Genomic DNA, 72,089 nt, shown 5'->3' with positions numbered 1-72,089 from the left:
TACCAGACACTCCAGAAGCAGATGATGGAGACGACTGAACCACCTGCCAGACAAGCCTGAGCCACCTGCTGGAGAGGCTTGAACCACCTGCCAGACACGCTGCAACCACCTTCCAGATGCACCAGAACCATCTGGTGGACATGCCTGAACCACCTGCCAAACATGCTGGAACCAGGTGCCAGACACGCTGGAACCACTTGCTGGACACGCCAGCACCACCTGCCGGACATGCTGGAATCACCTGCTGGATACACCTGAACCAGGTGCCTGATATGCTGGAACCACCTGCTGGACATGAGGGAATCATCACAGGGATACACTGGAACCACATGCCGGACAAGCTGGAATCAGGTCCAGAACATGCTGGAATCACATGCCAGACATGCCAGAACCACCCACCGGACAACCCTTATCCACCCACCTGACATGCTGGAACCACAGGCCAGGCATACAGAAAGGACATGCTGGACACGCCGGAACCACACCCGGACACACCCAAAGCACCTGCTGGAGAAGACTGAACCTGTTGCCAGATACACCACAACCATGTGCGGGACACGCTGGACCATGTGTCAGACACACGTGAATCAACTGTCAGACAAGCCGGAATCAAGTGCTGGACATGCCTGAACCACCTGCCAGACACGCTGGAATCAGGTCTGGGACATGCGGGAACCACCTGCCGGACACGCTGGAACCAGGTGCCAGACACACCAGAACCACCCACTGGATATGCCTTAACCACATGCTGGACACGCCAGAACCACCTGCCGGAAACACTGGAACCACGTGCTGGACTCTCCAGAACCAGGTGCCAGACATGCCAGAACCACCTGTTGGACATGCCGGAACTACATGCTGGACACTCCAGAACCACCTGTCAGATGCACCAGAATCAGGTGCCGTACACACTGAAACCACCTGCCAGACAAGTCGAAATCACCTGCCAGATACACCGGAACCACGTGCCAGACACGCTGGAACCACCTACCAGACACACTGGAAACACTTGCCGGATACACCAGAAACAGGTGTCGCACACACTGGAACCAGGTGCTGGACACAACTGAACCACCTGCCAGACAAACCTCAACCACCTGCTGGAGAGGCCTGAACCACCTGCCGGACATGCCAGAACCATGTGTTGGACACTCCGGAACCATCTGCCAGACATGATGGAACCACCCTCTGCACACGCTGGAACCACCCCCTAGGCTCGCCAGAATCAGGTGCTGGACACTCCAGAACCACCTGTCGGACACACCCAAAGCACATTTCAGACACGTCAGAAACATATTTCAGAAACGCCTAGACCATGGGACGGCCATGCCTGGACTATGTGCTGGATGCACCTGGACCACCTGATGGACACGCCTGAACAACCTACTGGACACGCCTGAACCACTGCTGAAAGCGACAGAACCACCTTCTGGAAACACTCCAAACACGTGCTGGGATGCTGGAACAACCTGCCAGATATGCCAGAACCATGTGCTGGACACGCCAGACCAGGTGCCAGACACGCCAGAACCACCTGCCAGAAGCACCGGACCCACCTCCTGGATACACCAGAACCAGGTGCCTGTAAGTCCAGAAACACCTGACAGACACGCCAGAAGCAGGTGCCGGATGTGCCGGAACCACCTGCAAGACACGCCGGAACCAGCTGCTGGACAAGCCTGAAACACATGCCAGACAATACTGAACCACCTGCTGAATATGCTGAAATCACCTGCCGGATATGCCTGAACTAGGTGCCGGATACACTGGAACCACCCACTGGACATGCTGGAATCACCACAGGGATATGCCAGAACCACACGCTGGACAAGCTGGAATCAGGTCCAGGACACGCTGGAACCACCTGCTGGACACCCTAGCACCACCCGCCAGACACCCTGGGATCACCTGCCAGATACGCCCAAACGAGGTGCCCGATAAGCTGGAACCACCTGCCAGACAAGCTAGAATCAGGTCCAGAACATGCTGGAACCACCTGCCAGACACACCAGAACCACCCACCACACAACCCTTATCCACCTGCCTGACACGCTGGAACCACAGGCCAGACATACAGGAACGACACACTGGACATGCCGGAACCATGTGCCAGACAGACACACTGGAAGCACCTGTTGGAGAAGACTGAACCAGCTGCCAGACATACCACAACCATGTTCGGGACATGCTGGACCATGTGCCAGACACGCATGAACCACCTGTCGGACAAGCCTGAACCAAGTGCCAGACATGCCTGAACGACCTGCTGGACATGCCAGAACTACCCACCAGACACTCCGGAATAAGGTCCGGGACACGCCGGAACCACCTGCTGGACATGCTGGAACCAGGTGCCAGAAACTCTAGAAGCACCTGCAGGACACTCTGGAACCAGGTGCCAGACACGCCAGAACCACCTGCTGGACACACCTTAACTATCTGCCAGACATTCCAGAACCACCTGCCGGAAACACTGGAACCATGCTCCGGACACGCCAGAACCAGGTGCCAGACATGCCGGAGCAACCTGCTGAACACACCAGAACCACATGCCGGACACTCCAGAACCACCTGTCAGATACACTGGAATCAGGTGCCATACACGCTGAAACCACCTGCTGGACACGTCAAAATCACCTGCCAGATACGCTGGAACCATGTGCCAGACATGCCGGAACTGCCTACCAGACACACTAGAAACACTTGCCAGATAGGCCAGAAACTGGGGTCACATACCCTGGAACCAGGTGCCGGATACGACTGAACCACCTGCCAGACAATCCTCAAGCACCTGCTGGAGAGGCCTGAACCACATGCCAGATGTGCCAGAACCATCTGTTGGACACGCTGGAACCACCTGCCAGACATGATGGAACCGCCTTCTGCACACGCTGGAACCACCCCTGGGCATGCCACAATCAGGTGCTGGACATGCCAGAACCACCTGCTGGAAACGCAGGAATCACCCACCGGACACAACGGAACTACCTGCAGAACACACCAGAACCACCTGCCGGATATGCTGGAAACAGCTGGCAGGAACACTGGAATGAGGTGCCGGAAACACCTGAACCAGCTGCCAGACAAGCCTGAGCCACCTGGCAGACCACCCTGAACCACCTGCCGGATATGCCTGAACTACCCACCAGAGATGCCTCAGTCACCTGCCGGACATGATTCATCCACCTGCCAGACTTGCCGGAACCATTTGCAGGACCCACAGGAACCACCCGCAGAAAATGCCAGAACCATCTGAAGGACATACTGGAGCTACCTACCAGACACGCCAGAACAACCTGCCAGACACAGTGGAACCACCTGTTGGATATGCCAGAACCAGGTGCTGGATACACCAGAACAACCTGCCAGACACGTCGAAATCACCTGCATGATACTCCAGAACCATGTGCCAGACATGCTGGAACCACCTGCCGGACACGCCCAACCACCTGCTGGATACGCCAGAAACAGGTGCAGCACATGCCGGAACCAGGTGCCGGACACAACTGAGCCACCTGCTGGACAAGCCTGAACCACCTGCTGGAGAGGCCTGAACCACCTGCCTGACACATGGGAACCACCTCCCAGACGAGCCAGAACAACCCGCTGACACACCAGAACAAACTACCAGACATGCTGGCAGCACCCAATGGACACACCAGAACCATCTTCCGAACATACCAGAACCACATGCCAAATACACAGGCATCAACTGCCAGACACTTTGGAACCTCCTGTTGGATATGCCAAAACCAGTTGGCAGATACACTGAAACCACCAGCCGAATATGCCAGAACCAGATGCCAGACACGCCACAAGCACCTGCCAGACAAGCCGGAACCACCAGCGTAACACGCCGGAACAAGCTGCTGGATTCGCCAATATCACCTGCCAGATACACCGGAACCAGGTGCTGGATACACCAGAACCAACTTCTGGAAAATGCGGGAACAATCTGCCGGACACACGGAATCACCCACCAGACATGTGAGAACCACTGCCAGACACGCCGGAATCAACACCTGGACATTCTGAAAGCACCAACCACACACGATGGAATCAGGTCCCAGACACACAGTAGCCACCTGCTGGACACGCCGGAACCACCTTAAGGATGTACCAGAACCACATACCAGACTCGCAGGAACCACCTGCCACACACGCTGGTATCAAATACCAGACATGCCAGGACCACCTGTTGGATATGCTGGAACCAGGTCCTGGATGCGCCAGAACCAATTTCTGGAAAAGGCCGGAACAAGCTACCGGACATGCCAGAGTCACCCACCATACATGCGGGAACCAACTGCAAGACATGCCAGAACCAACACCTGGACACTCTGAAAGCACCAACCGCACACGATGGAATCAGGTCCCGGACACATGGTAGCCACCTGCAGGACACTCCAGAACGACCTTAAGAACATACCAGAACCACATGCCAGACACAGTGAACCACCTTTCAGACACCATGGAACCAACTCTCAGACATGCTGGAAGCAGGCACCCGGTATGCTGAAGCCACCTGCCGAATATGCCAGAACCATGTGCCGGACACACCGAAACCATGTGATGGATACACCAGAAGCAGCTCCTGCACAGGCCAGAACCAGGTGCCGGACATGCCTGAAACAGCTGCCAGACACACCTGAAACACCTGCTAGACCAGCCTGAACCACTTCATGGACAATCCGGAATCACATGCTGGGCACACCAGAATCAGGAGCCTGACACACCAGAACCACATGCTGGACACGCCTGAACCACCTGCCAGTCTTGTGAGAACCACCTGCCAGATACACTAGATACCGGTGTCACACATGCCAAAACCAGGTCACGACATGACTGAACCAGCTGCAAAACATGCCAGAACCAGGTGCCGGACACTCTGGAACCACCTGCCAGACATGTCAAAATCCCCTGCCGGATATGCTGGAACCACATGCCACACACGCTGGAATCACCTACCAGACATGCCAGGATGGCCTGTTGGATACACCACAACCAGGTACCTGATTCGATGAAACTACCTGCTGGACACAGCACAACCAGGTGTCGGACACACCTGGACAACCCACAGTACATGACGAAATCACCTGCATTATACCCTGTAACCAAGTGCTAGACAGAATGGAACCACGTGCTGGACATGCCAGAGCCACCTCCAGGATACGCCAGAAACAGGTGCTGCACACGCTGGAACCAGGTGCCCCACACGACTGATCCACCTGCCGGACAAGACTGAACCATCTGCCAGACATGCCGAAACCACCTTCTGGAACTGAAGGAACCATCTGTGGCACACGCCGGAACCACCTGCTGGACATGAGTGACCCACCTACCTCACACGCTGGAACCAACTGGTGGACACGTCGGTACCATCACTTGGACACTCTAGAACCACTCACTGCAGATGCGAGAACCAGGTCTGGAAACCACTGGAAGCAACTACAGGACACGCCAGAGCCACCTGGTTCACATGCCGAAATCACATGCCGGATATGCCAGAACCACTTGACGGACACCCTGGAATCACACGCTGGGCATGCCAGAAGCACCTCTCAGATATGCCAGAACCACGTGCCGGACACGCCGGAACCACCTCCTGGACAGACCTGAACCACCTGCTGGACACGCCTGAACCACCTGCCGGACATGCCAAAATCACCTGCCGGATACACTGGAATCAGGCCCCTAGCCTTGGAAAATCCCGACAGACATGCAGGAACCACCTGCTGCACACTCTGGAACCACCACACAGACATGCCAGAACGACCTACCAGACACACTGGAAGCACCCAGCGGACACGCCAGAACCACCTGGAACCACCCACCGGACACACTGGGACCATCACTCTGATATGCCAGAACCAACTCCTGGACATGCCGGAAGCACCCGATGGACAGGCCGGAACCAACTTCCAAACGTACCAGAACCTCATGCCAGACACACAGGAACCACCTGCCAGACACCATGGAACCAACTCTCAGATACGCTGGAATCAGCTGCCCGGTATGCTGAAGCCACCTGCCGAATACGCCGGAAGCACCTGCTTGACTCGCCAGAACTACCGGCCGGACACGCCAAAAACACCTGCCGGATACGCTGGAACCAGGTCCCTTAGACGCTGGAAAAAGCCAACAGACATGCCGGAACCACACGTTGCACACTCTGGTTCTGGCGTATTCAGCAGGTGGTTTCAGTGTATCTGACACCAGGTTGCGGCATACCCAACAGGTGGTCCCACCATGTCTGGCAGGTGATTCCGGCATGTGCACCAGGTGGTTCTGGCATATCCAGCAGGGGATATCGACGTGTCCAGTAGGTGGTTCTGGCATATCTGAGACGTGGTTCCGACATGCCCGGCATGTGATTCCAGGGTGTCCATCAAGTGGTTCTGGCGTATCTGGCAGGTGATTTTGGCGTGTGAGTCAGGTGGTTCTGGTGTGTCCTGCAGGTGCTTCCAGCTCCTTCTGGATCTGATTCCAGTGTCTGCGGTGGGTGGTTCCAGAGTGTCCAGATGATGGTTCCGACGTGTCTGCCAGTTGGTTCCAGCGTGTCAGGCAGGTGGGTCACACATGTGAGGTGGGTGGTTCTGGTGTGTGCCATAGATGGTTCCGGCGCATCCAGAAGGTGGTTTCAGAATGTCTGGCAGATGGTTCGGTCTTGTCTGGCAGGTGGATCACTCGTGTGGGGCACCTGGTTTCGGCGTGTGCTGCACCTGTATCTGGCATATCCCTCAGGTGGCTCCGGTGTGTCCGGCAGGTGGTTTCATTCTGTCTGGCACATGGTTAGGGGTATCATGCAGGTGATTTTGACGTGTCCTGTGGGTTGTCCAGGCATGTCTGACACCAGATTCTCGCAAGTCCGGCAGGTAGTTTCAGCAAATCAGGCACCTGGTTCCGGCATATCCAACAGGTGGTCCCAGCATGTCTGGTAGGTGATTCCGGTGTGTGCAGCACATGGTTCTGGTGTATCTGGCAGGGGATTTCGACGTCTCCAGCAGGTGGTTCCAGCGGGTCTGGCACCTGGTTCTGGCATGTCTTGCAGGTGATTCAGTCGTATCCGGCACCTGGTTTTGGTGTGTGCAACACCTGTTTCTGGTGTATCCGGCAGGTGGTTCTCACAAGACTGGCAGTTGTTTCTGGTGAGTCCGGCAGCTGTTTCATGCATTTGTGGCACCTGGTTGTGGCCTGTGCTGGAACTGTTTCTGATGTATCCATCACATGGTTCTGGTGTGTCCAGCACCTGGTTCTGGCGTATTCGGCAGGTGGTTTCAGTGTATCTGGCACCTGGTTGCGGCATATCCAACAGGTGGTTCCGAAGTGTCTGGCAGGTGGTTCCTGTGTGTCTGGCATGTGGTTCTGGTACGTTTGGAAGATGGTCCTGGCCTGTCCGTTGGGTGCTTCCGGCATGTCCGGGAGTTGGTTCTGGCGTGTCAGAGTGATGGTTCCAGTGTGTCCGGTGGGTGGTTCCAGGTGGTTCTGGCGTGTCCGCTGGGTGCTTCCGGTGTGTCTGGTGGGTCATTCTGGCATGTCTGTGTGGTGGTTCCAGAGTGTGCGGCGGGTGGTTCCGGCATGTCTGTTGGATTTTTCCGGCATCTAAGGGGCCTGATTCCAGCGTAACTGGCAGGTGATTTTGGTATGTCTGGCAGGTGGTTCCGGCAAGTCCAGCAGGTGGTTCAGGTCTGTCCGGCAGGTGGTTCCGGTGTGTCCGGCACGTGATTCTGGCATATCTGAGATGTGGTTCCGACTTGCCAGGCATGTGATTCCGGGGTGTCTGTCAAGCGGTTCTGCTGTATCTGGCTGGTGATTTTGGTGTGTGAGTCAGGTGGTTCTGGTGTGGCCTGCAGTTGCTTCCGGCACATTCTGGATCTGATTCTCGCATCTGTGGTGACTGGTTCCAGATTGTTCAGATGATGGTTCTGACGTGTCAGCCAGTTGGTTCCAGCGTGTCAAGCAGGTGGGTCACAGCGTGACCACAGATAGTTCCAGCCCATCCAGAAGGTGGTTTCGGCATGTCTGGCAGATGGTTCAGTCTTATCTGGCAGGTGGATTACTCATGTGGGGCACCTGGTCCGGTGTGTGCTCCACCTGTTTCTGGCATATCCATCAGGTGGCTCTGGCGTGTCCGGCTGGTGGTTCCGTTCTGTCTGGCACATGGTTATGGGGTATCATGCAGGTGTTTTTGACGTGTCCTGTGGGTTGTCCAGGCATGTCCGACACCAAGTTCTCAAGTGTCCGGCAGGTAGTTTCAGCAAATCAGGCACCTAGTTCTGGCATATCCCACAGGTAGTCCTGGCATGTCTGGTAGGTGATTCCAGCGTGTGCAGCACATGGTTCTGGCATATCCGGCAGGTGATTTCGGCGTGTCCAGCAGGTGGTTCCAGTGAGTCAAGCAGGTGGTTCCGGTGTGTTTGGCAGGTGGTTTAGGCGTGTCCATCATGTCCGGTAGGTGGTTCCTGCGTGTCTGTCACCTGGTTCTGGCATGTCTTACAGGTGGTTCAGTGGTGTCCGGCACTTGGTTTTGGCGTGTGCGACACCTGTTTCTGGTGTATCCGGCAGGTGGTTCTCACAAGACTGGCAGGTGGTTCAGGCGTGTCCAGCATGTGGTTCTGGCGTGTCGGGCACCTGGTTCTGGCCTCTGTTGGACCTGGCAGGTCGTTCCGTTCTGTCTGGCACATGGTTACAGGGTATCATGCAGGTGATTGTGACGTGTCCTGTGGGTTGTCCAGGTGTGTCTGACACCTGGTTCTGGCGTGTCCGGCAGTAGTTTCAGCGAATCAGGGACCTGGTTCCGGCGTATGCAACAGGTGGTCCTGGCATGACTGCTAGGTGATTCCAGTGTGTGAGGCACATCGTTCCGGCATATCTGGCAGGTGATTGTGGCGTGTCCGGCAGGTTGTTCCGGCGTGTTAGGCTGGTGGTTCCAGCTTGTCTTGCAGGTGTTTGTGGCGTATCCGGCAGGTGATTTTGGCATTTGAGTCAGGTGGTTCTGGTGTGTCCTGCAGGTGCTTCTGCTGCCTTCTGGACCTGATTCTCGCATCTGTTTTGGGTGCTTCCACAGTTTCCAAATGATTGTTCCGACGTGTATGTCAGTTCGTTCCAGCATTTCAGGCAGGCGGGTCACACATGTCTGGCCGAATCATTTGGCTGAGGCATGAATGATTGTCGTTCCACACTCTTAGGAGGAGAGAGACTATAGGATTTTAACCAACCACTCTTTGGAAGTTAAGAGCTCGCTTTCCACAGTGCTTTTAGAGTGTACCAGCAAACTCTCATACCACCCTTGGGCACTGGCAGAGAGAGTGTCAGAAAGCACCTATGTCAGAAAGGCAAAGTTTGTTCTCAACCGTGTCCTACATTGTTCTAGAGGTGGAAGGCAAAAAACACTGCCTCCAGCCCTCAAGGGGAGATGAGCCACAATACGTCTTACTTCCATTTCTTCAGGAAGCTGAGAAAGAACTTGCTCTCCACAGTGCTCTTACAGTGCACCGGGAACATCTCATACAAAGGCAGCCGACATGCTGTTTCTTTAGAGCCCTTAACTCGTTGCTGTAGGACTTCTGCTTCTGGGACATTTCTATCTTGCCAACCCGGCTCAGACGAAATGCCTACATCTTCTCCTTAAGCAACAGGGCTGAGGTCGGAATGATTGTGCTTCAACAAGCCTAGGAGAAGAGGGACAATAGGGTTTTAACCAACCACCCTTGTGCACTGGTTGAGAGAGTGTCAGAAAGCACCTATGTCAGAAAGGCCCCTTTGCTCTCAGCCGTGCCCTCCATTGCTCTAGTGGTGGAAGGCACAAAGAACTGCCTCCATCCCTCAAGGGGAGACAAGCCACAAACCATCTTGCTTCCAGATCTTTAGGAAGTTAAGAAAGAAATTGCTTTCCACAGTGCTCCCACAGCGTACCAGGAACCTCTAATACAAAGGGAGCTGAAATGCCATTTCTTTTCAGCCCTTAATTTGCCACTTTAGAACTTCTGCTTCTGCCACAATTCCATCTTGCCAACTTGGCTCAGACAAAATGCCTACATCGTCCCCTTAAGCAATGGGGCTGAGGCCCATATCATTGTGCTTCCACATGCTTAGGAGGGGAGAGACAATAGGTTTTTAACCAACCGCCCTTATGCACTTGTGGAGAGAGTGTCAGAAAGCACCTATGTCAGAAAGGCACCATTGCTCGCAGCCAGGTCCTACATTGCTCTAGTGGTGGAAGGCACAAAGCACTGCCTCCATCTCTCAAAGGGAGACAAGACACAAACCATCTTGCTTCCAGCTCTTTAGCAAGCTGAGAAAGAACTCACCTACTGGATATGCTGGAACTAGGCCCCTTAGATGCCAGAAAAACCTGACAGACATGCTGCAACCACCTGTCGGACACTCTGGAACCACCACAGAGTCATGCCAGAACAACCTTCCAGACACACTGGAAGCACCCAATGGACATGCCAGGAACTCCTGGAACCCCCCGCCGGGCACACTGGAATGATGACTCTGACACACCAGAACAAACTCCCAGACATGACGGCAGTACCAAACAGACATGCCGGAACCATCTTCCAAACATACCAGAACCACATGCCAGACACATTGGAACCACCTGTTGGATATGCTGCAACCAGGTGCCAGATACACTGAAACCACCTGCTGAATACGCCAGAACCAGGTGCCGGACAGGCCACAAACACCTGCCAGACAAGCTGGAACCACAAGCCTAACACACCAGAACAACCTGCCGGACATGCCAAAATCACCTGCCGGATACACTGGTACCAGGTCCTGGGTACGCCAGAAACAATTTCCAGAAAAGGCCAGAACAACATGCTGGGCATGCCAGAATCACCCACCGGACATGTGGGAACCAACTGCCAGACACGCCGGAACCAACACCTGGACACTCTGAAAGCACCAACCGCACACGACGGAATCAGGTCCTGGACACATGGTAGCCATCTGCCAGACATGCTGGACCCACCTTCAGAACATACCAGAACCACATGCCAGACACTTTGGAACCACCTGCCAGACACTTCGGAACCACCTATTGTATATGCCACAACCACGTTCCAGATACACTGAAAGCAAGTGCCAAATACACCAGAACCAAGTACCGGACACGCCACAAACACCTGCCAGACAAGCCGGAACCACCATCCTAATACGCCGGAACAACCTGGCCAGAATCACCAAAATCACCTCCCAGATATGCTTGAACAAGACCCCTTAGACACCGAAAAATCCCAACAGACATGCTGGAACCACGCACCGCACACTCTGGAACCACCACACAGTCAAGCCAGGATGACGTGCCAGAAACACAGGCAGCACCCACCGGACACGCCAGAACCACCTGGAACCACATGCCGGACACTCTGGAACCATGACTCTGACACACCAGAACCAACTCCAGGACATGCCGGAAGCACCCAACGGACAGGCTGGAACCATCTTCCGAATGTACCAGAACCACATGCCAGACACACAGGAAGCACATGCCAGACATTTCAGAACCACCTGTTGGATATCCCTGAACCATGTGCCAGATACACTGAAACCACCCCCCGAATACACCAGAACCAGGTGCCGGACACACCACAAACACCTGCTGGACAAGCTGGAACCACCAGCCTACCACACCAGAACAACCTGCCGGACATGCCAAAATCACCTGCCTGATACACTGGTACCAGGTCCTGGGTACGCCAGAAACAATTTCCAGAAAAGGCCAGAACAACATGCTGGGCACCCCAGAATCACCCACCGGACATGTGGGAACCAACTGCCAGACAAGCTGGAACCAACACCTGGACACTCTGAATGCACCAACCGCACACGACGGAATCAGGTCCCGGACACATGGTAACCACCTGCCGGACACGCTGGAACCACCTTCAGATCATACCAGAACTACCTGCCAGACACCATGGAACCAACTTTCAGATATGCCCGAACCAGGCACCCGGTACGCTGAAGACACCTGCCGAATACACCAGAACCATGTGCCGGAAATGCTGGTACTATGTGACGGATACACCAGAAACAGGTCCAGCACAGGCCAGAACCAAGTGCCGGACACACCTGAATCAGCTACCGGACCGACCTGAAACACCTGCTAGACCAGCCTGAACCACTTGATGGACAATCCAGAACCACATGCCGGGCACACCAGAACCAGGTGCCTGACATGCCAGAACCACCTGCTGGACACGCCTGAACCACCTGCCAGTCTTGTGAGAACCACCTGCCAGATACACTAGATACAGGTGTCACACATGCCAAAACCAGGTCCTGACACGACTGAACCAGCTGCAAGACATGCCAGAACCAGGTGCTGGACACACAGGGACCACCTGCCAGACACGTCGAAATCCCCTGCCGGATATGCCGGAACCACCTTCCGCACACCCTGGAATCACCTACATGACATGCTGGGACCACCTGTTGGATATGCTGGAACCAGGTGCCTAATCCGCTGAAACTACCTGCCAGACACGCCAGAACCAGGTTTCGGACACACCTGGACAAGCTTGTGTATTGGCCATTAGAAGGAAGGATCCAATTAGAGAAGATCATTTAAGAAGTGCACTTATTAAGTCATGACTTTACAAGCACTCATGTAATCTACCCTCAAAGGTGGACCCAATATGAGCTCCTCCCAGAGTTAATGAAATTCTGAAGGATTTCTTGGGAAGCTGCTACCCTTAAACAGTCAACGGGAAACTAAAATGAAAAAAGTTGTGCAGCTGTTTAATGCTGCGAGGAATAGTTGCTGTTTGTCCCTGCTGAAACCTGACAAGATATTTGAAAGGATTTAATAACTTGTGGTGAGAAATTTGGCCAAATTGGAAGCTGATATTCAAAGACTGATAGGAACTTTTTTAGACTGTCTTCCCTAAATTAAGATAAAACTAAGTACACAGGGGCTGGTCTCGTGACCAAGTGCTTAATTTCACGTGCTCTGCTTCAGCAGCCTGGTGTTCACCAGTTCGGATCCTGGGTGCGGATCTACACACTGCTCATCAAGCCATGCTGTGCGGCATCCCACATAGAAGAACTGGAATGACTTACAACTTGGATATACAACTACTTGCTGGGGCTTTGGGGAGGGAAAAAAAGAGGAAGATTGACAACACATGTTAGCTCAGGGCTAATCCTGCAGAAAAAGGAAACTGGTTAGAAAAAAAATAAGTATCCAGAGTTAAAAAAGGAAATTAAGAACAATACAAATGGATGGGTGTGTCTGTCTTTTGATAAGTAAATAACCTCTCCTCTTTATCTCCAAAACTTGTGATCCCTCAGGGAGCTATTATCTAGACCATCCCAGATTCCTAAGACTGAAAAAATAAGAGTTGGGGAAGAAGGTTTTGGAGATGCAGACTGTTCTGAAAGCATCCTTGCCCAAATATCTAAGGAAAATTTTAAAAACAGAGGCTATAAAATCTTTCTTGCTGCTGTCTGTGTGTTTATATGTGTCTATATATGTTGTATATGTGATATTTTTCTATCTCTAGAGGATGTGATTTCTGAAAGAGCTCTATTTAATTGCCTTAAAGTAAGTGCTTATATAAATGTAATAGAAACTAACCAAAATGTCTTTCAAGTTAATGTGATAAAAAAATGATCTTTGGCAGATGAAACCTTAAGTTTAGTTTGAAATGAGTATGTCTTCAGAGTAATCAGTATTGGATATGATGCAGACATGTAACCTTCATTCCTCATGGGTCATTAATCAAATTAGCTGTTATCTCTGCTACAAAACTTGTTAGCATGGGGGACAGTCCCCTGGCCCAGTGGTTAAGTTCACACACTCCACTCCAGCAATCCAGGATTTCCCTGGTTTGGATCCTCGGCATGGACCTAGCACCACTCGTCAAGCCATGCTGAGGTGGAGTCCCACGTAGCAGAACTAGAAGGAACTACAACTAGAATATACAACTATGTACTGGGGGCCTTTGAGGAGAAGAAGAAAAACTGGCAACAGATGTTAGCTCAGCGCCAATCTTTAATAAAACAAAAATCTTGTTAGTAAAAATAGCAGAATGATAGCTGATCTTGTCTAATGTCTCATGAAGTTTTTATGGATAATCTAAACAATTTTGGGGAGGAAATGATTTGGGTAGATGTCAATGAGATAAGAGTTTACAGATAAACTTTTTAGTAATAATTACATTTTAGGACATGTTTACTTCAAATAGCTTCTAAAATCTCTTTGGTATCTTAAAATGTTAGAAGTTTGCTAGGTTAAATTATATGATGGAAAAGTCAATAAATATCTAGATTATTTTCAAATAAGTTAAAATACAGAAGTATTAATTGCTAAACAAGTCTAAGTTTACCACTTTTGCCTTCTTATTAGAGAGAAAGTAAAGATGTTTGGATCTATTAGCAAACATGCCTTATATTTTATTGAAAGTTTGTACTATGGAGTAGCGTATGTTTCTGGAAATTATGAAAAGTATTTATAAATCTGCCACGGCACAGAATGCTAATCGAAAAGACAGTACATAATTGTTTACTTCTTATTTTTCACTAGAGATTAAGATTTCTAAGGGTTAAAAATTCTTATTAATATAAGTAAATAAAACTACTAAAATAATAAGGAAAATATTTTAATATGCAAGGAAAATGAAATGTGCTTTCAGTAAACTATATATTTATATGGAGTTTATTTATATATGAAATGGAAAGGCATTTTGTTAAGACCAAAGAGGGAAAGCATAGGACAAAGTCTGAATATAAAAAGAAAGTTATAGAAGGTTTGTGAAAAAAGAACATTTAGAAAAGAGTTTTATGCATGGTCAAGCTGGCTAAGATTGGAATAAACTTAATTAAGTAAATAAATTTTAATATCAAAATAAGCTAGTACAAAATTTTAATTTTGTTTTCTCTCTCTTAAAATACAGGTTCCTGGGACTTCTCAAAGAATTCGTTCTCTCTTCCTATACAGAGGGAAATACTAAACTAAGTTGATTTGGTAATAAGGTAGATTAAATGGAAAACATTGTGAAGTACATTGATGATAAACCTTCTTGGACTACATTGCACAGGCAAATGCTATTCATTATTTTAACCCTGCTACTTTACTGCCAGCACCACAGAAGGAAAATAACCATGATTTCATTTTATCATCTAATTTGGTTTACAGATGGACCTTACTTAAAAGATAAGCAGAGATATTGCCAGGCTGGGTATCCTCTCCAGCCTCAAGAATGTCCACTACTCTCTGTTAACCCTGCTAGCCCAGTGAAAGATTTCCTTCTACAGGCTCAAGAAATCACCACAGAAGAAAAGAAAGCTATATGGCAACAAAAAGGGGGAATTTTTGACACCACCGTGCAGATGTGGTTCTGGCCTGAGAACAAAGCATAGTGCCTATTGAAGAACAATTGTCACTGCACCAGCACATACATCAGTTACTCATTTGGGACATGAAAAGGTGATTTTTTGGGGAAAACAATACTTTTGGAAATTTCTCCCACAGTGGCTCATAAAACATATGCTCATTGTACTATATGTCCTAAATATAATCCCAGGAAATACTTCATGGGTTGGAAGGTCACTTTCCCCTTCCTTAGGGACCCTATGAGGCTGGGTAATTGAGCTTCGTCCAAATGCCACCTCTCAAGGTTATAAATGTGTTAGTAATGATCTGTGTGTTCTCACATTGGGTTGAGGCTTTTCCTTGCAGAAGAGTGATGGCTCTAGCAGTAGGTAAATTACTGGAAAGGATAATTCCTGTTTGCGGAATGCCTACTGAGTTATTCGGTGATGAGTGAAATCATTACACCACACAAATAATTAAATCTACTTGTGACATTTGGCCAATAATGTAATATTTTAACTAAAGGTAGCATCAAAACCCACTTGATGAAGCTTTGAGAAGATTTTAATCTCTCATATCCAAAAGCCTTTCTGCTGGTACTTCTCAATCTTGGATCTACACTGTCTGGGAAACATCAGCTGTCTCCTTCTGAGGTAATAATAGGATGGCCTATGCAATTAGATGAGGGAATGAATGAAGCAACTTTGCTTAAGGGAGATCTATTACTTTGTTGTCAGGGTCTCATTGAGGTGCTTAAAAGAAGTGAAAGATTGGTAGCTGATTCCTTTCATGGGCACTGCCGGGAGATGAAGACCTTAAAGATCATGGACGACAACCCGGAGATTTTATTTACACGAAGAGGCATCAGGTAAAACACCCTCTGCAGTCCCGTTGGAATGAATTATCACAGGTACTTTTACACAATCCATGCACTGGAAAATTAAAGGGCATAGACTCATGGGTTCACGTTTCTCATTTAAAAAGTCTCCGCTGTGTGAGTGGATTTCAACTCCTGTTTCTGATACCTGACTTCGACTGACCAAGACAAACACCTCCCAACCAGGATGAGAAGAAGACAGCATCTGTTGTAGGCAGTTGTCCCAAGTCTCTGGACCAGGCCTATATTCCCAACCTTATATTTCCTCATTTAAATCCCTACAATACTTAAATATATACTCATTTTATAATTGTTTCATTTAAGGTTTTCAGAATACTATCATGCTCAATGAAAGTGATTGGTTTGGATCAGACTGGTCTTGAAGCTCAGGCATTTATTGGGTGGATCCTAATGGAACTCAAGTGTTATGCAGAACAAAAATATGGCCTTGACTACTGCCCAGATGGGTGGGATGCTGCACCCTGGATTTCCCTTCAATGAAGGGAAGGATTCACTCTGAATTAACAACTGTTGCCATCTTTCTCTCCTTAAGGCCAGATGGGCTCATTCAGTGTTCCACTGATATGAGCACCTAATGGCTATATTTGTTCCTTCTTTGGGACTAGAAGATGTTATATCACATATAGAAGCCCTGACTAAATTTACTCAACAAGCCCTTAAGGATAGTAAAGCAAGAATAGTCTTATTAAATACTGAAACGTCTTTCATGAGAAAGGCTGTCCTTCAAAATAGAATAGCCTTATCTATTTTAAAAGCATCCCAAGGAGGTATGTCTACAATCATGCAGACTGAATTCTGTGTTTTTATACCTGATGAATCTTCTAATGTGTCCTCTCTCCTAAAGCACATGAAAATGTATGTGAATGTCCTAGGTGACTCTACCCCTAATCTTGATTTGTTTAGTTGGCTCCCCTCCGGTATTGGCTCTCTTTAGTGATCCAGATTGCAACCCCTATTTCTATCACTCCTTTAAATTCTTGTATTAGTCATAACATTCAAACTAATTACCGTTTTCTTTACACAGTGTTTTAAGACTGGCATGCAGGCTAGAGTGATGATTATTCAGTGACTTAAGATGGTTGATTGATCTTACAAGCTTGGATGAATTTCCTTTTCTGATAAAATTACACTTAAGAACTCATTTTAAACTAATCATTTCAAGTGTTGAATTATCTGTTCTATAATTGTTATAAACAATGTAATTATAGGAAGTCATGTAAAAACACATGTACCATGTTTGTGCAATAATTTAAAAATAATCAACAAATTACATAACCTATGAAATGCTACCCCTTTTAAAATATACCCTTATTCTTGTCCACTATATCTATTTCCCCCCAATGTGGATAATCGGGCAAGTCAATGAAATAAAATCCTAGCACTGAGGGACATGATGGACCCAGGAAAGGCAGTAACTACCATGGCACCGAGGGACAATATCTTGATCATAAGTGTTTTGCATCAAAAGATTTTTGATCAAAAGGAGGAATGACAAGAGATTTTCTCACATTGAGGTATATGGGGTAACTACTTGGGTTCAAAACTGATTTGTCTTGAACTAAAAAGGCTGGCATATGGCCTATCAAACATACATTGTACCTCTGCTTTAACCATCAAAGTAAAGAATGCACTTTCTTAAGATAAGAATGCATATTTCCCCTCATAAGCCCCAGTGGTAACACCCTTATGCCCATGTTAGTCCCTTTCCTGATATCAGGGTCACGTTGACCTGCTAATGTGCAATGGAATACCTCTTTGAAACTTTGGTGAATATGTATCCTGGGCATGTTTAATGTATGCTCTTTGTTCTAAAAAGGTATAACACTGTACTGAAAAACATGCTTCTCCAGAGCACTTTCTTCCATTCTGGAAAAGGCCTTCCCAGGTTATAATCTTCACTGTGGATCAAGTAAAATTCACCTGATCTCTCTCATCTAGAGAATGTTGTCGGTTATTTTGTATCAACAGTGCCAACATTTGATGGAAACCTTTCCGGGTTTCCTCCTTTTGTGCTGCTTTCAGGATACAAGGCAGAGCTGAGTAGTTGTGACTGAAACCATGTGGCCTGCAGAATCTGAAATAGTTCCTGTTGGGCCCTTAACAGAAAACAGTTTATGACCCCTACTTTACGTTAAATCCTTTGTTGGCTAAATGTTTGGCAACTATTTTCGTCCTCTCTGTGGTTTGCCTTTTCTCTTTATTATTAGTATTTTTATAATAAATGAGATTTCTTAATTTTACTTTACTCATGGTTAGTGCTTTATGTATCTCCATTAAAGTAAATCTTCTGCACCCTAAAGTCATGGGGATATTCTTTGATATTATTTTCTAAAAAAATGTTGATTTGCCTGTCACCTATGGTTCCTTGATGCAACTGGAATGAATTTTTGTGAACCATGTGAGATAGACATTAACACCATTGTTTTTCCTGTGTGCATGATACCAAACCTCTTAATCTCAAATTCGTGTTTCCAATGAACAATAAAATAGTCATTGACTCATCTGTGTGTGGAGTTGGAGAAAGATTCATTCAAATTGTCCAAAACAAGAAGGCAGGAGGATAGGTTCTATCAAATCCACCTTAACGTTAGAAGAAAGGAGGATGTCTTCATAGAGCTAAGGGGCTTGGCGGGGGAGTTTCAAACAAACGAAGGGGAAATCCTGTTTCTTTGACTCCAGATAAGCCGTAGGGCAATCAGACTTTTAGGCATCAATGGCAGTTGGAGGTTGGTTATCTGGTGATCCTCATTCCTTGAAGGCATTTTTTTTCTTCTGCAAAAGAAGCTCATAAGTCCTTGTGACCCTTGAGTCACCCTTCAGATTAAAGAAGAAAACAGCAAATTAACAAGATTAACTTCTTTTCATCTGTGTCTGTTGGGAACAAGGTTGAAGGATAATCCTGTTCTTATTGAATATTTACAGTAACTCTCAAGGACCTGGCTTCCTGCGTGCTCAAGTGTCCCAGCACAGTTATTGAAAAGACTGCTGTTGCCCCATCCCTGCATGATGCCACCTTTGTCACAGAGAAAGCATTCAACGTGCATGATGGATTTTCATCCTCTGTTCTGTTCCATTGGCATGTTTGCCCATCCTTGCATGAACATTTATCAAGAGACTTCATAACCTAAAGTCCTACTATCTTGTTTTTTCACTAAGGTGTCATGAATATTCCTGACCCTTTGAACACCCATATGAACGATAGAATCCACTTGACAAATTCCATTAAATAATTGGAATTGTGTTTACGATTCCCTGAATCTACAGATCAGTTTGTGGATAAATGGTATTACAACATATAATTTTTTAATGTGTAAACAGTATATTTATCCATTTATTCAAGGACTATTTAATTTCTCTGAGCCACATTTCATTCTTTTTATATAAAGTCCCATAATTGGTTAGTCTTATCTATTCATATTTGGTATTTTTGATGCTTTTGAAATTATATATATTTTTTTTTTTGAGGAAGATTAGCCCTGAGCTAACTGCTGCCAATCCTCCTCTTTTGCTGAGCAAGACTGGCCATGAGATAATATCCATGCCCATCTTCCTGTACCCTATATGTGGGACACAGCATGGCAAGCCAGGGATCCAAACCAGCAAACCCTGGGACACTGAAGTGGAATGTGTGCACTTAACCACTGTGACACTGGGCCAGCTCCTGAAATTATAGTTTTAAAAATTATTTTTCTGTTTTTTGTTGGTTCACAGAAATGAAATTTATTTGAATATACTAACTTTTAATTTCAGTTAAAACTTTTAAATTTTATTTTATTGCAGTAACATTGGATTATAACATTATATAGCTTCCAGATGTACTTCAAAATGTATTTTGAATTCTGTGTAGATTGCATCATGTTCACCACCCAAAGACTAAATATAGTCCATCCTCTCACATGTGAGCCTAATCACCCCTTTTGCCCACTCCCCTCCCCTCTTCCCCTATGGTAACCAATCTCCATTGCTATGTGTTTGTTTGTTGTTGATTTTATCTTCTACTTATGAGTGAGATCATACAGTGTTTGACATTCTCCCTCTGACTTATTTCACTTCACATAATACCCTCAAGGCACATCCATGTTGTCACAAATGGCCAGATTTCATCATTTCTTATGGCTGAGTAGCATTCCATTGTGTATATATGCCACATCTTCTTTATCCATTCGTGCCTTGATGGGCACCTAGGTTGCTTCCAAGTCTTGACTGTTGTGTATAATGCTGCAATGATCATAGGGGTGTATGTATCTTTATGCATTTGCATTTTCAAGTTCTTTGGATAAATACCCAGCAGTGGGGTAGCTGGATTATATGGTAGATCTATTCTTAATTTTCTGAGGATACACCATACTGCTTTCAATTGTGGCTGCACGAGTTTGCACTCCCACCAGCAGTATACAAGTGTTCCTTTCTCTCTACGTTCTCTCCAAAACTTGTTTCCTGTGTTATTAATTACAGCCTTTCTGACCAGAGTGAGGTGATACCTCATTGGAGTTTTGATTTGCATTTCCTGATAGCTAATGATGTTGAACATCATTTCATCTGCCTGTTGGCCATCCATATATCTTCTTTGGAGAAATCTGTTCAGATCTTTTTCCCATTTTTTAATTGGGTTGTTGATTTTTTGTTGTTGAGATGTGTGACTTCTTTGCATATTTTGGATGTTAACCCCTTATCTGATATATGGTTTGCAAATATCTTCTCTCAATTGTTAGGTTGAGTTTTTGTTTTGTTGATGGTTTCCTTTGCTGTGCAGAAGTTTTTAGTTTGATGTAGTCCCATTTGTTCATTTGTTCTTTTGTTTCCCTTGCCCAGTCAGACATGGTACTTGAAACTATGCTGCTAAGACTGATGTCAAATAGAGTACCACCTATGTTTTCTTCTAGAAGTTTCATCGTTTTGGGTCTTACATTCAAGTCTTTAATCCATTTTGAGTTGATTTTTGTGCATGGTGTAAGGGAATGGTCCACTTTCATTCTTTTGCATGTGACTGTCCAGTTTGCCCAACAACATTTATGGAAAAGACTCTCCTTTCACCATTGTATGCTCTTGGCTCCCTTATCAAATATTAGCTATCCATAAATGTGTGGGTTTATTTCTGGTCTCTCCATTCTGTTCCATTGATCTGTGTGTCTGTTTCTGTGCAAGTACCATGTTGTTTTGGGTACTATGGCTTTGCAGTATATTTTGAAATCAGAGAGTGTGATACCCCCAGCTTTGTACTTATTTCTCAGGAATCCTTTGGTCATTTGGGGTGTTTTGCTGTTCCAAATAAATTTTAGGATTCTTTGTTCTATTTCTGTGAAAAATGTTGTAGGAACTTTGATAGGGATTGTGTTGAATGTGTAGATTGCTTTAGGCAGCATGAAAATTTTAACTATGTTAATTGTTGCAATCCAAGAGCACAGGCTATCTTTCCGTTTCTTTGTGTCTTCTTCAGTTTCTTTCAATAATGTTTTATAGTTTTCGGTGTACAGAAATTTCATCTCTTTGGTTAAGTTTATTCCAAGGTATTTAATTCTTTTTGTTGCAATTGTAAATGGGATTGTATACTTAATTTCTCTTTCTGCTACTTCGTTGTTATTGTATAGAAACGTAACTGATTTTTGTATGTTGAGTTTATGTCCTGCAACTTGACTGAATTCATTTATTGTTAGTAAAAACTTTTTACTGGATTCTCTAGTGTTTCCTATATATAAAAGCATGTCGTCTGCAAATAGTGACATTTTCACTTCTTCTTTTCCAATATGGATCACTTTTATTTCTTTTTCTTGCCTGATTGTTCTGGCTAGGACTTCCAATACTATGTGAAATAAGAGTGGTGACAGTGGGCATCCTTGTCTGGTTCCTGGTCTTAGAGGGATAGCTTTCAGTTTTTCTCCATTGAGAATGATATTTTCTGTGGGTTTGTCATATATGGCCTTAATTGTGTTGAGGTATTTTCCTTCTATACCCAATTTATTTAAAGTTTTTATTATAAATGGATGCTGTATATTGTCAAATGCTTTCTCTGCATCTGAGAGGATCATGTGATTTTTATTCTTCATTTTGTTAATGTGGTGTGTCACGTTGATGGATTTGCAGATGTTGGACCATCCCTGCATCCCTGAATGAAACCCACTTGATCATGGTGTATGATCTTTTTAATGTATTGTTGTATTCGATTTGCTAGTATTTTGTTGAGCATTTTTTCATCAATGTTCATCAGTGATATTGGCCTGTAATTTTCTTTTTTTGTGTTGTCCTTGTCTAGTTTTGGTATCAGGATAATGTTGGCTTCATAGAATGAGTTAGGAAGCCTCCCCTCCTCTTCAATTTTTTGGAAGAGCTTGGGAAGGATAGGTATTAAGTCTTCTTTGAATTTTTGATAGAATTCAGCAGGGAAGCCATCTGGTCCTGGACTTTTATTTTTGGGAGGTTTTTGATTGCTGTTTAGATCTCCTTACTGCTGATTGGTTTATTCACATTCTCTATTCCTTCTTGGTCCACTTTTGGAAGGTTGCATGTTTCTAAGAATTTATCCGTTTCTTCTAGATTATCCAATTTGTTGGCATATAGCTTTTCATAGTATTCTCTTATCCTTTGTATTTCAGGTGTCCATTGTAATTTCTCCTCTTTCATTTCTCATTTTATTTATTTGAGCCTTCTCTCTTTTTTCTTGGTCAGTCTAGCTAAGGATTTGTCAATTTTGTTTATCTTTTCAAAGGACGAGCTCTTAATTTCATTAATGTTTTGTATTTTTTTTTTGGTCTCTATTTCATTTATTTCTGCTCGGATTTTTATTATTTCCTTCCTTCTGCTGATTTTGAGATTTGTTTGTTCTTCTTTTTCCAGTACCCTTAGATGCACTGTTAGATTATTTATTTTGGATTTTTCTTCCTTGTGAGGTAGGTCTGAACTGCTATGACCTTCCCTCTTAGAACTGCTTTTGCTGTATCCCACAGAGTTTGTCATGTTGTATTTTCATGTTCATTTGTCTCCAGGAATTTCTTCATTTTTCCTTTGACCTCTTCATTGACCCAACCGTTGTTCAGTAGCAGTTTGTTTAATCTCCACCTTTTTGTGATTTTCTGGTATTCTTCCCATAGTTGATTTTTAGTTTCATAATTTTGTGGTCAGAAAAGATGTATGGTATTATTTCAATCTTCTTAAATTTATTTAGACTTATTTTATGGCTTAATGTGTGATCAATCTTGGTAAATGTTCCCTGTGAATTTGAAAAGAATGTGTATTCTGTGGTTTTTGGATGGACTGTTCTATATATATCCACTAAGTCCATCTGGTGTAATGCATCATTTAAGGCCAGTGTTTCCTTATTGATCTTCTTTTAAGATGATCTATCCATTGGTGTAAGTAGAGTATTAAACTCCCCTACTATTATTATGTTACTATCTATTTCTTCTTGTATGTCTGTTAATAATTGCTTTATATATTTAGGTGCTTCTAGGTTGGGTGCAGAGACATTTATAAGTGTTATATCTTCCTGTTGGATTGTTCCCTTTATCATTATGTACTGCCCTTCTTTGTCTCTTGTTACAGTTTTTGTTTTAAACTCTATTTTCTCTGATATAAGTATTGCTACCCTCGCTTTCTTTTCTTTGTCTTTTGCGTGGAATATCTTTTTCCATCCTTTCACTTTCAGCTTGTGAGTGTCTTTAGGTCTGAAGTGTGTCTCTTGAATGCAGCATATACATGGGTCTTGTATTTTTTTTTTATCCACTTGGCCACCCTATGCCTTTTGATTGCAGCATTTAGTCCATTGACATTTAACGTAGCTATTGATAAATATGTATTTATTGCCATTTTGTTACCTTCTTTTTCTGGGTGTTTAAGTAGATCTTTTCTGTTCCTTTTTTTTTTTCTCTTGCTCTCTTCCCTTGTGGTTTGATGGCTCTATTTAATAATATGTTTAATTTCTTTAATCTTATTTATTTGCTTACTTATTACAGGTTTTTGATTTGTGATTACCATGAGGAACCTATATAATATTCTATGTATATGACAGTCTATATCAAGTTGATAGACTCTTTAGCTTGACCTCTTTCTAAAACCTCTACTTTCTCACTCCCTTTCTCCCACATTTTATATTTTTGAAATCATATATAATCCCTTTTTTGTGTATGTCTATCCATTATCCTCTTATCATTGAAATAGATAATTTTAGTACATTTTTCTTTTAACCTACATGTTATCGTCACAGGTAGTTGACCTGCTACCTTTACTATATTTTTACGTTTACCAGTTATTTTATTGCCTGGCTTTTTTGGGGGGATTGTTTTTTCTTGATAATTTTTTATCCCTACATGTGATCATTTATTTCACACTTACATAAATCCCTTCAACATCTCTTGTAGAACTGGTTTCTTGATGACAAACTCCTTTAACTTGTGCTTGTCTGGGAAGCTCTTTATCTCTCCTTCAATTCTGAATGACAACCCTGATGGTCAGAGTATTCTTGGCTGTGGGTCTTTTCCTTTTAGCACTTTAAATACATCATACCATTCCTTTCTCGCCTGTAGGGTTTTGACTGAAAAGTCCACTGATAGCCTGGTGGGCTTTCCTTTGTATGTCACTTGCGGGCTTTCTTTTGCTGCTTTGAAGATTCTCTCTTTATCTTTAATTTTGGACATTTAAATTATAATGTGTCTTGGTATGGGCGTCTTTGGGCCTATCTTATTTGGAGCTCTCTGTGCTTTCTGTACTTGAATGTCTGTTTCCTTCCTTAGATTAGGAAAATTTTCATCTATTATTTCTTCAAATAAATTTTCTGCCCCTTTGTCTCTCTCTTCTCCTTCTGGGACACCTATAATACAAATGTTAGTGTGCTTGATACTGTCCCAGATTTCCCTTAGAATGCTCTCATTTTAACTCTTGTTTCTTTTTTCTATTCTGCTTGGGTGGTTTCCTCTAGTCTTTCATCTAGCTCGCTGATCCATTCTTCTGCATACTCTACTCAGCTATTGAGTCCCTCTAGTGAATTTTTCATTTCCAGTATTGCATTTTTCATTTCTGATTGGCTCTTTTATACATTTTCCAATTCTTTGCTGTTGTGCTCACTCTGTTTTTCCAGTCTTCTCCTAATATCCGTGAGGATCCTTATGAGATTTTGTTTGAACTCTTTGTCGAGTAGGTCATTTTTTCTGTTTCATTTAGTCCTTTTTCTGGGGTTTTGTCCTGTTCCCTTTCTTGGAATGTATTCCTTTGTCTCCTTATTATGCCTCTTTCTCCATGCTTATTTCTATGTATTATGTGAGTTGTCTATGTCTCCTGATCTTGGAGAGGCGGCCTTATGTAACAGATGCCTTTTGAGGCCCAGAAGTGTGCTTCCCTCTTTTCATCAGTCCAAAAGATCCAGGAGTGACCCCTTTGTGGGCTACTTGTGTCCTTCTGCTGTGGCAAAGTTTCTCTTAATTCACCTACCCAGGGAATCTAGTCTTTCCTTCCCTGGCCAGCTGTTTGTAAATCCAGTTCAGGGAGCCTCAGCACCATTGGCTGAGCACACTCCTGTTTCAGTTTACCTGTTAATTCAGTAGGTAGCCAGTGTAGTTGGTTGCTAGGCTCAGGGGCTTACAGTTGCTATAGCCCACAGGCCTACAAGGCTGTTGTCAGTTCTCTTAGGAGTGCAGCTGAGTGGGGCTGGCCCTAGGCAGGGCACCCTCAATTGTTTCAGGCTTTGGAAGGTGGGGCTGATCCTTTTTATGGCTATTTGTGAAGCACAGGTATTCTGCTGCTGATAAGCCTCACCCCCCACAGGACCACATACACATCAACACAGTCCTGATCCATGCACACTTCCCAAGCCCCTCTAGCATACCCCAATGCCCCACTGCGGAGGCCCCCACCTCTCCACCAATGCTCTCCACAGTTCACCTGGTCCTCACACAGCCCCTGCCCCACAGAGTTGGACATACTCGCCTGCCTGTAGGAGATCAAGGCACTGAGTCAATCCAGGCTGACAAGTAGACTGAGGGCTTGCTGTAGCATGGGGTGGGTCCCTAGGACAGGCTGCCTTCCCTGGCAGAGCTGGATGAAATCTGTGCTCTTGTGAGTTGGCAGCTGCTTGGGCTCACAGGCCAGCACAAGAACTTTGGTGATGTCTTTTGGGGTCTGTGTCAGCACACCTGGACCAGTTCAGAACAATGCCCCCCCGCCAATGTCTCAGTCTCTGGAGAGGTCCCTCCTGTCACCAAGATGCCACCAGAGCCCACCAGGTGTGTCTCTTTATACCAAAGGACTGTCAGCCTTCTATCTGGTGATTTTTGGTTGCTGAGATGGGTGAGTTTGTGGGTAGGCCCTGTAAGACCCAGGTATTTTTGGCTTTTGCCCAATAGCTTTTCTAGGGGTATTCCCTGCTGCAGTTAATAGCCAGCAAAGCCAGATAGTAAGACCCTTGTCTCAGTTGTGCTGAGTCTGAAGGATGCTTATAGCAGTATCGGCCCCCACTCCAGACTTCACTCCTCCCTGGGGGTTGTGTAACTTAGGGTGGCTTCCTCCTGGCTGGCTGAGAAACTGCTGCTCCTGAAGGTGACTTTTTTCTCTCCAGCAGGAATTTATGCCCATTCTGCCCTAGTCAGGACTGTCCATTGTTGTGAGGGTTCTTTTTATCCAGTTTTCAGTTTTCTATCCAAGGTAATTTTTCCAAAATATTTGTAACCTGGTTTTGTTCATGGGAAGAGATAATTTCAGAGTCTGCTTATGTTGCCATCTTGATGAGATCCTGAATATACAAACTTTTAATCAAGCGACTTTGATAAACTAATTTGTTAATTCAGAATATTTATCTGCAGGTTGTCTTTGATTTCTTAGACAATAATCATATCATCCATAAATAACAGCAGTGTCATTTCTCTTCTTTAAATCTTTATAATTTTTGCTTTACATATAGATACAGATATGGACATAGAAGTTTTTCTATGTTACTTAAGACCTCCAGTTTACTATTGAATAGGAATGGTGACAGTGGGCAATCTTTTCTTATTGCCAAAAGCAGAGGAAAAGCTTTCACCATGTCATCTTTCAATCAGATCTTTTTGGACACAGTTAGAGGGGTAAACTTACTAACATAACATATTTTATCATTACAGAAATGATACCATTGTTTATTGCATCCCCTATTATTATAGCTTTCTCTCTTTCCCTGTGGTTCTGTCCATTATTAGGTGAATATAATTTAAAATGGTTATGTTTTCCTTTTGAATTGAACATTCCATCTTTACTAAGTCTTCCTTTTATCTCTAGTAAGAGTTTTTGCTGTAGCATCTGCTTCGCTGGGCATCCAGTTCCATCTGTGCATTGGGGGAGAGTTGACATGCTTTGTCTTCTCTCGGATTTTTACCTTTAACCCTCTGTCCTGCTCATATGTAGATATATTATAAAACTATCTACTTTTGATTTTAAGGGAAGCATTTCATCCATTTTCAGTTGATGTAATTACTGATCTGTTGGAGGTTAAATCTTTGTTTGCTGTGCCTTTTCTATGTGTTGATTTCTCTCCTCCTCATCAATTGATTTTAAGTTTTCAAAATCTTTCCTCTGTTTGTTTAGAGTTATGAATGTTTTTATTTCAGTTTAGTGGCTGTTCTACTTTATTAAAGTCTAACATTAAGTGGTACTTACCCCTTCTTCCCAGAGAGTCAAGGACCACATTTACCCCTTCCTGACTTCTAGGTTATTACTGTTGTGTACTTAAAGCATAACTATAAAACTATAACTATAGAACTATATTATAATATACAGATATGTATTTAAAGCCTAACACATTATCATTGTTTATACATTCTTTATTTATTTTGTTCTACCCACATGCATATTAATTTTTTTTCTTAATTTGTTCCTACTTCTCCATCCTGTTATCTGGGATTTCCCCCTTCTTAAAAATTATCCTTCACTATGTTCTTTAGTTTGATATGTTAATGAGAAATCACAGTTTTTCTTTTTCTAGAAATTTTTTCATTTCCTCTTTTTTCAAAAGGTAGTTTTGCTCTGTATACATTTCTTATGTTGTCTTTATGTCCTTTCATCACATTAAAGCTATCTTTCCATTGTCACCCAGCTTCCATTTTTGTTGTTGAGAAATTAGACACCAGTTTCATTTTTTCTTTTTGATGCTCCCTTGCTGGTTTTCCTTTCTTCCATCTTTCCTCCCTTCCTTCTTTTCCTTCTTCTTCCTTCCCTCTTTCCTCTTTTAACCCCTCCTGACTGCTTTTGGGTTTTCTCTTTGTCTTTTCATTCCTTTTGTGTGTGTGTGTGATTTTGTTATCATCAATGGAGGTATGGAATTCTTTTTTGTCATGCTTGCAGTCCACTGAGCTTGTTGACTCTACAGAGTAGTCATTCATTTGTTTTAAAGTTCTCAGTCATTTTCAGTTCTATGTTGCTTCTGCCCATTACTCTAACTTCTGTGATTCTAACTAAATGCATCTCCAAATTATTTTTATTGTATTCTCATGGTCTCTTTCTATCTTTTCCTCAAAATTTTGCCTATGGGGCTTTATTCTGGATTTATTTCCTGGCATTTACCTTGTTTACTATTTTTTGTTCCTTACCTGTTCCTAAGATGTATACTTTCAATAGATCCATTGGTTCTTAATATTATTTACTTTTCAGTTTTAGAATTTTTATTTTGATCTTTTACAAATGTAATTTATCCTATGTTCCACTTCTCTTCCAGAATATTAAAACTTTTTTCTTGTCTCCATGAATCTAATAATTTTAATAATAATTATGTAAAGTTAATGTCAGGAGATTAATTGAGTGAGAGAGAGAAAGCTGAACTGCCAGGTGTCAGAGTAGCCAATTAAAATAACCACCAAAAACAAAATAGTTAAGCTTTTAATTACTTACTGTGATGGTATAAGGGAGAGACTAGAACTGGAGAAAATATCAACTCCCCCTACTTCTTTTTCCCTCATAGGATGGTGCACTGGTTGTGAGTCATGTTGATCCATGCAGGTGTGGTAGTCATGTCACTGTTCAGGGAGCCCCAAACAAAAGTCCCTGTTGTTTTTATGGACCCTGGGGTATGGGAGAGGCTTAAGTGGGATGAGTTAGGAGTAGAAAAGTACTGGGTACTGAGTCACAGTGGGAGCAACTGTCCTCAAGCTTTCCCCTCTTCTCCTCACTAAGAAGCATTGGCAGAGGTGCGTGTGAAAGACCTCCATTTGAGGCCTCATAGAAAGAAACCTAAGAATGGAGGTGCCAGGAATGAAAATACAGGAAGGACATGCCTGGCCAGAGAGGCCGGTCCTTGACTGCAGCTCCCGTCAGAGACCACAGTGCATTGGCCCTACCCTAAGTCTGGAGTAGGGAGGGCAGCTTCCCACATGAGGCCAGTTAGGTAAAGCCTTTGTAATTACCTATGGTCAGGCCTGAAACATCACTCAGTGTCTTAGTTCATTCGGGCTGCTGTAACCAAATACCATAGACTGGTTGGTTGAAGAAACACATGTTGATTTCTCACAGTTCTGGAGGCTGGAAGTCTGAGAACAAAGTGCTGGAAGATTCAGTGTCTGGTGTGGGCCTGCTTCCTGATTCATAGATCGCTGTCTTCTCACTGTGTCCTCACATGGCAGAGAGAGAGTGGGCTCTAACCTCTTTCTCTTCTTATAAGGGCACTAATTCCATTGTGGGGGTTCCACCCTCATGACCTCATCTAAACCTAATTACATCTAAAGAGACCCACCTCCAAACACCATCACATTAGGGGTTGTGGCTTCCACATATGAATTTGGGGGGACGCAAATATTCAGTCAATAGCACACAGGTTTTCAAGCAGAAGCTGGACTCCTGAGTTTATACCTAGTAATTCCCATATCTGGAGCCACTACTTCTCTGGATCTATTACTGGTTGTTCCCTCTGGTCTCCTTTATGTTGTCACATCTCCACATTAGCGTAGTTAACTTTGAATTTCAGCTACATATTTTATTTGCAAAATCATTAGTGGAAACAATTTGAGGCCTAAAATATCTTCCTCCAGTGCTTGAGGGGACACTGTCAATCTGAAATGCCCTTAATCCAATTTTAATGACTGAGATTTTTATGGGCCAACAAGATAGCTCAAAATGGGGTTGCAGGCCTTGTGAGGGCTTATTTATTTCTGGTTCACCTATATTCCTAAAATGTGGCTGTTCAGGGTCCCACTCCAAATTCCCAGGAAGGGCATTACTAAAATGCCAGTGTCAGTGGGCTCTGGCACAACCATTTGTCGCTTTAGCCTTGTCCATCTCCCGGAATTGGAGGTTGGCCTCTCCTTGGCCTCGTCTAGATTTGGATGTGGACATCAGGCAAAGGAAGTTACAAAACATCAGGTGCAAGTCTCTGGATTTCTTTTCTATCTGAGACCTTGGCAAGCAATTCTTCATTACAATGTTAGCTCAAAAACATCTTCCACCAGATGTTGTTATAGAAAGAGAGAGAGAGCGAAAGAATCCTTACTTTGTGGGTTTCCAGTATGCATGAATTTCAGTCACTATCATTTAGTTAAATAACACCAGCACACCACAAATGTGGTTCAAGGTTCAGGTACCACAGTTTTATCGACTGTGATTGTGTGAAAGACCAAGTTCACTGCTGCTGTTCAGTCTGCAGTCACTACATAAACGACAAACGCATGTCATGATCAGTGACCAGTCTTCTCTCAGAGCCTGTAAGTAAGTGCTTGGTGTGTGCCTGTTATCTGGTTCTCACACGCCTGTGTGGTTGTGATTAGGAGACAGGTGAGCACGGATATGGTGACACTGCCGCCGTGTGAGAGACTGTAGATGTGGGACCAGAGCAACTGAGTGATGGGAACTTATTGAAATAAAGGAGGGTGAGCTGAAGAGAGCCGGGAGATGGACACTTGTGAAAGCCTTCACATTAAAGGAATTAATGAATTAAGAGTTGCTTTAGAACTCTGAGAGACTATTGATGACATTGAAAGTGCAAAGTGTAAGATGTTGGAAGCTAATCTAAACTAGAAAGAATATGAGAATCAGCAAGGCGGAGAAAAGATACAACGCAAAGAAGACAAGCATCATATTCAGAAGATTTTTTAAAAAGAAACTGGACTCTTTAATTATCGATGTTTTTAATTACAGTAAATTGAATCAATATTAATTTTGTTATCTTTAAATTTCTCTATACATTTTTAATTGAGAGTAAGAGAGTTTTTAATGTTTTGACAAAAATCTTTGAATGTTCTGAAACAATTGTATTTTTCCCATTGATTAATAAGATTGCTTTTTCAGTTTCACCTTTCACGATCATTTTACAGTTCTGCACCATCCTACAAAGTGAGGACTGTGTGTGTGTGCACACACGTGTGTGTCATTGTGTCAACAAATACTGCACTATAATATCAGCAGTGCATTCCAAGTGTGCAAATGTTGATGAAGAAGTTATCCCATCGATAATTATACCATGTCCATATCTACCAAAGCTGCCAAAGGGCTCCTTAATACTTGACTCCCTTGGGTAAACAGAGTTGTACTAATTATCTGTGGCTGCATCACAACCTCCCAAAACTTAGCATCTCAGAACTACAACATTTATTATGTTCACAGATTCTGTGGGTCAAGAATATGGACAGGGCATGGAGCAGATGGCTTGCCTCTGCTCCATAATTTCTGGGCCTTGGCAGGAAGATTCAAAGGCTGTGGGTTAGAGCCATGTGAGGTTAAGTTCACTCCCATGTCTGGAGGTTGATTCTGACAGTTGCCTGGGGAGTGGGCTTCATTTCCTTTCCTCTGAGCTCTTCCACATGGTGTTTCCTCATGGGTGATGCTTGGCTTCTCTGCACAGGAGCAGTATCCCATTATGGCAGGCCAACTAAATCTGTATCATGTTTTATGACCTAGCCTCAGAAGCCATTTAGCATCATTTAGGTTCTTCAGTGGGGCAGATTCCAAGGGGGAGGGAACATAGACACACCACCATCAGAAGAAGGGGTGTCAGTTAAATTGTAAGAAGTGCATGTGGAATGGGGTAAATATATTGGTGTGGCCATCTTTGGAAAATACATTCTGCCACAAGAGTAGACCCCCTTATGCACCCTGAACTATCTCCTGGATCAATACAATGAAATCTATGCTACCAGGACTCATTTCAATAATGGACTTGAAGTTTGTTAACTTAAGACCTTAGAGTTCACTCCCCTCTCCCCTGTTGAATCTTATTAGATACCACATCTCTTTTCTGAGGTGCCACATCCCTCCCTTCACTTCAGGCCATAAAGCAATCCTTAGAGGTAATCTTTGCATTTGTGTATAAACAAAAGTTTGTATTTTTAATTTATTAAGGAACCTGGGACAGTCATTCCCAGTTTCTAGCTGGTGAACATGGCCCTCTTTCCTTCCTGCTATACATAGATTATATGCAAGAAAGCTTTATTTTAAAATCCTGAATCCATGTCTTTTTGTTTTTTAAACCCATCACCCTATTGTTCAATGTTCATTTGCTTCTAGTTTTCCAGTACAAAATATATAAAATGAATATTCCTTTGTCAGTAAAAAATTGGGCTCTTTTAATGAGTTTTGCAAAGGTGCATTTTATGCATACCATGCGTGCTTCCATAAAGGAATTAACTTTGCTCATGAGAAGCAACCCTCCCCTGATCTTCATCCTGGAATAGAAATCTCCTCTGGGACAGTCTGGTACTATGCTTTGCCAATGGTTTTCCATCCTGGCTGCACAGTGGCTCAGCAATTCCAAGGCCCCATGCCAGATCAATTGACTCAGAATGGCTGACTTTAAATGTCAGGTATAGGAATTTTTAGAAGAGTCTTCAGGTGACTCTAATGTACAATCAGAGCTGCCAGGTCCTCTGCAAGTGCCCCTGGAATACTGAATTCAATCCCTACTTATCAGGAGGAGTTAGTTCCCAATCACTTTACCTCTCTGAGCATCAAACTTCGTTTATAAACTAAGGAGGGCTGGGGTGTAACCACCTCAAAGGATTTTAGGGTCATGAGAGATGGTAACTGTGTAATCTGCAGAAGACTGGTGTAAAGGATTAGGGATATTTTCTGTGATAAAATGAAGAATGCTTGCTCCACCAAAAGTCACTGAACTCTTCCTCTTCCTCCTCCTTCTTCCAACATTGCAATGGCTGATCATGGCATCTCTGGAGAGGAGTGATGTCAGCATCAAGGCAGTGTGAGCTCTTCCCTTGAACTCTCCTCTCTAAAGTACAACCAAAAGGACATTCATACACCAACAGAGGACATACACACATCACAAAAGATATCTGAGAGACATATGCAGCCATATGTCTGAAGGTGATGGGACTGGATCCTCCAGAGGAAGTGGAAGATGCACTCCAGCTGTGTGATCACCCAGAGCACAGTGTGGAGAGATAGGCAGTGGCTGGGAGAGGTGCACAGGTATATGAAGGTGCCCGTTGCCCCACCTGGAGCTCCAGCCCTGTGATCACCCAGAGCACCATGCAGAAAGAGAGGCAGTGGCTGGGGGTGGCATGCAGGCCCTCCATTCCTGTGATAGCCAGAGCATCACACAGAGAGAAATGCAGCACAGGTGAAAGAAAGCACCCATCCCCATTCCCAGCACTCCAGATCTGCCATTGGTCAGAGCATTGCACAAAGAGAAAAAGAGTCAGTGGCAGTAGCTGGGGAGCCCCAGATCATGCTGGGCCCAGAATACACAGCACCTGACACCCACCCAGTGGTGGGAGGCAGAAGCTGTGACCAGATAATAACACTATGTGGAGGCAAAAATCCACACCATCAAGCAGTATGAAACAGTATATTAAATCTCCAAACCAGAAGGCAAGTGACAAGTACCCAGAAGCCAACATGAAGACACAGAAAATCATAACCTAAATGACAAAGAGTTAAAAGAGCTATCATAAAGAAAACTCAACGAGTTACAAGAAAACACAGAAAGACAAATCAATGAATTAAGGAACTTCTTCACAAAAGAGACTGAAACTATAAAGAAGAACCAAACAGAATTGTTGGAGATGAAAAACACAATGGATGAGATAAAAAATATCTGGAGTCCCCAAACAACAGAGCAGACGTTATGGAGGACTGAATTAGCAACTTAGAGGACAGTAACATAGAAAAGCTTCAGATGGAGGAGAAGAGAGAACTAAGACTAAAAAGAAATGTAGATGTTCTCAGAGAAGTATCTGACTCAACTAGGAAATGCAACGTAAGGATTAAAGGTTTTCCAGAGCGGGAAGAGAAAGAGAATGGAACAGAAAACTTGTTCAAAGAAATAATAGCTGAGAACTTCCCAAACTTGAGGAAAGAGTTGGAAATACAAGTGAACAAAGTCAATAGATCTCCTAATTACCTCCATGTAAAAATACCTATTGCAAAGTAATATGGTAGTAAAGCTGGCAAAAGTCACTGACCAAGAGAAAATATGAAGGGCAGAAAGGCAGAAGAAAATGACTTACAAAGGAACCCCTTTCAGGCTTTCAGCAGATTTCTCAACAGAAACCTTAAAGGCTAAGAGGGAGTGAATGATATCCTCAAAATCTGAAAGACAAAATCTTTTAGCCAAGAATACTCTATCTGGCAAAAATATCCTTCAGATGTGATGGAGAAATAAAGGCTTTCCCAGATAAACAAAAACTAAGGGAGTTCATCACCACACGACCAAGCCCCCCTACAAGAAACCCTCAAGAAGGCCCTTATACCTGAACAAACAACAGGGAAAGGGCTACAAAGCCTTGAGTAAGGAGGTGAATAGACAGGCAATAATCAGAAAATGGCAGCTGTCTTGCAGATCAAGTGAGAAAACACTTAACTTTAACATTAAAGATAAAAAGAAAGAAAACACCAAAATAAAACTAATCTCATCATTTTAACCATAAACTCACAACACAAGATGGAATAAGATACAACAACAATAACTTAGGAGGTGAATAGGAACTTAGAAGGGGAAGAGGAAACAGACAGAATTGGTATAGCCTAAGGAAATGAGTCTATCAGAAAATAGAGTATCTCTTCTACAAGATGTTTTATGCAAACCTAAAGGTAACCACTAAACAAATAACTAGAACAGAGACATAAATGATAAAGAAAGATAAAATGAAGAAAACCACCATAGAAAACTACCTAATCAAATTTGTAGTGTGAAACACATGGGAAAAGAAAAACAAAAGGAAATTCAGAAGAACTGGAAAGCAAGTGATAAGAAGGCAGTATTAAATGCTCATATGTCAATAATCACTCTAAATGTTAAAGATCAAATTCTGCAATCAAAAGACACAGAATGGCAGGATGGGTTAAAGAACAAGACCCAATAATATGTTGTCTACAGAAACATATCTCAGCTCCAAAGACAAACACAGACTTAGAGTGAAGGGGTGGAAGATGATATTCCAAGCTAATGGAAAACAAAAGAAAGCAGGTGTTGCCATACTTATATCAGACAAAGTAGACTTCAAGACAAAACAAGTAAAGAGAGACAAAGAGGGGCAGTATATAATAATAAAAGGGACTCTCCACCAAGAAAACATAACACTTATAAGCATATATGCACCCAACACAGGATCACCAAAGTACATAAAGCAACTATTAACAAACCTAAAAGAAGATATTAATGACAACACAGTAATAGTAGGGGACCTATTAATGACAACAGAGTAATAGTAGGGGATCTCAACAATCCACTTACATCAATAGATAGATCATAAAGACAAAAGGTCAACAAGGAAATAGTGGACTTCAATGAAAAACTAGACCAGATGGACTTAATAGATATATACAAAACTTTCCATCCAAAAACAGCAGAATATATATTCTTCTCAAGTGTGCATGGGACATCCTCAAGGATAGACCATATATTGGGAAAAAAGGCAAACCTCAATAAATTTAAGCACATAGAAATCATATCTAGTATCTTTTCTGACCATGATGCTATGAAACTAGAAATCAACTACAAGAAAAAAGCTGAGAAAGGAACAAAAATGCGGAGACTAAACAAGATGCTACTGAATGACCAATTGATATCAAATAAATAAAAGGAGAAATTTAAAAAAAGTCTGGAGAAAATGAGAACAAAAACACAGCATACCAACTCATATGGGATGCAGTAAAATCAGTCCTAACACAGAATTTGATAGCAACACAGGCCCATGTTAACAAACAAGAAAAGCTCAAATAAGCCAACTTAAACTACACCTAACAAAATTAGAAAGAGAACCAACAAAGCCCCAACTCAGCAGAAGGAGGGAAATAGTAAAAATTAGAGCAGAAAGAAATGAAACTGAACCAAAAAAGAATGTAGAAAGGATCAATGAAACAAGGAGCTGGTTCTTTGAGAAGATAAACAAAATTGAAAACCCTCAGCCAGACAAACTAGGAAAAAAAAGAGAGAAGGCTCAAATAAATAAGATTAGAAATGAAAGAGGAGAAATTAAAATGGATACCATGGAAATACAATATATTATAAGAGAATATTATGAAAAACTGTATGCCACCAAACTGGACAATCTAGAAGAAATGGATAAATTCTTAGACTCTTACAACTCCCAAAACTCAATCCAGAAGAAAGAGAGAATCTGAATAGACCAATCACAAATAAAGACATTGAAAAAGTAATCAAAAACCTCCCAAAAAATAAACAGGCAGGACCAGATGTCTCCTCTGGAGAATTCTACCAAACATTCAAAGAAAATTTATGATCTGTCTTCAATGTATTCCAAAAAATTGAGGAAGACAGAACACTTACTACCACATTCTAAAAGGCCAACATCGCTCTGATACCAAAGTCAGACAAGGACAACACAAAGAAGGAAAATCACAGGCCAATATTGCTGATGAACATAGATACAAAAATTTTCAACAAAATATTGGAAAACCAAATATGGCAGTACATTAAAAAGATCATACACCATGATCAAGTTGGATGCATACCAGGGACACAGGGATGGCTCAACATCCACAAATCAATCAACATTATTGATCATTAATGTGTACCACATTAACAAAATGAGGAACAAAATTCACATGATAATCTCAATAGACAAAGAGAAAGCATTTGACAAGATCCCATATCTATTCATGATAAAAACTTTCAATAAAATGGATATAGAAGGAAAATACATCAACATGATAAAGGCCATATATGACAAACCCAGCCAACATCATACTCAATGGAGAAAAGCTGAAAGCCGTCCCTCTGAGAACAAGAAAAGACAAGGATCTCCACTCTCACCACTCTTATTCAACATAGTACTGGAGGTTTTGGCCAAAGCAATTAGACAAGAAAAAGAAATCAAAGGAATCCAAACAGCTAATGAAGAAGTGAAACTCTTGCTGTTTGCAGATGACATGATTTTGTGTATAGAAAATCCTAAAGAATCCACCAGAAAACTATTAGAAATAATCAACAACTACAGCAAAGTTGCAGGGTACAACGTCACCTTACAAATATCAGTGGAATTTCTAAACTCCAATAATGAACAGAACAAGAACCCAAGAATACAATCCCATTTACAATCATAACAAAAAGAAGAAAATATCTAGGAATAAATTTAACCAAGGAGGTGAAAGACCTATACAAATAAAATGAGAAAACATTACTGAAATAAATCTATAATGACATACAGAAATGGAAAAATATTCCATGCACATGGATTGGAAAAATAAACATAGTTACAATGTCCATACTACCTAAAGCTAGCTGCAGATTCAATGCAATCTCAACCAAAATCCCAATGACATTCTTCATAGAAATGGGACAAAGAATCTTAAAATTCATATGGGGCAACAAAAGACCTCAAATAGCCAAAGAAATACTGAGAAACAAGAACAAAGGTGGTAGCATTGCAATCCCTGACTTAAAAATATATTACAAAGTTATGGTAATCAAAACAGCATGGTACTGGTACAGAAACAGACGCGCAGATCAATAGAACAGAATTAAAAGCCCAGAAATAAAACCACGCACCTGAGGCCAGCTAATCTTCAACAAAGGAGCTAAGGACATCCAACGGAGAAAGGAAAGCCTCTTGAATAAATGGTGCTGGGAAAACTAGACAGCCACATGAAAAGAATGAAAGTAGACCATTATCTTTCCCCATGCACAAAAAGAGAATCAAAATGGACCAAAGACTTGAAGGTAAGACCTGAAACCATAAAACTTATGGGAGAAAATATAGCCAGTACACTCTTTGACATCAGTCTTAAAAGGACCTTTTTGAATACCATGTCTACTTGGACAAGGGAAATAAAATTTAAAAAAACAAAACAAAACAAGTGGGACTTCAGCAGACTAAAGAGCTTCTGGAAGGCAAATGAAACCAGGATCAAAATGGAAAAACAACCCACCAACAGGGAGAAAATATTTGCAAACCATATATCTGACAAGAGGTTAATCTCCATAATATATAAAGAACTCACACAACAAAACTACGAAAAAAAAAAAAAACCAAACCCGATGAAAAAATGACAGAAGATATGAACAGACATTTTTCCAATGAAGACATACAGATGGCCAATAGGCACATGAAAAGATGTTTAACGTCACTAATCATCAGAGAATGTAAATGGAAACTACACTTAGATATCATCTTAAGCTCATTAGAATGGTTATAATCACCAAGACAAAAAAACAGCAAATGTTGGAGAGGATGTGGAGAAAAAGGAACCCTCAGACACTCCTGGTGGGAATACAAACTGGGCAGCCACTACGGAAAACAGTATGTAGGTTTCTCAAAACATTGAAAATAGAAATACCATATAACCCAGCTATCCCATTACTGGGTATTTATTCAAAGAACTTGAGATCAATCATTCAAAGAGATTTATGCACCCCTCTGTTCATTGCAGCATTATTCACAATAGCCATGCCCTGCAAGCAACCCAAGTGCCCATCGACTGATGATTAGATAAAGAAGAAATGGCATATATATATATATATACACACACAATGGAATACTACTCAGCCATTAAAAAAAACCAAAATTGTCCCATTCGTAACCACATGGATGGACCTTGAGGGTATTAGGTTAAGCGAAATAAGCCGCACAGAGAAAGACAAACACAGCATGATTTCACTCATATGTGGAAGATAAACAAACACACAAAGAGAACAGTTCAGTGGTTACCAGGGGGAAGGGGTTTGGAGGGTGGGCATAAGGGGTGAAAGGGAACATTTATATGGTGACTGACAAATAATAATGTACAACTGAAATTTCACAACGTTATAAACTATTATGACAACAATTTAAAAAAAAAAAGTCTCTGAAGCCAAATTTGGCTTTTGACTTCTGGAGTAGATGGCTATCTAGTTGTCTTCCAGCTTCAACACCTTCCACCAACTGAGGTCTGTCAGTGGTGCAAGTGGATGTCTGGCTACACTGCCACATCACCTACACAAGTGGGGAGAGTTTACTAGAAAATCAGACTCTAGACAAAGTGCCTCATACATTTGCAAAAGTGGTTTCCAAATTTCCTCATTTAACTTGGTCATTTTCTAAGAAGCAGGACAGAAAGTAGAGACTGGCAGGCACTTGGGTTCACTTTATCCTTTTGCTGGAAGAGAGGAGTCTGGACTTCTCAAAAGTAAGAACTAAAGGGAAGAAACATTGATCTTGCTCCTCGGGGGGAGTTCTGCAGGCACGGCTCCATGAACATTATTTTCCCTCTGTGTGTGTATGTGTGCACTTGTGCATGCATGTGTGTAGGTGTATGTGTCTGCTTAACTAAGAAAACAGCACAGCAAGGCCTGAAGGTGCGTTGGGAGGGGCACAAACCCACCAGGCAGGGCTGGTTTCTGGGCTTGGGCAGGGTGCAGCAAGCTGGCTTCAAGTACATGCATTGTCTTCCTATTTTGTGTCTAGAGCTCTTCCTCCACTTTGACAAGTTGCCCATTTTTGCTTGCATAATCTTCTTGCTCTAGAAAAATACTTCTGATAAACAAATGGCAAACAGTAGGATATATGGGAGCATGTGAGGAAGCCATTTGGTGTACCCCTAATTCAGCCTGACCTTGTTTTCCAGAAGGGTCTGATGTGGCTTGCATTGTATATCTGCTTTAAGCATTTGCTATGCCCCAAAGACAAGAACAAATGGCCTTAAGATAAAGATGCAACTTCCCCCACATTGGCATTTCCTTAAGGATTAGCACCTCTCTCTAGGCTAGGAACTGATTGCTGCGCCCACCTGTGACCACCCAGCTCCAGACAACCAATGGGTTACCTGCTGTGCCCACCAAGACAGCAGACCTGCTAGCTGCTGTGTCCATTGTTAATCACTGTGCTGGCAGAGCAATCTCGTGACTGTTGTAAAAGAGACATGTCAGTCAAATGTGATCCATGCTCTTTGACAGTATATAACCACTCTGTACACCCCACTTCTTTGGTTCCCTTCCTTGTTTGGGCTAAACTAGTCCTCAGATCTGGATCATAATAAACTCACTCTAATTTTCACTAATAGATTGGTCATGGAATATTTTCACTGATACTTTGAAGATGGAGCCATGGATTTTTAATGTTGCTAATGCAGTTTATGGGTCAAACACAGACTTGTTCTCTGTTAGCTCCATGCAACTCTAAAAATAGACTTTTATGAAAGCTGTCACCAAGTTCATGCTTTATAGTCTCTCCCAAAATGACTTTCCTTTAATCTGAAGGTTGTAAACATGTCCTATTTCTATATACTAGCAATGAGCAATCAAAAAATGAAATAAAAGTATCCTTTACAATATATCAAAAAGTATGAAATGCTTAAGGATGACTCTAAGAAAAACTTGTATATGGAAAAATGCAAAACATTACACCCAAAATTTAAATAAATAAATACATATATATATATAGTCTTGCTCACGGGTTGGAAGGCTGAATATTTTTAACACATCATTTCTCCACAAATTGATCTACAGATTCCAGGAACCCTCAATCAAAATTATGGCAGGCTTTTTCTGGTAGAAACTGAAAAACCTGTTCATAATTTATATTAAAATGCAAAGCACCTAAAACAGCCATCACAACTTTGAAGAAGAGCAAAGTTGGAGGACTAACAGCGCTAGATTTGAAATTATTATAAAGACAATTTTCAGGACAGTGCGATATTTACATCACGTATAGAGAGAAATAGGCCAGACATATACAGAACATTGGTTTTCAAAAACAGTGCAAAGGCAATTCAATGGAGAAAAGATAGTTGTTTGACCAAATGGTGCTGGAACCATTAGACATCCATGTGCAAAAACATGGACTTCAATCCATGCCTTGAACTATATAACAAAGTGAACTCAAAATGGACCATAGGTCTAGATGTAAACTCTAAAATTTCTACAAGAAAACAAAGGAGAAATTCCTTATGATTTTGGATTAGGGCCTAGATATGACACTGGAAGCACGATCCACAAAAGAAGGAATTAATGAATTAGAATTTATCAATGTTAAAAACTTCTGCTCTTTGAAAGATACTATATAGAGAATGAAAAGACACATCAAAACCTGGGAAAAATATTTGCAAATCCTCTCTCTGATAAAGACCTTGTACTTAGAGTACGTATAGAACTCCTAAAACTTAACAACTAGCTGTTTTGTGCCAGTCTCAGCCTATCAATAACCAGTGTTGTGGGTGGACTGGCCCTTGGGGTTCTTATTTGCAAGATGCCCTTCAGCAATAACTCTCAGGAAACCTTGATAAAATAAAGGTTTATTACTCACAGGCCTTGGGCCACACAGCAAGGTTGCAGGCAGAGAGAGAAGGAAGGCACAGGCCTGGGGTTCTGCTTTTAGTGGGGCAGAGAGTGAGAGCCTAGGGCTTCAAGGGCTCACTCTTTATTGGCAAATTTAAAATATAAGAGTGGGAATATAAAGTGAGAGACGAGAGAAAAAGAAAGGAAAAACCAAGCGGTCCAAATGGCCAGTTATCTAAATCAACCAGCTTCTCTAAAACAAAAAAGCCTCAGTGGAGCAGAGGGGCCTGGCTCTTTACCTGGCCCTGGGGCCGACACTGTGTTTATTGGGGATGGCCATCTTTGAAGTGGACACCTCTTTGAAAGGGATGCCCCCACAATAAAAGCTTAAGCCAGGCACTTGCATTAAAAAAAAGAGAAACAAACAAACAAACAAATGTTAGGGAGTCCACTACACCATGGAAAGGGAGACAATGTTTTCAAATCACACATCTGCTAAGAGTGGAATATTCAGAATATAAAAAGAACTCTTACAACTTGTGATGTTTAGTCTTCTGTGTCAATTTGGCTAGGTTACAGTACCCAGTTATTTAATCAAGCACATCTAAAATCAGCTGACTTTGGAAAATGTTAGCCTTCAAAATGTGAGTGGGTCTCACATACTCAGTTGAAACCCATAAGAGGAAAAATTGAGGTTTCCTGGTGAAGAAGAAATTATGCCTCAGATTGCAGTTTAAAAGCCTGCATTAGGGGTTGGCCCAGTGGCGCAGCAGTTAAGTGTGCGCAATCCGCTTCTCGGCGGCCTGGGGTTTGCCTGTTCAGATCCCAGGTGCAGACATGGCACTGCTTGGCAGGCCATGCTGTGGTAGGCGTCCCACATATAAAGTAGAGGAAAATGGGCATGGATGTTAGCCCAGGGCCAGTCTTCCTCAGGAAAAAAAAAAAATCCTGTATTAGACATTCTAGTCTGCTTGCCTTCCCTATAATTCAAACTTACCAGCACCCATAATCAAGAATAATTCCATGAATAAATCTCTAGAAAGAAATGTGTGTATATGTGTCTCTGTGTGTGTATATATACACGTACATATAGTCATGCACTGCATAATGATGTTTCCATCAATTATGGTCTGCTTACACAATGGTGGTCCCATAAGATTAGTACCTTGCAGCCCAGGAGTATAGTAGGCTATGCCATCTATGTTTGCATAAGCACAGACTATGATGTTCACACAACATCAAAATTTCCTGATGAGGCATTTCCCAGAACATGTCCCCATCATTCGGTGAGGCATGACTGTATGTATGTATACAGAAATGGATATGTTCACGTTATAAATAAATGTTTCTTTTCTCTGGAGAACTCTAATACAGATTTTGGTACCAAGGATGGTTCTAGAGGAATAGAATCTTAAAGATGTGGTTTCTGAAATGGTTCTGGGGTTTCTGGAATTGGTTCTCTAATCTGATTAAATTGAAAGGCACCAGAGACCCTATTTCCAGTGTTAAAGAGGGCGCTGCCAGTTGATGGCAGGCTGTGGCAACAGAGGTACACAAAATATCACCACTGGATATTCCTAACCAAATGTCTATAAAAGGGAAACTTCTCAGTGATCATGTATTTGATGCGTTAATCATTCTTGACAAGTTAACGAATCTAATGAAATCAGCTAACTGTTCCTAATTGCACTTGATTAAATGAGAAAAGAAAATCATGAGCACAGGGTGTCAAATTCCCAGCTCATCTCAACCACCATAACTGACCTGAAGTGTCTGTACCTTCCCTGAAACAAACTCTTACTTCCTGTAGCTTCAGAGCTGATCCTTCTGAAAACCTAACCCAGAGTCTCTTCCTGCAAGCGGCTGAATTACAACACAGGTTGAATCCCCATCTGCACAGTGGTGAAAGTGATGGCGTTGATTTAGTAGTAATTTGGTCCTGAAAACTGGAATGAGGATGTAAGTCAGTTCCCGATTAAGCTGGAACATTTAACTCACTCCCACATGGCACAGAGTTGGCCTTGTCAGTGGAAGCAGCCCTCCTCCTCCTGTCTGAGGACGTGAACTCTGCTTTTCCTGAGGATCCTGTCATCATGTCCCCTGAGGTCATTGCCTGGCAAGACACTGCTGAGCCTCCTCAGGACCTATACCCACCAGCCTTGGTGCTTCTAGAGCAAGACTCAGTCGAGGTGAACCTGACTCCTAGCAGGTCCCAAAGCATGAGATACAAAAGGGGACCCATGAGGAATTGTGCTACACTCCAAAATTACCGCATCCTCTTCCTAGTACACACAGATGGAAACCTAGGACAACTGTGAAGAAGTGGGCTACGGGGGTTGGGATAATGGAGGAAGGAACACGCAGTTGATTCGGTGGAATGAATTGACTTGGCCCCACTCAGCAGAGGTTCTCTAGTCAACGTTGTGTCTCGAGGGGGTACAAAGATCTCTAACAGTCTGTTCAGTTGACTGGCTCTAACATGGACCAAAATGTGGAGATCACAAGATAAAATGGAACGTCCTTGGTGTGCTGTAGAAGAAAGGATCAAAATAATCATTCGAAAGCAGCACAGAGAGCTGAACAACTCAATGGAATGAGGAAAAAAGGATAAGATCAAAGGAAAAGTTCAAAGACAGGAAACATAGAAACATAAAAAAAAAAACAATTTTGGGGATGAGAGTGTAAAAAACAAAAGATTGACATGTGACCTCGCTGCAAATATGGGTCTCTTTTGGGTGATTAGCTGCACTTTTGGCCAGTGGAAGCCCAAACATGCGCTAAACAGCCCCTCCTCTGCCCCAGCTGAACTATAAGACGTACCAATGTTGCTACCTGCTGGGTCGGCTCTCAGGAGCACCCTAGTCCTGGAGGAGACACTCTTGGGACACTCATGCCTTCATTCCGGCCCTGGACTAGCCCTGGGACCTGCCACGACTCTTTCTCCTCTGAGGGACAGCACAGCATTCCCCAGCTTCCTCTGGCAAGTCTCTTTCCTGGGTGTCTGTGCCACATCAGCAAAGGCCTGGGCTTTCGGGAACCAGGGTTTATCCTCAGCATCTGGCTGTGCTGAGACGGCCTTCCTGACAGAGCCCAGCCTGCCATGTGTCTGAGTGACACTTGTAGCCACCAGGAAGGAGAAGATGAGTCAGAAGTGCCAAGCGATTCACCCGGCCCTTTTCTTTCAGGCTATTTCGAAGGGACGAGATTGCAAAGGCTGGGTGGTCAGGATTTCCGTCCTGGTTCTGGAGCCAGTGCTCTAGTTGAGCTCAGAGCAGTGTCTGTTTAGCACGCAGATGAGAAGGATTTCAGCATTTCCCTTGGTAAGGCTCTGTCCACGCACATCCACAGATCATCAGGTTGCTGGCATTCCCCGTGGGACCACCAACTCACATCCTTCTTAGGCCTCCTCTTTCAAAGCTCCCAACAGGAAAGGTGCACATCCCCATGACAGAACCACAGCACAAGACTGTGGAAAAGAACACAGCCAGCTGAGGGGCTGCACACTTGCTGGGCTCAAGCACTGCAATGACTTTAGGAAAATTCACTATAAATACTCCAGATTGTGTAAACTTGGGACTGTCCAACACCATGGGCCTGAGAAGCACACAGGCCCAGAAGTCGCGCTCGGCAACAGGGAGACTGTGGGGTCATTTCTGGTCAGCATGATCATCTATCCTCCTGGGAAAGCAGAGCTCACCTGGGATCCACCAGGCCCAGTCTGGGAGGAGTGGCCACTATGGACCTGGCAGAAAGGCTGGGGGCATCTAGGGAATTTCTGCCCTAAGATACAATTGTATGCAGAAGTGCAGAGATGCTGAAAATCCTGGCTAACAGAGAGCAGTAGGTTTATGGAGGGAGACCTGGCTGAGGCCCTAAAAGCTGCATCCCACAGCTTTCCCCTTGGAGAGACAGCAAGCAGGAAATGGTATTCGGAGTCAGGGAGTAGAAGCCCAGGAGGAGCAAGTCTAGGTCAAGGGTGAACAGGGAGCCCCTCAGTGGGCCTGAGAAGGAAAAGTCCTGCCTGCCCACGGCCCATCTGCACAGGACATTCCTCTGGCCTTGTCCTCTCCACGTGCACATTTTGAGCTTTTGATGGTATTTTCCCCACTTAGAGCTGAAGCCATTCCGGAAACTGAATCAGAAAACAAGGTCCTAATCTGTGTGCAAGAGAAACTGGGAAATTCTTCCCTCTTCCAGCAGAATGTAAAAAGGCAGCCACTGTCCTGGGCAGGACGTGTGCTAGGGACAGGCACGTGCTAGTTTGAAAGACATCCCCAGCTCAGTGGTTGTCGCTCTGCCTGAGAAAGTGCCTCCAAACTCTTAGTCCCAAGGTCGGAGGGGCCATCTCTGCTCCTGGACAGGGTGAACCACACTGCAATGATCCTGTCCTTGGAGGAAGGGCAACTTGGGCATGTTCTTCAGTAGCCAGGGAGGGGACTGGCCTTTCTCCCTTCTCTACATAAACTGAGCTGATGATGTTGTGAGATTTCTAAATTGGAGGAGGAATGTGAGTTTCTGGATCCCATTTCCATGAGCACGGCGAGTGAAAGATGCACACCTCCACTCCCAGGATTAGAAAGAAGCAAGAATTTAATATAATACTCAAACGGAGCATTTACCATTGACAACAAAATATGGCCCCTCCAAATAGGGAAATAGGTACTGGGGAAAAGGGGGTGGGAGAAGAGGGGTTGGTGCCTTCCGTTGTGGCCTCCAGGGGACCCCAGGAAACGGATCACAAAGTTCTCGTCAGAATCAGAGGAGGTGGCCCTGTGTACCCTGAGTGTCCCTGCTGTGTCCCCACTGTAGCTCAGCTGGTCTCACGAGGGTCATCGACCACCTCCACAGGGCCCTTGGTTGGGGGTCTGATGTCTGGAGAAAGACAGGCATTTCCTGAGGGGCCTGCCCTGGAACCACAGTGCACACCTCCTCCATGCCCCCACCATGCTCTGTGCTCCAGCCCTGTCCTGAGTCCTCAGACAGCTAACAGCACCCCATCTGTCCCTGACACAGGGGCTGATATTTAGCGTCACCCATTTCACAGAAGAGGAAACCAGTCCCAGAAACGTGAGTGCGATCGCCCAGGATGGGACTGCTCAGCAGTGGAGTTGGAACCCAGGGCCAGCTGTCTGCCTCCCCAGGCCCACGCTCAGCCTGAATGTTTCCTGAGCCTGTGGATTCAGCCACTGCCGGTCTGGACGCTCACTCTTCCCTGAGCGGTTCTTCTTGTCTTTGAAGAAGAGTCGAATCTTTCTGGCCCAGTGGTATCGGGGCTCCAGCTGGCAGGACAGGCTGTAGCTACAGGACAGAGGGGAGCTGGGAGCTCTCAGGAGCCACACATCACATGTGCATCCTGGAGCCTGCCAGCAGCTGGGGTCGAAGGGCCCCAGGGGTCTCCATGCAACCAGATCTGAGGCTGACCAGGGAGCCACAGCCATAGGCTGCAGAGCTGATCAGCAGAGAGAGTCTGCCCTGCCCTCCCCCAACTCCTGACCCTACTCACCTCTCCTCCTTGCTCAGGGGCTCCACGGCCTGGAACCAGACCCCAAAGTGCTCGTCAGGCTGCACGGTGTACAGATTTGCAGCCTCCTGGAGCAGCTCGATCTCCTCCATCAGTTTGAATTGCTAGGACAGAGTAAGCACAGGATGCCCACAGGGCCTGAGTTGGGGACCCTGCAGGGCTCTTGGAGAGGGTGAGGAGGGGGGCAAGGAGACAGTCTGAGGCCTTTGCCCACTTGGGAACCCTGCCTCCCTGCGATTCCAGTCAGGACTTGCCTGCTCTCACACTTGGCCCAAAATAGCTCCTCCTCCAGGAAGGAGTCTTTGATGCCAGCCCTTCCCCCACCCGCCAATGCCATAGGATCCCTAGCTCTGTATATCGAACTGTGCAAATAAATGTTCCCCCCTGGGGATTGGGCCAGAGGGTGTCCTGCCCACTGCAGGGGGGGGTCTCTGATTTCCACACCCCCACGTTCCCCACCGGGAGGCCGCAGCCGCTTACCTCGTTCCATTTCCGACAGTTGAGCACATTGCCCTGGAAAGCAGACAGCGGCCGTCCATCAGAAACAGCCCCTTTGGGCCAGCACTAGCCCCCGTCCACACCTCTTGCAATGTTGCACTACTGCCAGTGGGCGGGCCCATCCAGAGCCCGGACTTGGACCTGGGCCAGTCTCTGGGCTCCAGAGCAGGGGGCACAGAGCAACTGAGGCAAGAGACCTTGTAACCCAACCCTCTCCGATGACACGTGGGGAGACTGAGGCCTCAGGCAGGAAAGGACAGCTCAGCCACTGATGTGCTTCCTGACTGGGAGGGGCCCGACTTCTCTTCCCTCACTGGCAGGGCCAGAGGGAGAGGCTGAGTCCAGCTCAGACACCACCTCCTGGGGCCACACAGTCAGGCAGCTCTGAGCCTCAGCAGCCCAGGGAACCTGGACGGTGGCTTATGCAGAGCCTGCATCACCCACTGGGGAGATGGGCCTGACACCCCAACTCCCACACGAGGCTGGAGGCCCTGCTGAGAGGACCTTTGCCAAATGCAGAGAGCTCAGGGCTCAGGACAGGACTCTCTCCTCCCCACCCTCAGGAGCCTGAGCCCCCGGACCCACCTCCAGGCTCACTCACCTCCACATAATCCTCCATCGTAGTGTCCAGCAGCTCCAGGGAACGGAAGAACGTCACCAGGGAGGGGACGACACCCTGTGCCGCCATCGGGATGGGCATGGTGATGAGCTCCCGCTCTCAGGTGCCCCCATGAACCTTCCCCTGAAACCCCTCAGCCCAGCCTCCTGCCCACCCCACACTCCCACACAGAGCAGCCTAGGATCCTCGGGACACCCCAACACACACAATTCCCTTCCCCCGCTCCCCTCCAGGAACACCAAACTCCATCAGTCAAGTCCCAGGGCTGGCCGTTGGCCCCTCCCAGGGGCAGTGGCCCCTGCCCTTCCCCACCCCAAATCTGCCCTGCTGCCAGCCCTTCCAGGCCTCCTCCTGCTCACTGCCACTGCAGGCCCATCATGCTTGGCAGCCACAGCAGATTCGCCCGAGGAGGAAGGCTCCTCTCCTGAGGGAGGTCTCCAGCTGGGAGGGGGAGCCCCCTCTCCTCTGACTCCTAGGCCCCTCCCCCACAGTCACCCTCACCTGCTGCCGCTGCCTCTCCTGGGCTCCCTCGCGGGCCCTCTCTGCAGTCTTTAACACGGAGGTCGCCTCCTGTCGGGGCCGAGGACAGGGTCAGTGCGCCCATACTCCCCTCCGCATGGCCCCCAAGGCCCCTGATCTCAGACCCTGGCCATCGGCTCCAGTCCCCTGCTGCCTCTGCTGCTCCCACCTCCACGGTGCTCTGATTCTAGACCAGTCCCAGCTCCAGCTCCAGGACTCAGTCCTGTGTGACTTGGGCCTGCCCAGGCCTCCCTGGCCCTCTTTCCTCAGCTGAAAAGTGTGAGGAGAACATCACCTGCTTTCAGGAGTCTCCTGAGGACTCAGAGTCATCTGCGTGTCATCACTGCTCTCCCCTCACCTCTCGAGGAGGAGCCGGCACAAATCTCCTCCCGTTCCTGTCCTCCCTTGGATGGTAGCAGCCCGCTGGGAGGCCTGCACTGCTGATCATTTCCCTCCACTTCCCAGAGGAGGAGACGGAGGCCCCCAGAGGGGCAGTGACTGGCTCAAGGACCCACTGGGAGAGGCTGCTACCTGTGCCAGCTACAGGCCCTGTCCCCGCTGCCTTCACCACACCCTGGCTCCAAATCTGACCAAGGCCCCGACCTCTGGACTCCAGGGGTGCGTCCAGACCCCAGCTGAACAGACAGGGAGGGGGAGGGCAGGGTGTCTTGAGGGACCTGGCCGAGTGGCCCCGGCCTGCCCCACCCTCACAGGGCTCTCTGACCCCCAGCCTGGGCCGAGCCTTGCCATAGCCTCACCTCCTAGGATCCCCTCGGGATGTTCCCCTCCCCTCTCCTTCTGGCCTCCTTCCAGATCTCCAGCCTCCAGGTTACCTGCACCAGCAGCTCCCTGCTCACGCGTTTCTCTCTCCTGACCCACTTCTTCCAGGTTCGAGAACTCTCCCTGCGGGGTGGGGAAAGAAAGAAAGCAAGCAAGCAAGAAAAACTGTGGGATGCTTGAAGGCAAATCCCATTTATTTGAGAACCCAGGAGATCCAAACTGCCTGGGGCCTGGATGAGGGATTTCACTGGGGTGCTCTGAGCTCTAAGGTCCCCATGGGACTGCGGAGGGGGCCTCTCCTCTTGTCCCTTGGGGCCTCCATTCCCAGATGTCCCAAACAGATCTCTTTGGAACAGTGTTGGTTTCAGCTGCATAGAGGCTTCTGTTGCTGCAAAGGAAACACCTGACAATCTCCACCTGGGCTCAAGCCAGGATCTGGTCTGGAAGGAAATGAATCCCTGGGACGGAACTGCTGGCCTAAGGGCGCTGAGAGACTCAGAGACCCAGCACCCAGGTCAGTCCCTGTGCCCGGCGTTCGCTGTCTCCCAGGTGGTCTCAGCTGACTTTGGGGGACATGCCGGCCCAAATCAGGCTGCCTGGGCCACCTCACCCTCATGGTGCTTGGCTGGAGAGCAGACTACCCACCTGGAAACTTGTCCCCAGGTGTCTTGGAGACGGGCAATGGCAGGGCTCTGCAGGGCAGAAAGGATTGTGTGGAGGGAACAGAAGTTCCCGAGGCCTCGGCACTCCTGGGGAAGCGAAGAGATGGAGCCGTGAGGGGGAGCTGAAGCTCTGCTGCCTCTGGTTTCTGTCCCCTCATGGACTTCCCCTGTCCTGGAGGAGACACATGCCCAGGGAAGCCAGGGAGGGCACACCTGCCACCCGACGAGTAACACTGCCAGGCACAAGGATTTGTAGCTCAACACAAGGAAGGAAGTGAGCTTGTCCCCACTGGGACCTCAAGTCAAGGGCAACGTGGCCCTGGCATGAGGGTCAAGGGACAGTCCAGGGACTAAGACCCCAGACTGCAATCCTGAGAGCTGAGAAACAAGAGGCAATTCCCACGCATCCAGACAGGGCGTGCCAAGGCTTACCTCAGCCACCCTGATCCACAGCTCAACCACCCTGGCCCTGTCCTGCGCTGTCATGCTCGCTTCCCCAAGGCAGGTGACGAGGATGCGATTGGCCACGGTGTTGTCGTGCATCACAGTGTCACGGACGGTGGGTGCCAGGGACTTGCGTTCCCTGTTGTCGCGCTCAGACCAGATGGAGCCGAGGCAGTGGGCGGGCACCAACGTCTTGAACAGCTCCTGCAGAAGATTCGGAGTGTCACCCGGTCCTGCCGCACCCCAGCTCGGCGTCCACAGTCCCCCATAGGCCCAGGCAGGGTGAGATCAGAACTGGAGCTCAGGAAGCAGAGCATGTGGCCTGAGGCTTGTGGGAGTCCCTGGGTTTTGTCTGTGTCCACTGAATGCACCCAGTCCAGGATGACCCCGGACACAGTACTGTGGGGAAGGGAGGGGACATTTGCTCCCAGCCCTGTCTCACTTCCTCCAAGCTCCAGAAGGCAGCCCACACATGCCCACCAGAAGGGCCATCATCCACCCATCCCAGTGCCCCTCCGGTCCCACTCCCCATTCCCATGCACATTCCCCCCGAGGCAGGGACAACGCCCAGCTTTGTTTGACTGTCTCCACTGGAGTCAATACACATCACCTTCCTGATAAGTGCTGAGGCTGTCTGGGCCACCTGCGCAGATGGGGGATCCACCCAAGGACCTGGCAGCACTTCAGTGAGTGCCCATCCCCCACCAAAGGGCCAGACTCTGCCCACCTTCCACTCTCTCCCACCTCATTCATCGGCACAGCCACCCTGTACAGCAGGTGCTCTGAGTGTCCGTCTCTACTGTCCCCTGTTCGCTAGGGGACAGCGAAGTCTTGGGGAGAAAGAAAGCTGCCCAGGTCACAGTATCGATAAGGGAGGGAGCAGGGATTTGGACCCAGATCATCGGAATCCCGAGCAGGGAATGGCAGGTGTGGGGTGGCTCATGGCACCAGGAAGGCAGGGGCCACCCACCCCGCGAGCTCCTCTGCTCACCGCAGCCATCCTCGTCAGCTGCTCTGCCACCAGCTGGGGAGGGAAGACCAAGATGTTCGGCTTCTCCTCCCGCAGCTGGTCCTCGGTGGTCACGGCCCAGGGGCAGCTGGGCTCTGGGGCTGCCTTTAATGGTGGCCCTTGCTCTGGTCCTGGAGTGGCCGACTCAGGGGCTGCTGGCTCCAGCTCTACCACACGTGGTGAGACTGGAGGTGCAGCTGGCTCCAGCCCAGGGGCTAGCACTGGCTCTGGCTCCAGTCCCCTCACCTTTCCATTCGGCCTCAATGGCCTTGAGATGCTCCAGGTGGCCTGGCAGAAGGTAGGCATGGCCCTCCACGTGGGAGCCACCAAAGCTGGTGTGCAGAGTGGCCAGCTGCAGGGTCCAACAGGGGCTCCCTGCAATCCTGCCCTTGGCCCAGCCAGGTTCCCAGCAGGAAATAGATAGCACTGCGGGGAGGCAGATGGGCCAGAGAGTCAGTGGCCTGGCCTTTCCTTAAACACCGCCCTCCCAAGGCACTCTTCTTAGCATCTGGGCCCCTGTGCCAGACCCTCCCCCTCCAGAGGAGGGCCCCATCCCAGCCCTGAGCCCTGGCTGGCTGTCCTGGCTGTGGCAGGCCTGCTCATCCAGCAGGCTGAACACAGAGTCTGTGAGAGTCTCTTGTTCCCACCGATACTCTCCTCCCCAAGGGTCTGGACACAGCCTACCCAAGCCCTGTATGCATGTGGGCCACTGGAATGAAGACTCCAGCAGATTTGGGAGTAGCTTGCTCACACACCTCCTACTATGGACCTGGCGGTGGTGCTCACAAGGTGTGGATGTGGAGAAAGGGAGGCAGGAGGAGCTGGGACTCTGCTGGGACTGGGTCTCTAGGGGACAACGCAGCCCAGCCTCCCTTCCAATTCTCAAGGGGCCTGGGACCCATGCACAGCTCTCTTTGAGTCCAGTCCTGCTGGAGTGGAAGCCATCAGAACTCAGCCCTCCCATGGGAATCACAAGATGGGTGAGATGCAGGGTTCTCCCAGGCCTGACCCGGCCACAGCCTCCATCCTCTTCCTGCACCCTGTTTGCTAGAGACAGGAGGCCCTTCTTCTCGACCCAAAGACCACTCACTTTGGGAGGTGGTCCTGTCCTCCAGCATCCTGCACACAATGGGCCAAGCTGCCTCCATGTGTCCCAAAGGGGATGAGGGCATCGCCTGGGATGGAGGGTAGATGGGACCTGTGAATGATGTAAGTGTGACTGTCTGACTCTCAGAATAGAGGGGAGTCCCAGGGAGGCTGTCTACTTCATTCACTGAGTGACACTTAGTGTGTCCAAAAGTCCTGCTCAGAGTAGGTCCTTCATAGGCATTGTTAAATGACCTCCAACCAGAACCACTCCAGGTGTCTGAGTGGGCCTGTGGCCCCTCTGTGGCCCTAGAGATCCCTAAGTGGCTACACCAAGGACAAGCACCAGGACCAGCTGGATGGCATCTCAAACTCCTTGACAGGGTGCTCTCCAGGTGCTTTTCCAAACTCAAAAAGCCACAAGCCAGTGAAGGGAGAGGAAGACTACTTTCCGTGGGGGACAGAGAAATAATCAACACCAGCAACCACAGCATGGCCCACCACCCTCTCTGCAGAGCCGGGCACCAGGGCAGCACCTGGAGGGCTGATCCCATTCATCCCTGGGAGAAGCCTAGCAAGTTCATCCTCTCCCACCCCACGTTTCAGAGGAGCCAACTCAGGCTCAGAGAGATGTGGTGACATTCCCAAGGCAAGACACACAGCTGACAGTGGGCAGACTCACCACTGTGCTGAGGAGGAGGTGGGCAGTCACCTGGGAAACAGCTGGTCCAGCACCTGGTGGGCTGTGCTGGAGCCTGAGTAGCTGCAGAGGGAGGTGATGACACTGCAGAGGACTCTGCTAGGAAGGCTGGCAGCACAGACTGGAGGGCACGCATCCTGCAGGCCTCAGTTACAGACAGAGTGGACTCATCTTCACTCTGGATGGGACGAGGAGGCACACAGGGTCAGGGCCACCACTATGAACCACCAGCGTTATCGAGGTCTGCAGCTGACCCAGGAACTCCTAGCCCCTCCCAGACGTGTGCGACAGGAGACACAGGGGCTCCCACACTCAGCAAGGTTCTGGGCTCTCAAAGTACAATCTGACTTTGGGCGGGCGAAGGATTCCACATTGATCTCCCTCGAGGCCATTTCCTCGCAGAGGGACAACAGACCTCCCTCTGTGCAGAGCACCAGCCCAGTGAATCCTCAAAAGACACCCCCTCTCTAGAGAGGAGAACAGAGGCTTAGGCATGCCAAGTGGCTTCTCTAGGTCCTGTGGGTCACAACTGAGAACCGCCCAAAGTGAGGGCTGAGGGCCAGCCCCTCTAACTGCCTGAGGCTTCATTGGGCCCCGACCTGGAGGGAAATGTTATGTGGCCACCCCGCCCCGGTCTGGAAACAGTGTACAAGGCAGTGACACACTCTGAGAATCCCTTTGACTTCCAAAACACGCTGATGGTTATTTCTCTTACATTAAAGGGAGTTTGGAGACCCTCCTTATCAAGGTTCCATGTTCCAAAAAAGGCAAAATTCAAAGATACTCAGGGCCTAGTGGGAAGTGATAACGTTTTCTCTAATCTTCCTAGGAAAACGCAGAGTGCCCTCCTATCCTCCTATGCAGCTGGTGGGGAGGAGCGGAAGTCCAGATTCCTTTGGGACTGTGGGACACTCAGGGGGGTCAGCCCTGTTAGGTTCCCAGGAGAACGGCAGTTTGAGGTTGGATTCTGGGCCTGCCCTGGTCATCTCAGGGGCCCGGGTGGGAAGACCCCTCGGTGCCCACTCTCACCTCAGAGCAGCCCTGGTTATTGATGATGGTGCGGTGCAGCTGGTCCCTGTCCAGGGAGATGGAGTACCCGAAGCCATCCGCCAGCTCTTCGACCACCTCCTGTGTGCAGCTCTGCAAAGACAGTGCCCGAGAGCCGGGCCAGGATGTCTCAGGCACCTGCCTCGACTTGGCCACAGGAGGAAACCCCAGCAGGGATCAGGTACCCAGCAGTGTCTGTGTAGAACTCCAGCCAGGGAGGGAATGAGATGACCCCTGGAGGGCTCTGGACTGACATATGCATAGAGGAGCTTGGTCCCCAGCACCCACTCTCCCATCCTGCTAGCCAACACCTAGGCTGGGAACACGACGCACTGCCAGGTTTCAACACCCAGCAAAGGGCTCCTGCCCAGGATGAGTGCCCCCTCAGCCCCGCCGTCCCTCACTCCACTCCCCCCGGACACACAAGGAGGCTCAGAGGGGTGTGGGGTTGGGATCCCATTGTGGCCTAAGGCTGTTGGCCTGCCCTGTGTTACCTGAGGGCTCCTCCTGCCAAATGGCCAGAGGCGGTGCAGGTGAGGGCCAAGCCAATGTGTGTAGCAACTGAAAAGGCTGTGTTTCTTGGCTTTCCTGAAGCCACAGCCTCGACAAGTCGGGAGACAACAGCAGAGCATCCTGCTCTCTTGAGTGTCTCTACTCAAGTGAGCTCAATAGGAGGCTATGTCTAGAATGTGGGCGCCTGGAGACCAGTGTGCTAAGTTCTGTTAGGGTCTGTCACCAAGGAAGTGAGGTCACTTCCTCAAGCTTCCATTACCCGGGCCTCTTCCTTCAATCACACCAACCCAAAACCCCTCTGGGATCTTGGCTGCTCACCCTCCTTGCCCATGTCATCTCCAGAACTGTACACAAATAGCCAGGACAGAGCCCCACACAGGACCTTGAGATGGAACCAGGTTTCCAGCTTGAGGAAGCTGAGTTCAGCTGAGTTCATGCCTCTTTTTCCCTAGAAGCTCTGTGTCCTGGAAACACCATTGTGCCTTGCAAGGCCTCCTCAATCCCTCAACCTGCACGATGGGGACAAGGCCAGAAATAGCTCCCTCAGGACGTCCTCAGCTGTAGAAGAGACAGTAGTGACAACACCTAGGGTCTGGTTTCACTTGTGTCTGATGCACACACTTAGAGATGAAAGAATGACAAGAAGGGGTGGGCTATCGTGTGGAGTACCCCTTAAAACAGGCCTGTGTCACAGCACTTGGACCTTGAGCAGGTCCCTGCCCCTCTGAGCCTCTTTTACACATGTGCACCTTTAACGGGTTGAAATTAGAGGAAATTCAGATATTGCCAGTCACTGGCATGACAGATTCCACAGTCTCCTGTTTCCCTTAGAGTCAGAACCAAGAGCCTCATGTTGGCCTATGTGGAGGGCAGCCTCCACCATGGCTCCCGGTGCTCACTGTCTCCTGCTGTGCACATCCTTGTGGAACCGCACAGTCATGAGGAAGTGACTTCTGAATAGAATGCAGCCAAGGTGTTGGGATGGTACACAACCCAGGGTTAAGAAAAAAAGCCTGGCCCTTCCTTCTTACTCATTGTCTTTAGCCCCCTCCCTCTTTCCCTCCTCCTGTTTCCGTCTCTCTCTCTCTCTCTCTGCCTCTTATATCTCTGGAACTGGGGGAGCAAGTGCACATGTGTTCAATTTCCCTATGTTGAGGCTCCATAGGAGAGAATGGAGGAAATGATCGGCCAACAGACAGGCAGGAACTCAGGCTTTCCGTCCAAACAAACCCTGTCAACATGCATGTGAATGAACTTGGGAGCACATGCTCCCCGAGTCGAGCCGCAATAGAGATGCAGCCCAAGCTTCACAGAGACCTTGAGGCAGAGGCACCCAGCTAAGCTGTGCCCCATTCCTGGCACACACACTTTGTGAGAGCTTAAGGATTTGTACTTTCTAGGGGCACGGTCTTAGAGCAATGTCGTCAGAGAGTGACAGGAAAAAGCAGTCTGCCAGTCCTGCCACCCGTCCCTGCCGTACCCCCATCTCCCCTCCTCTCTCTTCTCAGGATCCTTCCAGCCACACCGCCACCTTTCTCACCTTCTCTGCTCAGACTCCTTTCTTCCCGTGAGTCTCTGCACGAGCAGTGCCTTCTCCCTGACACTCAAACTGTTCCCAGACACAGGCAGGCGTGCCTCACATCTGTCACTCGGCTCACAGCAAATGTTACCTCTGTGAGGCCTTTCAGAGCCTCCCAGTCACAGTCTCCAACGTCACAGATCTCACATCTGCACCGTCATCTCATGATTTTCTCCTTCTTGGTCTCTTTTGGATAAAGTGAGTCCATGAAGCAGGGCATTCTGCTTGGCAGACGCAGAGGCAGCTTCTTCCGGTGCCCTCAGGAACATGACTGTCTCTTCTGGGCTGAATGTTTCCCCTCACAAGTCCACTCTGAATGGAAACTGTCATTTCATCTCTTTCCTGGGTCTGGTTTCTTCTAAGAACACAGGGAGCCATCCCTTCTTCCTGGAATGCGGCACCAGCCTCTACACCCACAGCCAGAAGATTAGCGCCCAGCTTCAAACACCACCAATCCTGAAGTCAGTTCCTGCTGAGGCCTCCCATCCATCTGTAATTCCATGGTAACGGCTGAGGTCACCTTTCCCCTGAGACTCAGCTCCCAGCCTTCCGTTGGCTTCTTAGAGGAACAGTGGGATTTCCCAGAAGCACTCCCAGCCTGAGCAAGAAAGGCTTTGAAATGTTCTCTATGTATTTTCCAGGACATGGGACATGAGGAGAAGTCATTTTGGTGTGTACGTGCAACAGTTTTGATGCAAAAAGTATCTTTTTCAGACAGAGATCAAAGAATGGGGCTACTGGGTATAACAAGAAAATGGATATGCTGAGCCAACGTCTTCATGGTGTGAAGTCTTAGAGAGCAAAGAACATGATTAAGAGCAGAGAATATGAAGACAATATCTTATGTTCAAATTCCAGCTCAATCACTTCCTAGATATTGGTAGCGGGCAAGTTACTCACCTCATCAGTGCCTCAGTTTCCTCATCTGGTGTCGGCAAGAATGATAAGTGTACCTAATTTGTAAGGACATGGAGAGTATTAAAGGAGTTAATGTTTGAAAACTGCTTGCAACACCTAGCACCTTACAAGCACTGTACCTATCCATTATAAATGAAATGGAAACATTCTTCTGATGCTATCTTTTTACTCCAGAAGGGAGACTAGTGCCTGGATGGATGTAGACAGCACTCCCTGAGACAGGATGAATCCAAGAATGAACAACACTGTTGAAGGCATTTCCAATGGCACATCCGCCTCCTTATGGACATTCTGTAGCAGAATCACACCCAAGCATCCCTCCTCTCTCCTGCATCATATTCTGGGATTCTATCCAGAAATCATGGGGCTTCTTGCACCCCGGCACCCACACCCACTACAGGTTCTCTTCTCTCTAGCAGCAAACCTTAGGCCTTGTCCTGATGGCTGCAGCCCACAGGCTCTGTACTCTGATCCTTTTCTTCACTTGAGGGAGAAGTGCCATCCCCAGAACTGGGCACACACAGTGTGAGCCTTGGAGCGAATGTCTCCCTGGCCGGTTGTAGGTGGAAGAGCAGCGTGACAGAGTGGGACTTAGGGAGAGTCTTCCAGGTGTGCTCAGAAGGGGCCCAGCCAGGGCATTGGTCAGCAAGGTCTGGTCTGGTTGGTGGACCTTGGTGGCAAATGAGTGGCAGGGGCAGCATGTTTTAGAGGGCCTGGCAGGAGACAATTCATAGGATGGTCATGAAGTCAGAATCAGCCTAATGAGCTCCAACTTAATCCACTGTCATCTGTTCCCTGACTGGCTGACTAATCCAGGAGTGATTTAGAAGAGTGATATTCGTGTTCTATCATCTTTTCATTGGTTGGCTACAGCTATTATTCTTTACATAACTTGTATATTTCTACAAAGGAAAGGAAAGGTTAGTTTTGTTACAACCCTTCTAGCAAAATTCTCCCTAACATATTGAATCACTAACAGAATCCACCGCTGGGAACCTCATATAAGATCCTGACATTTACTCTCTGGTTTCATATCTTCCTGTTTGGTAAATTCTCTTGACTTCTGGTTTCTTTTCTGAGGTTCGTCCACTCAGGACAATGTAGGAGTGCAATCTCTTGCTACTTCAGAAGTAGTGGGGCAACTCTATGATGATGTTGCTTTTGTTTTGTGACTGTATGCATGTGTGTGTGTGTGTGTGTGTGTGTGTGTGTGTGTGTGTGTGTGATGAGACTGTTTTCTGCATCTTGCCACGTGGGTTGGATTGACTCCTTTCCTTGGAAAAATTGTCCCTTACCACTTTTTCTGGGCTTTATTTTCATGGCTTGAATAGTGCTGTGCAACAGTAGAATTGACACTCTATCTTATGGAATTTAAACTTCTTTTAGTAGCCACATTTCAGAAAGTAAAAATAAACACGTGAAACTAATTTTAATAGTATATTTAAACCCATTATAACCAAGATATTTTCATCTGGCCAGGCAATCTATATAAAAATTATGACAGAGATAGTTGAATTTTCTTTTTATGATTGGGATCTAAAAATCCATTTACAGCACAGTCTTCATTTGCAAATTGAAATTTTCTACATATTCAGTTTCTGTGTCCCCCAAATCAGAACCTGGGCTGACTTGTTAGAGAGGAAATAAAGCAGAACAGGCATAAGTAACAATCACTGTCAATCCAGCTCAGCATGAACACTCACAACTGACAAAAAGGCTGTCCCTGACCAGGGAATAGAGGCCCCTCAGGGTGACATGGTGGATCAGCTGGTTCAGCACCCAGGAATGCTGCTCTCTGTCACATGGGGTCTCTGTCACACTCTCCATCATGAGCCATGGGGTCAGGGTGGTAGGTGCAGACAGCTTCCATGCTGGAGGCTGCCCCTTCCTCCGCAGGCCCGGGGAGAGAAGAATGTGGGGACTCTAGAGAGATGTTCTGAATCCTCTGATAATGGGGGCCAGAGGGAGGGAGGAGCAAATTGGCAGTCAGTGGGAAGAGTGAAAACTGGGGTGGTCACCGAAAGTGTTCATGACTCTCAAATGCTCAGAAAAGGGACTTCCCTGAGGGAGATCAGTCTACAGCCCAAGACAAGGGGCCCAGGCTGTTCTTCTTGAACAAGGATCCAAGCAGGGGAGGAGGCAGGAGGAGGACGAGCAGGAGAGACAGCAGGTGGGGTGCGGCTGGCTGGGACTCATCCTGCCAGGAGCTGCTGGCACCAGGGTCTCATCAGGTGCTGCAGGACTCTCTCAGTGGAGTTCAATGTGGCTGAGCTCTTGCTCATGTCTGTCAAATACTGGATGTTGGAGATGGTGGAATTGAGTGTGAGGGCCTTCAGGTCGTGCCCCTTGGCTGCAAGAAGAGAGGGAGAGAGATGGCCATCACTGAGAGCTGGGCTGAGACCAGATCAGAGTCCTGAACTCAGTGTCATCTGTTGCCTTTGCTCCCAGTGGAACCACCACGCAACGCTGTGCTCATCCAAGTTGAAGCCAGCATGTCTCTCAGCTCCTCCTCCCTCACCTGCCAGTAACACCAATTGCACTTACAGATTGCTCCTCAATGCATTCCTTCTGTTCATTCACGTCCCAGGTAGGTCTTATCTTTTCTCACCGGAACCAACACCCTAACATGCTCACTGGATGCATTGTCTAAAGGATGTTCTCTGCCTTGAACATTAGAAGCATTTTTCTGAAATGAAGATCTCACTAGAACACTCCTGCTCTAGTATCACCCATGGCTCCCTAAGGCCTTCAGGGTTAAGTTCAAGCTTCTTGACCTGGCGCTCAAAGCCCTTGCACATCTGGCTCCTGTTGACTCTTCAGCCTCATTGATGCATTCACTCTGAGTTAGGCTTTGTGCTTCAGACAAACCAAATTCCTGTCAATTCTCCCGTACACTATGCTGTTTTAGCCTACAGGGCCATTGCTCATGCAATTTCCTGTGCCAGGAACACGCTCCACACCCTATTTCCCTATATAACTCCTACTCCTTCTTAAAGACCCCAATTGGGCAAAACTTCCTCCAGAGAGCCCTTCCCACCCAAAGGATGCCAGGTGCTTCTCCTCAAAACATCTCACCTTGTATTAGAATTTTCTGTGACTTTCACAAGACCAGGGGCTTTCTGAGGGCTGCATCAGATTGAAATATTGGTGTAATCCTTGTGATCAGCATGCTTGCCCTCAAAGCAGAATTGCACACCTCGGCTTCCCAGCTGCCCAGTAATAATTGGTCAGTTGAGGTGTGGGGCTGGAGAGCTCCTCTGGGGAAGGAAGAGGGGCCCCCTAGGCCTGTGGTGGCTTCTGGTTGCTCAAGTGACGAGGAAGTAGGCAGGAACATGCTGCCTGGCTCAGGAGCTGTGGAAAGGGCTGTCGTCTGGGAGAGACAGAGACCCCACACAGTGGGTGAAGCCCCACAGGCTCATCTGCACTCCAACAGTAGCTGTCCCAGGACAACCATTCACAGGTGAGCCATAAATGTGAGTGACAGAAGGAGGGATTGTGTGAGTAGATGGATGTTCGAGCCTGTGAGTGAGATGAACCCAAGAGAGACAGTGTGCTTGAAGAAGAGAGAGACGCAACAAAGAGATAGGTAGAGGCACAGATAGAGGGGATACCTGGATGGACAGAGGAAGAGCGGACAAATGGAGGGTCACAGGGAAAGCAGGAAGAACAAAGACAAGGAAGAGAAGTTGGAGAGATGGGAGGAAAGAGGATGGAAGGAGAAAAAAAGGACAAACAGGCAAACAGGCAGGAGTACAGTTGGACAGATTGATACCTGGACAGATGCTTGGGTGGATAGATGGAAGGAAGGAAGGAAGGAAGGAAGGAAGGAAGGAAGGAAGGAAGGAAAGAATGGAGGGAGGGAGGGAGGAATGAAGGATAGAAGGAAGAAAGGAAGGAAGGAGTCTGAGAGGAGGGAGAACTGGGAAAGTCACCTGCCCAAGTTCAGAGGGTGCTTTAAAGGGAGGTTAAGGCTGAGAATACAGGACCCCTAACTCCCAGGTTTGTGTCCACCTGTCCCAATGCTACCTGTTATTACTCGTAGGGATGAGCATATGGATGTAAAAGAAACCTTGAGCCCTACCCTCACAATACACAAAACTCAATTCCTGGACACTTTGACCTAAAGGGGAAAGGTAAAATAATGAAACTTCTAGAAGACAACATAAGAAAACATCCTCGGGACCACAGGGTAGAAAAAACTTCTCAAAGAAGACACACACATACACACACACACACTCCATACAAGAAATATCGGTAAACTGGGATTCATTAAAATTTAGGCTTTTGGTTCATCATAAGACACATTACAAGAGGGAATTTGCAAGTCACAGGATGCGAAGAGATTGTCCCACTTCCAATATTCAACAAAGGATTCACATGCAGAATACAGAAAATCTTCAGCATATTTATTAGATGAAATGCAGTGAAAGAGACACATATTAATGCTGGTTATTTTAATGAGCCACATTTATTTTACAAGGACAGTGAACAAAGCAATCTGAAAAGCAGGGGGTGAAAAACGAACAGTAGATAAACAGAATCCCAGGAGGGTTTGGAAAAAGCAAGAGAAGCCCCTTACATAACAGTTCATTGGCCTTAGAAAAGGAAAATACTACTGGATTCTGTTAGGAAGTCAGAAAGATTGAAATATCTAGTGCCTTTAGTGGAAAAATAAGACAGAAAAAATAACTATGATAGTTATTTGATTTTCCTCCAAATGACTTTATCCCTTAGAGAGCAAGGCACTTTCCTTTTCAATCATCAACACATCAAAGTTTAATTTCCCTCCATTTAGCCTTTTTCGTGGCCATAGGTTAGAAGCAGCAAAGGGGCTCAGAAGGCTGAACCAGTCTGCAGACATACACTGTCCCATTCCACACTGACTCACACACGTGCAAAGTGGGCGCTTCTCACAGGGGAAAAGCCTGCAGGGCTGAGGGGCAGCCACCCCTTGGACCCTGTTTGTTAGTACCATTGGAAATTTCTCCTGAGTCTCTACTCAAAAAGGAAGTGGAGGAGGGTAGAATAAGAAGGCCATATATTTGAAGGAAATAGGAGAAAATATTTCATTGTGAGAGTAATAAATATTGCTTTTCAGAAGTCATGTGTACATTGAAAGTCTATGTCTTAAGGTACCGTAATGAAACAATGTACACCTCATCTTCTCCCTCTTTTATCTGAGCACAAGGTTAAAATCCATGGAATTCCTAAGCTTAAAAAAAACACACAAAAATCACAAGGAAGGTTTTGGAGGTCATGGATGTGTTCAGCCCTTGGTTGTGGTGATGATATGATGAGTGTATGCATATGTCCAAACTAATCAATACACATATAGAAAACATGTGCATTTTTTGTCTATTACTCATACCTCAACAGAGCTAAAAATTCAAATAAATTCCTAAGTTTACTTTTTGAGGATGTATAAAAATCAAAATTTCTAATAAAATTCAGATTGTTAATTTCTGAACATAAATAGCATTCCTACTTTGATGGGTGACCCCACAACTCTCAAAAAAATCAAGAGCAGTTGCTACTGTCAATCTCAGTGGAAGTTAATTTCAACATCTCACCCCTTCTTTACACCTCATTATTTAAAAACTGAGGAAATAGTCTTCAGCTTTTAAAATGAAGGAGTAAATGAGCCCATTTGACATTATACTTTATTCAAGATTTAATGTTAAGTAAAGGAAATAACTGAGCATGAGCAGAATCCCTTCCATAACTCATCTTTTCTCCTATGCTGATAATAAAAATGACACTCTACTTAAACATAGCTTGCATGATATATTCTCAAGTAAATATACTTAACTGCTGGACATTTGATTTTGTTTTCTTTCTTTTTGTAATCAATAATTTACACAAAAAATCAATTTAGGAGATAAAACATATTGCTATTTAGAATTACTTCCTGATTGTAAATTACTAGAAATGTAAACATGAAGTCAACGCTAAGGATGTTTTAAGTTCTTTAATTCATTTTGCCAAATTTCTTTTTTAGAAAATAATGTTAATATAGGACTTTAAGTTTGAGAAACCTGTTTCATGACACCCTAATCTGTTGAGGGATAGTTTTGAGATTCTTATTCAATTTCTTCCTATTCATCTATAAAACTTATTTGGCATCTTTCATCTTTTTAACATTTTCGTCTTTTTAACTTTCGAAGGTTTAACTTTCCAAGAGACGATTTTTTAATGACGAGCTAACTGATGAATTTGTGCACCGTGTTTTTGAGACTGAATATACAAATGGACAAAGGCCAGATCATATATGACAGTATAACTCTGACCCCCAACGTGGGAAGCAAACATCCCAAGAAGCCACATCACAGCCCCTGCAGCATTCAGCACAGAACAGTCAGCACTTGGTCAGTAACTGCCAGTTTCCAAAACTCTCGTTCTGCTTTCAGCACAGGACCGCCAGAGAAAGCCACGTATGCTCCCTAAACCATCACATAGGATGCCTGCCTTCTACTTAGTGAGCTCCAGCTTCCCCATGTCAACAACTTCCAATCAGGCCACCCCTCCCCCACTCCCCTGACCTCTGCCACCCTCTCCCCTCCCTTTCCCTTCTCTCCTCTTCTTGTGCATGCAACAATCCTCTCCTGTTGCATTACAGTCTCTGCAATATTTTTAACGTGTGATAGAGCAGCTCCTCCCTCAGAGTTCTTCCTGGTCCATATTTTCCTAGCTTAGCTTATGCGTTTATTTTTTCCATGTAGGATCATTTATCTAACTCAACAGAAAAGCTCGTTAAAATTTTTATTGGCATTATATTCAATTTATAAAGTAATGGGACTGACCATTTAATGAAACTTCCTAACTTAGAACATAGACTGACTTTCCATTTGCCAACTATTTTTAATTGAAATTTATAGTGAGATCGTTGTAGATTCCACACTGTTGTAAGGAATAACTGCAAAAGTTCCAGTGTACACTTTACCCAGTTCCTTACAATGATAACATTCTGCAAAACTATAGGACGATACCACAGCCAGCTTGTTGGCATTGATACAATCCACTATCTTATTCAGATTTCTCCAGTTTTACTTGTACTAATTTGCTCCTGTGTATTTAGTTCTGTACAATTTTATCAGATGTGCAAGTTTGTGTATCCATCACAGCTAAAATAATGGCTAGTTTTATCACCACAAGGTATTCTTGTATTGCCTGTTAAAAACTAAACGGATGTTATTTTTTAGAGCAGTTTTACGTTTACAGCAAAATTTAATGAAATATACAGTGTTCTTATGTAGTCCCTGCCCCCACATATGCATAACCTTTCTGTTGTCAATACCCCTCATCAGAGTAGTATACTTTTCACAATTGATGAACATACATAGGCACACCATTATCACTCAAAGTCCATAATTTACATTAAGGTTCTCTCTTGGTGTCAGAGATCACTAGGGTATAACTCTGTGGCCCATTTCTGGATTCTCTACTCTGTTCCATTGATTTATGTAGCTGTCCTACAATGAAAATGATGATGCTGTGATTACACTATCTACAAGGCAATACTAAATATTGTTAAAGTGTTTACTGCCGCATTATTCTTCCTGTCATGATTGTTTTAGCTACTCTCAGCTATGTGCCTTTCTATATAAATTTTAGAAAAAGGTGTCTCTGTCTACAAACTGTGGTGGAATTTTTATTAGAATAATATTAGACCTTTAGATCAATTTGGGGATAATTGAGACCTGTACTCATTATTCTATCCAGTAACATGGTGAGGACTGCAGAATTCTCAGCACATAACAACTCCTTCCAAACCCCCACACCAGGAGGAGACTCAACCAAACTCTGGTGTGGCTTCTAGCAGCATAAGGCTGTGTAACCGGAATGACTCCAGCCCACCATTAAAATGCCTTCCTGAGAGCTCAAAGCTGACAGAAAAATTTGCTATTTATTTTAGTCAACACCCAATTATAGGCCTCTGATCCCCCTTCTTAGAGTATTTACTAAAGAGGGCTTACAACTGTCGATATGTATCTCTCACAATTCTCTAAAGGACCTAAGAGCCACTCCTTTGAAATACGATCATTAAGACAGATAGAGACTCTTTCTCTCAACTTCTGAGTGAGGATAGAATCCTAACTTTGATAACTGCAAAGTAACGAACACAGTGGGTCTAATCACAGTTACACAGACCAACCTTTGTACTTGTTCACTTCTTTGACTCTACTGAGCCCCTGAACCCTCCTCCTTCATTCCCTCTTTAAAATTCTAAATTCACCTCCGTACAAATCTGAGTGCAGCTCAGCTTCTGTCAGCTGTTACTGAATAAAATCTGCTTTCACCACTTTAACTAATTTCTGCTGCATTTGTCTTTGACAATAGTAAGTCTCTCAATTTATTTGCATCTTCTTTAATTACCGTAATCGGTATTTTATAATTTTCAGCATCAGATCCTGTACACATGTTCTTGAATATATGCCTGAATATTTCATGTTCTTTGGAGTGGTTTTAAATAATACAGCATTTTCAAGTTTATCATCTGCAGGTTCATCATTAGTTGTAGAAATAAAATTGTCTTTTGTGTGTTGATCTTGTACTTGGTGAACTTTTTGTACTCATGTATTAGTTCTGATTTTTTTTTTTTTTGTAGATTCCCAGAGTTTTTTTACACAGACAACAATGAAACTAGGAATGGTTATATTTTTTCCTTTCTAAACTCTATGGCTTTTATTTCCTTTACTTCTGTTATTGCCAGAAGCTTCAGTATTTTGTTGAATAAGAATAGTGAAAGTGGTATTCCTTTCCTTGTTCCTTATTATGGGGAGAATCATTTAGTCTTTCCCTGTTAAGCATGAAGTCAACTGTGCATTTTCTGTAGATGACCTTCAACAAGTGAAAGTAGTTTCCATCTATTTCAAACTTGCTAGAAAATTTTATGACAAACAGGAGTTGGATTTTATCAAATGTTTTCTCTACATCTCTTGCTTATTAACAAGTCTTGCCCTTAAACAAATAGACAGCCAGTTATTTCTCTGGCAAAAATTGGTTTATCTGGGATTAGCAAAGAATAGCCATTTGGAGTTCAACCATGGCAAGCCATGCAGGAGCACCCAGCAAGGAAGAGAGGAGAACCTCTTTTATCTCAGAGTGGGGAAGACTGTGGGGGCTATTGGACACAGTCTTGAGGGCAGTGGCTTTTCATCGGCAGAGTTGTGACAGTCTCTCCTTGGCTTAGTTTCTGACTGGTAAGGAAGAGAAAGTCTTTATTCTTCCTGTTGCACTGCGCTTTTGACATAGGGCATGAGAACTCCCTCTATTAGCCTTCCAACACTATTTCAACTACGTTTCCGTTTATTAACTTTCACATGTCCCCATTTTGATTGCGATCTTTCTCTGAAAGTACTGTTGATCTGCAGTCAGATTTTTCCACTTTCAGTAGCCTCTCGTCCCTCGATGCCAGGAAGGAGCTTCTCTGGGAGTCATGTCCCAGGTTGGAGGAAAAACACACAGATTGGAAACCTATTGTGGCCACATTTGAGGAACACGGAGTGAGAGGAGGGAGAACTCTCTGGCACTTTTTACCTGAAGTTTGCATGTTATCAAGATCATAGGCATTGGAGATGATCTGAAGTGTCATGTCATCCTCAAAGGTTTGGCAGACAAACTTCCAACAGACCTGGTCCAGACACCTTGGAAACCTTCGCATCAGATACTGTCTGCTTCCATTTGGAGAAATCTTTATTTTTAAGTCACCAAATGATGTGCAGTTCCCCCCAGGGTTTGTGCTTTCTTCAGGTGTGTCGCATGAATCCAAGTCTTGAGTTTTGTGGCAAAAAGCTTGGCTAGCAGCGCCCGATCGAGGAAAATACTATCATCTTGGTTGAGTTTTGTTAGTTTGAAATTTTTGGTAAATTGTTCCTTGTTTTCAAGTTGTTAAATTTATGAGAATGGAGCTGTTTATATTATTTTCAATGGCTGAAGAACCTGCAGTGATCTATCCCTCTAGTGTGTCTCAGGCCTTTGAGGGTGAAGAGGCTTCCCCAAAGCTTCTTGAGGCAGAACCCTGTTTGCTGTTGGCCCCTAACAGCTTGAGTGCATCTGGGTTAGGGAGGAGACAGAGACTTCCAAGAACAAGTTGGTTCTTCTTGAAGGAATGCTGAAGATGCCCAAAGTATGGTACTTTGACATACAAATTATTTTGAGCCAAAAGCAATCGAGAGCCAGCAGATGCAGGAAAAACTCTTGATCTCCACCTTGACTGCTTTAAATGAAGGATAGACTTCCTCTTTGGAAAGGAAATTTATGTTTATAAAGGAAATTTCCATTAGTAAAAGCATCTGCACCAGAAAGAGAATGACTCTTAGAGAAATTTTTTTTTGAGGAAGATTAGCCCTGAGCTAACATTCCCCACCAACCCTCCTCTTTTTGCTTAAAAAGATTGGCCCTGAGCTAACATCCATGCTCATCCTCCTCTACTTTATACATGGGATGCCTGCCACAGCATGGCTTGAGAAGTGTTGTGTAGGTCCGCGCCTGGGATCTGAACTGGTGAACCCCAGGCCATCAAAGCAGAATGTGTGAATTTAACCCGTGTGCCACCAGGCCAGCCCCTAGAGAATTTTTTTTTGAGGAAGATTAGCCCTGAGCTAACTGCTGCCAATCCTCCTCTTTTTGCTGAGGAAGACTGGCCCTGAGCTAGCATCCACGCCCATCTTCCTCTGCTTTATATGTGGGACACCTGCCACAGCATGGCGTGCCGAGTAGTGCCATGTCTGCACCTGGGATCAGAACCGGCGAACCCCAGGCCACCGAAGCGGAACGTGCTCACTTAACCAGTGAACCACCAGGCCAACCCCTAGAGAATTTTTTTAACTGAGAGATTTATCTGCATAACAAGGCAAGCTGTATTTATTATGCATTTTCTCCCCTCATTTTCCCATAATTTTTCTTCAGCCACTTCCTGCTGCTGCTCACCCAGATGGCTTCCTGCTTCCAAGCTCCCCCATGTGCACCCAGTGTGGACTGGACTTGCAACTGGCAGCTGGTGTGGAGCTGCCTGCTCAAGGGCTGCAGAGCACCATCCTAAATCTCATCCCCAGCATGACCTACCTGGCCAGCAATGCTCAGGATCTGCCACCACTGCACAGGATTGGGGCATCTGCACTGATGGTTCAGATTGTGGGCAGTACCCAGCCCAATTCCCACTCACTTTTGTTGACCACACGCCTGTGCTGTTTGCAGATGGTACGGATTTAAAAGAGAAGTCATATCTTGTCATTAAAGTGGAACTGCTGGGCTGCCTTGAGGAATTTTTCAACACCTGTAAAACTAAAGAGAAGCTAGGAGAATTATCAGAAGAGTTCTACAAAAATGAACTACTATTGATTGAAATGTTGAATATACCTGTCCCTGCAGTTGCTAAATTGAGATATCTTTTAGATAGTTCTCCTAGGGAAGATTTACTAGACATTCTGACATCACTTATCCAAACAAGCAACAGAAATGCTCCAAATTTTAGATACTGTGACTCTGGAGGAACTGTCCAAGATGATGATACCACTGCTTGTGAAACAAATGCAAGAATTGAAATTGCTTTTAAAAAACAGGATACTTGTGGCCGGCCTGGTGGCACAGTGGTTAGGTTTGCATGTTCTCCTTCAGTGGCCCGGGGTTTGCCAGTTCAGATTCTGGGTGCAGACCTATGCACCATTCATCAAGCCATGCTGTGGCAGGAGTCCCACATATAAAGTAGAGGAAGATGGGAATGGATGTTAGCACAAGGCCAGTCATCCTCAGGGAAAAGAGGAGGATTGGTGGCAGATGTTAATGAGGGCTAATCTTCCTAAAAATATAATAATAATAATAACAGAAAAAGCGAGAAGGATGATAACAAATGCATTATATGAATATGCCTCAATAGGATTTCACACATCCTAGGTACTTTATTTTTTTTTAAATTTTTTGAGGAAGATTAGTCCTGAGCTAACATCTGCTGCCAATCGTCCTCTTTTTGCTGAGGAAGACTGGCCCTGAGCTAACCTTCGTGCCCATCTTCCTCCACTTTATATGTGGGATGCCTACCACAACATGGCTTACCAAGCGATGCCCGGGATCCGAACCTGCAAACCCTGTGCTGCTGAAGCGGAACATGAGCACTTAACTGCTACACCACCGGGCTGGCCTGCATCCTAGGTACTTTAAAAGACGAACATGAGGAAGAAGATAATCATGATATTGTCATGCTAGAAAAAAAAGTGAGCATCCAATATGTCAGAAGAAGCCCATTAGGTCTGTGTCAAAAAGAAAAAAAGACTAAAAAGATGCTGCAAGCAATGCCAGAATATGTTCAGATTAGAAATTATTTAGAATTTATGGTGGAACTTTCTGGAACAAAAGTACAACTGACCATCCAGACATTCAAGAAGCCTAAATTCTTCTGAATAATAAGCATTTTGCCTTGAAAAATTGAAGGAAAGAATTTTGGAATATTAGGCTGTCAAACAGCTGAAAACCAATCTGAAGGGCCCATTCTTTGCTTTGCTGACCCTCCTAGAGTTGGCAAAACAATGTGGGAAAGTCTGTGGCCAAGACTCAAGATCGAGATTTCCACAAGATTGTATTTGGATGAGAACGTGAATAGTCTGACATTTGAGGACACAGGCACACCTATGTTGGCAGTATACCTGGTCATACAATCAATGACTTGAAGACCGTTGAGGTTAACAATCTGGTGTTTCTATTAGATGAGGTTGACAAATTAGAAAAAATTGTGTCCAAGTGATCCTGCAGCAGCTCTGCTTGAGGTATTGGATCATGAACAAAACCATAGCTTCACAAATCATTCTCTAAATGTGGGCTTTAACCTCTCCCAAGTTATTTTAATAACTATCGCCAATACGACTGCTACTACTCCACCTGTCTTCTTGGACAGAATGGGGACATTCAGGTGCCAGGATATACACAAGAGAAGATAGATTGCCAGCAAGCACTTGATCCCAAAGCAACTGGAACAACATGGGCTGAGTCCTCAGCAGATTCAGATCTCTCAGGTTACTCCTCTTCACATCTTCACCAGGTGTACCAGAGAGGCAGGGGGTCATTCTCTGGATAGCTTGTTTGGGGCCATTTGCCCAGCTGTTGCTGTGAAGGTGGGAAAATAACATAAGGAAGTCAAGTTGGACCATTTTGATGTGAGTGAGACAGAAATTTACAGAGAAAACATCTTAGAAGACACAAAATCTGAATCTATCAATGACAGCAGTTACTTGGCCCTACCACCTGAAATGCCAATTTTGATTGATTTCTATGCTCCAAAAGACATCTTTGGGCTCCAGATATATAAAATGGGCATTTGAGTCAACCAGGAATGGCAATAAGTTTGGCTTGGACTCCCTTAGGTGGAGAAATCATATTTGTGGAGGCAAGCTGAATGGATGGTGAAGGTCATTTAACTCTAACTGCTCAGCTAGCGGATATCATGAGAAGAGTCTGCCCATCTTGCTATTAGCAGGCTCTGCAGCAATACCAAGAAATACCATCTGCCCTGTGCTTCTGGAAGTTTTGATCTTAACAACACAGACATCCATGTGCACTTTCCAGCTGGAGCTGTCACAAAAGATAGACCCCATGCTGGAGTTATCACAGTGACTTGTCTTGCCTCACCTTTTAGTGGGCTGCTTTTACATTCAAATGTAGTTATGACTAGAGAAATTTCAGAGGGGTCTTGATCTTCCAGTGAATTAAAGAAAAAGTGCTGGCAGCACACAGAGCACGATAGAAGTGAATCATCATTTCTCAGAGGAATGAAAAAGACCTTGAAGAAATCCCAGGTGACGTATGATAGCATTGAAGTTTTGTCACAGCAAACTGCTTGGATGAAGCTTTTGATGCTGTCTTTACTGTCAAGACCTACCTGCTCTCTTAAATAGCGTTTTGTAGGCCCAAATCTCAACTTTACAGAATTCTCAGTTATGACGTGCCAACAGCACTGGCAAAATTGATTTTATTCACAGCAGTAGGGGTAAGTAAACTGTCTCTAATTTGTGAACACAATCACAAGAATGATTATGAACCTCACTCAAGTGGCGGTTAGTGTTTATTAGAGAAACATTAATCTAATAAATTGGTAAAAATTGAAAAAAATCTGAATCATCTGGCTACCTTCTTGAGTCTTATATTTTATGAAATTCAAGCCATAGTTAAATTACTGTGTAATCAATTTATTTTCTTTTGTTAATTTGTCTCACGCAAACTTAATCTTCAGAGCAGCCACAGAACCTAAAAACCTAGGAGGAAGTCATTTTGTCCCCTCCAGTGGGCAAAGTCCCTCTTGCTGCTGCCCACCAGGCTTGGTACCTCCAGGGGAAGGAGGAAAGTCTCATGGGTGACAGGGAAGGAGAATCTTCTCTTT

At 45.5% G+C, this 72,089-nt stretch overlaps 1 protein-coding gene and 2 pseudogenes across 2 annotated transcripts; 2 read left to right on the top strand and 1 right to left on the bottom strand.

Moving 5' to 3' along the window:
• Positions 1–46,401: 46,401 nt before the first annotated feature.
• Positions 46,402–55,462, bottom strand: LOC102149317 (ral guanine nucleotide dissociation stimulator-like). Of its 2 annotated transcripts, XM_070234688.1 has the most exons (13): positions 55,209–55,375; positions 54,697–54,807; positions 53,650–53,845; positions 52,972–53,079; positions 52,128–52,307; positions 50,861–51,076; positions 50,412–50,515; positions 49,820–49,889; positions 48,969–49,037; positions 48,450–48,524; positions 47,831–47,863; positions 47,333–47,454; positions 46,402–47,127 (listed from the first exon to the last, which is right to left on the bottom strand). In XM_070234688.1, exons 5-13 carry the CDS (start codon positions 52,185–52,187, stop codon positions 46,926–46,928), a joined length of 951 nt encoding a protein of 316 aa, XP_070090789.1. In that variant the 5' UTR covers positions 52,188–52,307; positions 52,972–53,079; positions 53,650–53,845; positions 54,697–54,807; positions 55,209–55,375; the 3' UTR covers positions 46,402–46,925. The 2 variants fall into 2 exon arrangements, with proteins under 2 accessions (XP_070090789.1, XP_070090790.1); XM_070234689.1 differs by lacking the exons at positions 46,402–47,127; positions 47,333–47,454; positions 47,831–47,863; ... (3 more) ...; positions 50,412–50,515; positions 50,861–51,076 and having other exon boundaries at positions 51,600–52,307; positions 53,680–53,845; positions 55,209–55,462.
• Positions 55,463–56,645: 1,183 nt separating this feature from the next.
• LOC100147155 (lon protease homolog 2, peroxisomal pseudogene) lies at positions 56,646–69,268 on the top strand (annotated as a pseudogene).
• Positions 69,269–69,827: 559 nt separating this feature from the next.
• Positions 69,828–71,617, top strand: LOC138917605 (lon protease homolog 2, peroxisomal pseudogene; annotated as a pseudogene).
• The last annotated feature ends 472 nt before the right edge of the window (positions 71,618–72,089 follow it).

The sequence above is a fragment of the Equus caballus genome, chromosome 14 (assembly GCF_041296265.1).
Source record: "Equus caballus isolate H_3958 breed thoroughbred chromosome 14, TB-T2T, whole genome shotgun sequence".
Classification (NCBI taxonomy): Eukaryota; Metazoa; Chordata; class Mammalia; order Perissodactyla; family Equidae; genus Equus; species Equus caballus.
Note: the sequence above shows the minus strand (reverse complement) of the source record. Positions and strands in the feature narration are given on the sequence as shown.

Coding starts and splice junctions, on each gene's coding strand:
- LOC102149317 (XM_070234688.1), bottom strand. CDS start 52,187: ATGCCTACCTTCTGCCAGGCCACCTGGAGCATCTCAAGGCCATTGAGG. Junction 51,077..52,127: donor CATTGAGGCCGAATGGAAAG/GTGAGGGGACTG, acceptor AATCTTCTGCAG/GAGCTGTTCAAGACGTTGGT. Junction 50,516..50,860: donor TGTGGATCAGGGTGGCTGAG/GTAAGCCTTGGC, acceptor TCGCTTCCCCAG/GAGTGCCGAGGCCTCGGGAA.